We start from the raw sequence: 72,089 nt of genomic DNA on the forward strand, positions 1-72,089 counted from the left end.
TCTACGGGCTCAAGCTCAACCACGTCGCCCGACGACACAACGAGACTGCGGACGAGCTGGCTAAGATAGCCTCGGGGCGAACAACGGTTCCCCCGGACATCTTCTCCCGAGACCTACATCAGCCCTCAATCAAGACCGATGACACGCCCGAGCCCGAGGCACCCTCGGCTCAGCCCGAGGCACCCTCGGCCCCCGAGGGTGAGGCACTGTGCATCGAGGAAGAGCGGAGCGGGGTCACGCCTTACCGAAACTGGCAGACCCCGTACCTACAATATCTCCACCGAGGAGAGCTGCCCCTCGACCTAGCCGAAGCTCGGCCATTGGCGCGGCGCGCCAAGTCGTCCATCTTGCTGGGGGACGGGAAGGAGCTCTACCACCGCAGCCCCTCAGGCATCCTCCAGCGATGCATATCCATCGCCGAAGGCCAGGAGCTCTTACAAGAAATACACTCGGGGGATTGCGGTCACCACGCAGCGCCCCGAGCCCTTGTTGGAAACGCCTTCCGACAAGGTTTCTATTGACCAACCGCGGTGGCCGACGCCACTAGAATTGTTCGCACCTGCCAAGGGTGTCAATTCTACGCAAGGCAGACCCACCTGCCCGCTCAGGCTCTGCAGGCGATACCCATCACCTGGCCGTTTGTTGTGTGGGGTCTAGACCTCGTCGGTCCCTTGCAGAAGGCACCCAGGGGCTACACACACCTGCTGGTCGCCATCGACAAATTCTCCAAGTGGATCGAGGTCCGACCCCTAAACAGCATCATGTCCGAACAAGCGGTGGCATTCTTCACCAACATCATCCATCGCTTTGGGGTCCCGAACTCCATCATCACCGACAACGGCACCCAGTTCACCGGCAGAAAGTTCCTGGACTTCTGCGAGGATCACCACATCCGGGTGGACTGGGCCGCCATAGCCCACCCCATGACGAATGGGCAAGTAGAGCGCGCCAACGGCATGATTCTGCAAGGACTCAAGCCACGGATCTACAACGACCTCAACAAGTTCAGCAAGTGATGGATGAAGGAGCTCCCCTCGGTGGTCTGGAGTCTGAGGACAACGCCAAGCCGAGCCACGGGCTTCACACCGTTCTTTCTAGTTTATGGGGCCGAGGCCATCTTGCCCACAGACTTAGAATACGGTTCCCTGAGGGTGAGGGCCTACGACCACCAAAGCAATCGAGCTAACCGAGAAGACTCACTGGACCAGCTAGAAGAGGCTCGGGACATGGCCTTACTACACTCGGCGCGGTATCAGCAGTCCCTGCGACGCTACCACGCCCGAGGGGTTCGGTCCCGAGACCTCCAGGTGGGTGACTTGGTGCTTCGGCTGCAACAAGACACCCGAGGGCGGCACAAGCTCACGCCTCCCTAGGAAGGGCCGTTTGTCATCGCCAAGGTTCTGAAGCCCGGGACGTACAAGCTGGCCAACAGTCAAGGCGAGGTCTACAGCAACGCTTGGAACATCCGACAGCTACGTCGCTTCTACCCTTAAGATGCTTTCAAGTCGTTCGCACACCTCGTTCACACACAAAATCTAACCATCAAGGAAGGGTCAGCCTTGCCTCGGCAAAGCCCGACCCTCCCTCGGGGGCTAGAAGGGGGGAACCCCCTCTGCATCAAAATTTTCCTCGGAAAAGATCTTTTTTGCCAGAACGTCTTTCGTGCTTTTCGACTACTTCGAAAGTGGGATCCTGAAAACGACGGAGTACATGTAAGCAGCCAAGGCTGACCGAGCCGAGGGACTCCTACGCCTCCAGGATACGGATACCTCACTCATCACCTTCTGCGATAAGTAACTCACGCTCGGATAAGCGATTCCGCGGACCGAACAAGTCTTCACACTCAAAAACTCTTCTGCCAAAACGATTTTTCGGGCCTTCTCGACTATATCGGTAGCAGAATCCTATGAACGAGTAAGAGTACACGTAAGCAGCAAGGCCGACCGAGCCGAGGGACTCCTATGCCTCCGGGATACGAATACCTCACTCATCACCTTCTGTGAAAAGTAACTCTCGCTCGGACAAACAATTCTGTTACCGACAAATGAGTCCAGACACTCGAAACAGGAGGAAAAGAAACGCAGCTTTACAACACGACGACAGTATGTTTGGGCCTCGGCGGCCGCAGAAAACATACGCACACTACAAGATAAACGGATCCTGCAGGCTCGGACCTTGACAGAGGGGGAGCAGCAGCACCCTCGGCGTCAGCTACACCTTCGGCGAAGTCCGACCAAGCCTCGGATGGCGACGTGGTCGGAGGATCTCTGCTCCGAAGGACGACATCAGCACCGCGCCCAGGCCATCGCCACCAGGGTCTTCTCCAGGAATCCGGCCCGAGCAGACGGCTCGGCCGGCCGCCCGAAGCCTCACCCAGCTGTCCTCCAAGGACACCAGCCCGGCTCGTGGCCTCAGCAACTCAACTCCGGCGCTGGTCCCGCAAGTGGACGGCCCGGCCAGGCTCCGGCCGACGAAGTCTTCTTTTCGAGTCAACTCCGCCTCTGTCCACACTAACACCGCTGCCTTCGGCTTCGGCTCATCGAAGAGCGGCCGAGGGTTCCCTTAGCTAAGTAAGAGAAGCCTCGGGCAGCGAGGCCGACAGAGCCGAGGGACTCCTACGCCTCCGGGATACGGATACCTCACTCGTCACCTTCGCACGAGGCAACTCACACTTGGTTGAGTGGTTCAGGTAGCCGACAAGCGAGTCCTAGTGCTCGAAATGAGGAAAAAACACGGCTCCGTGCCGAAAATACATACATGTTCAGGCCCCGATAGCCACAATGAACAGACAACGGCACTCAAGGTGCCATTACAAACGGAACTCCGGTTCCACCTCCGCAGGTACGAACAATCCCCCACTATTGGAGGGCCTGCGGAGCAACAGAAGGCCGACGGATGGCTCGCCGCCGCCCGCTCCAGCAGCAGCGACAACGACTTCTGCTCCGAGCGGCCGAACAGCAGCAGCGATGACCTCAGGGCGGATGCTGCTGCCATAAGGCCCTCGCCCACGTCCCCACTCGAGGGGCGAGGACGAGTAGAAGGTCGTAGAGTTGGAGGTCAGTTCGCGGGCGGCACCGACTATCTCGTTGGTGGAGAAAACTCTTCCGGCTGCCGCAGCCGAAGGTGGCACCGGAAGTGGTGCCGAAGCCGCTCGGATCGGAGAGCCGGACACGCGGCAGCTGCCAGCGCCACGAACGGCGAACGCCCTTCCCCCCGATCGCTGAGGGAAGGAGCGGGCCGCTGCCCGCGTGAAGACCGACCCCAACTCGGCGCACTCCCCTCCCCAGCACTGATGATGAACATCCTTGAAGCTGAGGGAGGGGCAGAGGCCACAGCCCGGCTTGCTTCTCCCCACCTAGGAGCTGGTGGTCACCGTCTTGGGTGACCACCGGCGAGGGGATGCAGCCGGGCTGTCAGATGAAAATCCTTGAAGCCGAACGATGGCTGAAAGGTACCAACTTCTGCGAAGTTGTGTTCTCCCCACGATGACAAGACGGAAGAACTGCGAGTGTTCCCCATCCGGGGGCTCGGAAGATGGAAAGACGTGATGCATGAGGGGAGCGCAAAGACATGGTTGCCTTTCAAGGGGGTCACCCTCCTTTTAAAGGCAACTCTCCCCACTTGCGTCCTCAGCCATCGCGGGCTGAGTCTTCTCCAACACGCTCCAAGGTCCTCCCCCTACGACATGGGGACTAGGTCCCACGCGTCATGCAAGCTGGCCCAGGGCAGAAGAAGCCAAACCGCCGTGCGCGGTGTGTGCAACTGCCCAGCGGTTACGAGCATTCCTCCACTTTCGCCCAGACCAGCGGGTGAAAGGGCAGACCGCCATGCAGGCGGCATGCAACCGCACCAAGGGGGCGCACCCTTTCGACTTCGACGCGTCCAGCATGGAGGCCCAGGCCCACACGTCATGTAACCGGCGCGCCGGTTACTGCGTACAAGAAACTGCACCGCCACTCGCGCCACTACCGTGCCTCCTCGACTGCGGAACCAGTACCGCGACTCGAGGCAACCCTGCGCATGACCCAACAGTGCCAACCAGGCACATCGGTCACGGGTCAGTCAGCCACGGGAGAAGGCGCGACGGTCGATACGGCCAGAAATGGGCTGGCAGTAATGGCGGTGGCAGGTGGGCGGAAGCAGCGGTCAAGTCGTCAGCCAAGCTCACGTCCCCTCCTGTGACAGCGAGAGAACCCTCTCCCACGGCGTGAAGACGACGCGCCCGTGTTCCGTTCCTCGAACAGCTCGCGCACGCGCAACGGCTGCCCCGCGAACCACTCGTCCCGTCGCATTAACTCTGCGGCAGGACACACGGCGCCTTTGGCGGGCGAAGCAGGCGACGCTTCACCTCCGCCATAATGACCACGTCAAAAAAGGTGTGCCACGTCATTCGATTTCGTATCCTTTTCCTCTTCCTCTTTCTCTCTCTTACAACAGGGACCGGGAAAGGGGATACCCCGAAAGGGATCCTTCTCCGCGAAGGAAACGGGCCCCGAGCCCCCTACTGATCAGAGGTTCGAAGGCTGGCCCCTCGGAAGGGTTCAACAGCCGCCTCGGAGCACTCGGACTTCGCGCCCACTACTGATCAGGGGTTCGTAGGCTGGCCCTCGAAGGGTTCGACAGCCGCCTCAGATGTAGAGCGAGGGATGACCCTGGGTACGTTCGATACATAACCAAGGCTCGGGCTACGCTCCCGAGGTACCCTAGGACATTTCCGAGACCGACGGGAACGATTTTGTAACGGAATCCCATCAGAGGGAGGCATCGAGCCCTCGGACCCCGTCAAAAGGGGACCGGGTCCGGCAAATCACCCGCAGGTACTTTTGGAGCGCGCCTCCGGGCCACTAGCCGACCCCTAACAAATGGGGCACGGGCGTCCACTCGGATTACCCGTTAGCAGCTCACTAGAGACACCATGTTCGGCACCCTCCAAGGGCAACATGGCGCTTTCCCCCCCCCCTCCTCCTTGCGGAAAGGCGACGCAGGGGCGTATGTAAAAAAGTTGAGTCTATCCTTGACCGTCCTCTCGCTTTGTGCGGAGGCTCGGGGGCTGCTCTCGCAAACCCGGCTCCAGCCAAACCGTTGACAGCGTCAACATACCAGCCCGAGAACTTGGGACTCGACTGTGCACCCGGGCTACGGCCAGTTCGCATGAGGGAACAACCAGACCGGCCGAAGCATCGCGAAACGCATTAAGACCTCGAAGGAGTCAAACCACTCCTCCGAGGCCTCGGGGGCTACACCCGGCGGGTGCTCTCGCGCGCACCCACCGTAACGAAACGCAACCGAGAAAGGTCGGTCCCCTTACAAAAAAGTGCGACAAAAGCCTCCAAGCGAGTATTAACACTCCCTTTGAGGCTCGGGGGCTACTGTCGGCGACCATAATTAGGGGTACCCCCAAGACTCCTAATCTCAGCTGGTAACCCCCATCAGCACAAAGCTGTGAAGGCCTGATGGGTGCGATTAAGTCAAGGCTCAGTCCACTCAAGGGACACGATCTCGCCTCGCCCGAACCCAGCCTCGGGCAGGGGCAGCCGACCCCGGAGGATTCATGTCTCGCCCGAGGGCCCCCTCAAGCAACGGACACACCTTCGGCTCGCCCGAGGCCCAGTCTTCGCCGAGAAGCAACCTTGACCAGATCGCCACGCCAACCGACCGTATCGTAGGAGCATTTAATGCAAAGGTGGCCTGACACCTTATCCTGACGCACGCCCTTCAGTCGACTGAGCCGAAGTGACCGTAGTCACTTCGCCGCTCCACTGACCAGCCTGACAAGAAGACAGCACCGCCCACGTCGCTCCGACTGTTGTGCCACTCGATAGAGTGAGGCTGACATCGGTCAAGTCCGGCCTCGGGCGCCATAGGAAACTCTGCCTCGCCCGACCCCAGGGCTCGGACTCGGCCTCGGCCCCGGAAGACGACGAACTCCGCCTCGCCCGACCCCAGGGCTCGGACTCGGCCTCGGCCCTGGAAGACGACGGACTCCGCCTCGCCCGACCCCAGGGCTCGGACTCGGCCTCAGCCCCGGAAGACGACGGTCTCCGCCTCGCCCGACCCGGAGCTCGGACTCGACCTCGACCACCGAAGACAGACTCGACCTCGACCTCGACCTCGGAGGAGCCTCCGCCTCGCCCGACCCAGGGCTCGAACCGACCACGTCATAGGGGGGCCATCATTACCCTACCCCTAGCTAGCTCAGGCTACGGGGAACAAGACCGGCGTCCCATCTGGCTCGCCCCGGTAAACAAGTAATGATGGCGCCCCGCGTGCTCCATGACGACGGCGGCTCTCAGCCCCTTACGGAAGCAAGGAGACGTCATCAAGGACTCGACAGCCCCGACAGCTGTCCTTCTGCAAGGCTCCAGCGCTCTTCCGACGGCCACGACATCTCATGAACAGGGTGCCAAAACCTCTCCGGCTGCCACGACGGCATGTACTTAGGGCGCTAGCTCCTCTCTGCTAGACACGTTAGCACACTGCTACATCTCCCATTGTACACCTGGGCCCTCTCCTTACGCCTATAAAAGGAAGGCCCAGGGCACTCGTACGAGGAGGTTGGCCGCGCGGGGGAACGGGACGGCGCGCATAAGCCTCTCGCTCTCCCCCACGCGGACGCTTGTAACCCCCTACTGCAAGCGCACCCGACCTGGGCGCGGGACAAACACGAAGGCCGCGGGTTTCCCCTTTACGCCTGTCTCCCTCTGGCCTTCCCCCCTTCGCGCTCCGTCTCGCGCCGACCCATCTGGGCTGGGGCACGCGGCGACAATTTACTCGTCGGTCCAGGGACCCCCCGGGGTCGAAACGCCGACAATTACGCGCGCAAACAGACTTCGGGTGAAGGGGCTGACAACCGGTCCCTGCTGTGCAGTGAGTGCGGTTGAGCGTGGGTGCTTGGATGTGCATAGGAGAGTAGTTGGGCCGGTGGGTGCATGAGACTGGGCCGGGAGAAGAGGATTCAGCCTAGCGCGAGTTTTATTATTTCCCCTTTTTCTTTTCTATTTTGTTTTCTATTTTTATATCTAATTCAGATTTAAATGAAGTTTGAATTTCAATTTAAATCATAATGCACAATCACATAAAAACTCAGCATTCAATGCAAACATTTAAGTTTTTTTTCTTATTTAAATAAACGCCTACATTGGTGAAGGAAATATTCAATCAATTTAAATAGAAAACCTCTATTATTTATTTTCTGAGTTTAACTCTTTCTTCAAAATTATACTTAATTTCAAAAGTCAGATCTTAAAATTGAGAAGTCGAAATATTACTTTTATTTATTTTTAAGAACATAACCCAGAAGGTAAGGAGATGTGTATCAAAGAGTATGATGATTTAATTCCCCTGGAAATTCTTCCTTAGTCCTAGCATTAAGATTTTTAGGTGTTACATGTACCCCGTTCCTAGGTACCCGGTAAAAGTATAAGGACTTTCTTAGAAATCAGAAAAACTGGTGTTTTATATGAGTAGAGAAAAAAGTTAAATATAATATATATAAAAATGAAAAACATAAAAACATTTTTATGATTTAAAACAGCCGTAGTGTGACTCTGATGGAGTAATATTTCTGTTTTTTTACCCCTAGATAAAGCTACTACTATTATAGTACTCTCTTCGTCCTAATTTATAGTTCGTTTAACTTTTTCAATCTTAAATTTGACCACTCGTCTTATTTACAAAATTGCCAAAAAAACAAAAAAAAATAATTATAATTTTGTTTATTATAAAATATATTTTACATATGATTTATTTTTTTTATTTCTCACGAATGTTTTAATAAGACGAGCGATCAAATTGGAGGTTGAAAAAGATAAACGAACTATATTTTGAAACGGAGTAGTAGATAAAATAAAAAAACATGACTAAGACCTAGCTCGCGTCTAGGACCTCGTGTTGGGCCGGTGGATGGACTTGATCTCCGGCTGAGCGGCTCACTGCATCAGCCACGCAGAGTCGCAGACGGCAGGGCAGACCATTTTGGTCCACCCCCCACCGGCCACCCCACCGTAGGCAGAGCAGACTAGAGACTGCACCGCACACCCAGGCCCCAGTCTCGAACTATCGATACAGCAGGAGCGACCGAGAGAGGCCGACGCGCACCAGCAGATCCCAAACTCACCGGGGAGGAGGGAGTGGGCGACCGGCGGCGGCGATGGGTTTCATCATGGAGTTCGCAGAGAACTTGATCCTCCGTTTGATGGAGGACCCGGACAAGCGTGACCAGGTTCGGCGGGAGCATGTCTACAAGACGAAGGAGCGGTGCGAGCACACCAAGGCGGCGTGGAGCCTCTGAGAGCACCTAGAGGGGGGGTGAATAGGTGATCCTGTAAAAACTTGATACTTAATGCCACAAAACTTGATTAGGAGTTAGCACAATAAAGCCAAGTGGCTAGAGAGGAGTTCTTGCAAGACACGATAACCACAAGAAGATCAACACAGATAGGCATAGTGGTTTATCCCGTGGTTTGGCCAAGTCCAACACTTGCTTACTCCACGTTGTGGCGTCCCAACGGACGAGGGTTGCAATCAACCCCTCTCAAGCGGTCCAAAGACCCACTTGAATACCACGGTGTTTTGCTTTGTTTACTATATCCCTCTTGCGAGGAATCTCCACAACTTGGAGCCTCTCGCCCTTACAATTTGATGTTCACAAAGAAGCACGGAAGTAAGGCTGGGATGAGCAACGCACACAAGACCCAAAATCACAGCACAACATGCACACAAGTCATAACTCGACCTCACAACACAACCCAAAGAGTTCTCTACTCAAATGGAGCTCTAGTTGCTATCAGAAAGAATCGAATGCGCGGAATTGGAGTCTTGGTGCTTAGGAATGATTAGAGAATGCTTGGTGTACTCCTCCATGCGCCTAGGGGTCCCTTTTATAGCCCCAAGGCAGCTAGGAGCCATTGAGAGCATTCCAGGAAGGCAATTCTTGCCTTCTGTCGACTGGCGCACCGGACAGTCCGGTGCGGATTTCTTTCCTGTTTTGGCGCAGCCGACCGTTGGAGATTCAGAGCCATTGGCGCACCGGACACTGTCCGGTGCGCACCGGACAGTCTGGTGCCCCCTTCTGACCGTTGGCTCTGCCATGTGTCGCGCGCGGATTACGCGGCCGACCGTTGGCCCGGCCGACTGTTGGCTCATCGGACAGTCCGGTGCACCACCTGACAGTCCGGTGATTTATAGTCGTACGCCGCCGACGAAACCCGAGAGCAGCCAGTTCGCCAGAGCCAGCCTGGCACACCAGACATTGTCTGGTGCACCACCGGACAGTCTGGTGCATCCAGACTGCGCAGAGTCTTGGCTGCTCCGCCAAGTCTTTTTTAAATTGGTCTTTTCCTGTTTCTAGCACTTAGACACAATACATTAGTCTCCAAAACAATGTACTAAGTCTTTGAAACATACCTTTACTCTTGATTTGCACTTCTTAAGTCTTTGGCACAAATATTACTCAAAGCATTTGTGTGGAGCACTTAATCACCAAAATCTTGTAGAAATGTCCCAAGGGTACATTTCCCTTTCAGCTTCCCGCTGCGCCCCAACGGCTTCTGGACCTTCGACCGCTTCAACTCGCAGCTCTCCTGGGACCCGCAGATCAACCAGGCTGCCGGCCACCGGGACCCTTACGACGACCTCATCACCCGCCACTCCGGCTCCCCGCCGTCTTCCTAAACGCCCGTGTCGGTACACTCCTGGATAGATCTCGACGCTGCCCCATCGCCGTAGGAGTTTGGTCGATTTGATTGAGGAATGAGGATAGGGTCCCAATTGGTGGGATGGTCGTATGGATTCGTGCAGTGAGCGCTTGTTATTTAGCGACAATAGGTTGAATCCTTTGTTGCGAGTTGTATTTTTTGGCGGATTGTGGGCTGTTTCTATCCAGGGTTCGAATTTGGCTCTTTGCTAGTCTATGATTTGCAGGTCCCATGGCAAATTGGCGAAGCTCACAAATAACAGTGACAAAATTGCAAATGACTCCTCGTTGGTCGTTGGTCAAGAGCTCTGCTGATTTTGATTCAGTCGATGAAAATTCGGGACGTAACAAATCTAGTTCAACTATCAACTAGTTTCATAGGTTAGCTAAGAGCAGCTTATGACTTAGGTATGTGAATTTTATGTGACATGATGAATTGGTTGTTTTTTATGTATTCTCTTCATCTTCTTTGATTCTTTTAAACAAGAATCTGATAAACTAGAATTGAGTGGAAAAGAAGAGAGGAAATTAAGAAAGACCTCCATAAAAAAAGGAATCCTCATCAAAGTCTTCTGATGTATCTCTATCGTATTTCTTTGGTGTTGAGAACGAGTTTCAAGTAGATATTTATGCACTTTTGTGTTTCCTCAGTAATATGCATTGTGTTAAGCCATGAACACTTATTATTTTTGAGTTACTTTTCCGTATCTTTCTTTTTAGCGTGAAGTTATGTTTATCCTCGATAATTTGTGTTTTTCAGTAGGCTGCCCTAGTTTGCTTAGATTATTGGGATTAAGTTTGTCTGTAAACCTAGTTGCCTGAGTGATGCGCTTCGAGAACCAAGGGGGTGTTTGGTTTGTGGAATAAAGTAGTCCATCATCATCTCACTCTTTAGTTTTTTGTTTGGTTTGGAGAATAGAATAAGTTGATTCATCATCACCTTATTCCTCACAAGGAAATAATTAGTACTAGTATGAGAAATGAAGTTATTCACTGGATTTAAGGAATGGACTTATGATGCATGTAGAATAGGTTTGTTCTCCAAACCAAACACTCAATAAATTCTACTCCCTCTATTCCAAATTATAAGATCTTCTTTGATTCTTGTTTAAAAGAATCAAAGAAGATGAATAGAATACATAAAAAAATAACCAATTCATCATGTCACATAAAATTCACTCAATCATGTTAGTCTAAGTACATAACAAAAACTATGTATCTAGACCAGCCAAAACGCCTTATAATTTAGAATGGAGGGGATATATCTTATTACATTTGTAGACCTGTACTACATGATGGACTAATCATGCTTCTATACATTCGACCTTTTGTTGGCATAGAAAATAGAAATGTCAAATGTCTGCTTTGAAGTTGGCTGCAATTTATAGACAATTAAATGCTATTATATTGACATTATGTTTATAATGTTAGCTATAGTAATTCCTGACAACATGGCAGTATCTTTTGTCAATAGTTGTTTTTTGGCATGCTGTGTGGAAAATCAGATTGTTTCATTTGAATTTTCTGAGGCTGAGTTTATACATGACAATGTGGCATTTAAGTTGTAATCGATGTCGGAATATGGAGGCAGTTTCTGTCCACTGTTTTTTTCTTGTTTTTTATGCAGTATTCTTGTAATATATTATATATTTGTTAATGGCTTAAAGTTGACTGTCAGTCTATCGTGCTATACCCATGCTGGATGGAGGTTGGACATAAGGCATGTTTGGTTCGCTGCCTAACTTGCCACACTTTGCCTAACTTTTCTGCCTAATGTTAGTTCTTCAATTCGAACGACTAACCTTAGGCAAAGTGTGGCACAGTTAGCCATGAACCAAACAGGCCTATAATCTGTGTTGTTTTGATTGTAGTTCTCTTTTTGGAGTGTAACATCGGCATGACCATAGATTGTTGCACCGTGTGCCAAAAGCACACTTGCAGTGATCTCTCATGAAATTATGTTCCCCACAGAGCGATTTGAGTCATTGTTTTTTTTGCATTTTACTACTCCCCAACAAATCTCTTTCCTCATTTGACACCCTATAGAAAATATCAACTCGATTTAGTTCTTAAATTATTCAAATTAGTCCAATCCACCATCTAATGAAATTCGTTACTGTTTCTTCCCATATGAGTTGTGTTTGTTTTTTTATTTTGGGATGATATTATGTCCTATGAGAAAATAATTTGACAATTTTATGGGCGTTTCTTTTACCATTTTCATATCCCAAGGGTTAGGTCCAAAGCCATAAACTAATTGCAAAAAATGATCATGAAATGTGTTTTGCAACATATGGTACAGCGTCAGCTGCCACCCCCCAAAATGTGTACCAAAAACTCAAAATCGTACTAGGGGAAAAAGACAAATTTCAAAAATGGACCTTTTCCTTCCTGTTCAGCCATTCGTGATGTCTCTTTTATCATATCTAAAAGACTGGATGTTGCTTATAATATTTCTTATTAACTTGTAAGTCAGCATGAACATGCAAACCATATGTTTTTTTATCGAGAATCTGTTACATGTTTGCTCCTCAAATTCGTTTTATTTTGAGGTTTCAGATGGTCTGATGGTTTCTCTATTTTCCTACAGATCTCTGCGCAGAAGTTCTACTTGGGCATCAATAAGAATCTGGTCCCGTCAAACTGATTGTGATTCCATTCACTTCTGTTTGAAAATGTTACCGACAAACTACCCTGTTTTCTTTATCAGTTTGGTATGGAAGCAGAAGTTGTGTGCTTCCATTCTCAAGTTGTTGTCTTTGTATTATGAAATTATGAAATATTTCATTATTCATATGGAGCACTCGTTTGCCTTTACTATTCAGTAAATTCTCCGAGTGACTACAGGCGTCAGGTCTTGTATGTTTTGGATGGTATGTCAAGCACTCAAGCTATGTTGAGTCTACGAGCCTGCATCTTATTGATTGAGGCAAAGCCTTGAGGCCATGTTTAATCAGACCGTGCTCCAGGTTTTTCTGGGCCGAATTCACCCAACAGTTTTTGTTTCGTTTACCAATGTTCAGTGGCCAGTCACCGGTTACAACCATCTTGCACCGCAATGGTCGTTTGGTCACGGGCATCGGGGCATGCAGCACAAAGCTGTCTGTATCAGTATCATGGTATGGCATCAGTGTATCACTTAACTAGTACTCCCTCCGTTCTTTTTTTATTTGTTGGATTTTAGTTCTAAAATAAACACCATTTTATTTGTCGTGTTTTAGTTTTAAAATAAACAGTGTTACTCTGTTCTTTTTTATTTATCGTGTTTTAGTTCTAAAGTGAACACCGTTTTATTTTTTTTGGATTTTAGTTCTAAAATAAACACCATTTTATTTGTCGTGTTTTAGTTCTAAAATGAACATCATTACTCCGTTCTTTTTTATTTATCATGTTTTAGTTCTAAAGTGAACACCGTTTTATTTTTTTAGAACACCGTGACAAATATTTAAGAATGGAGGTAGTAGTTTCTAATCTAACAGGCTGCATTTGCATTGTCCTGTAGTACTCCAATTATTTCCACCAAACCACCCCACTTCCATCAGGCATATGACTGTGGCAGTACTACTCCAGAGGTTATTTTGTGCTCGTTTTGCTACGTGTATTATGAAATGCTTTAGTGATGTTTTATAACAACCAAACGAGTATAATAACATAATAGATTTTATGAACATCTGCGTATTTCTCTAGTTCAATTTAGAATTTTGATTCAGAAACATCTCTTATTCTAGGCTTTCTAGATTTTTGTTATCTATGTTTCTAAGTTATCTTGCTCTTATAAAATCTATAGTTGATAGTTGTTTTAACCAAATATATTTTAGCTTTTCCACAACTACAACTAGAATTAAGTTTTTCAGAAATCTACAACTGAACCAATGATCTACAACAATGGCGACCTCCTCTGTTGGCTCGAGCACAAGGATGCGGATGTCGCGGTCTCCATCCCCGCGTGTTGGTCCTCCAGTTGCACCACCGCGGCGTGGAAGCTCCGCCCCAAGCCATAGCACGGTGGTCGACGGGTAGCTACTACAACGTTGCTTGTGACTCATATGAAAATATCGAGCGCGTAAATGGAGAGAGGACGGAGAGAGAAACACCACATTTAGTGGTCACGTGACAGACGCTATGTTTTAGCGGACGTTTTAACGATTCTTGTTAGACGCGTAGCAAACAGTTAGAAACCCTAAATATAGCGTACCATATGCTTTACAGGGTATTGTATTGCTTGCTGGAGGCAATCTAAATCTATCAATCAAGAAAAATAAATAAGATCAATCACGAAAAGGAAAAATCCTCGACAAAAAGACATCTTATGTTTGGCTATGTGCTAATTTAATAACCTTCCCATATTACAAATATAGTAACCGATAGTTCAGAACTTGTAACAAATCATGAGGTATTTTATCTATGTCTTCGGTTTGTTTATCTCCTATTTCTTTATTTACAAACACCTTTTTTCTTATAAGTACACTATGCATTTCCTCTATAATTCATGACAAAAAAATGATAACATATAAAAATTCCTTTTAAACTATGAAACCAATAACCAAAGTACTCACTCTCTCCTGATTTGTGTGTAGCGGTATTTTGCCAGGTTACTTATTTTAAATTAACACGCTATAAAAAATATTTCATAAATAATTTAATTAGTTTTATGTTATAGATGTCGGCCCATTTCCTATGCATTTGGTCTACGTTCGACTTAGAACAACCTCAAATAAATTATAGTTTAAAACAGAAAGAATAATAAATAGATTGGAACAAGAGCAGAAGAGATGCACACCTTCCCACGTAGAAAAATGGTCTTATTTGCTTTTCTATCTAGAAAGACCGATTTACAGTGGGATCAAACTGATGATGTCAGCAATTGGTTAGGATTTTGACACCAAAGCCAATACTTCAGCAGTTGGCTTTTGCCGTGGAACCGCAATCAGATGTCAGAACTTGCAAGAGCTGAAGAAAGAATGCTCAATGAGTCAGGGTATCGGGAAGTTGAGAGTGATCCACTTTAGAGATAGAAAATTTGATTGAGGAATTTACATTATACTCTCTCCGTCCTAAAATAGTATTTATTTTAGAAGTATTATTGATTCGTACAATATTTAATTTAATTTATGTGTTTTATATACTCCCAGTAAAAGAAGTTATCCTGCGCGTGACCGAGCGTGGGTCTGGGATTTGAACGTTGTTGCCCCTAGTAATTGCACAAAAAAAGATGTATTTAAGAGGAATCAAACTTGAGACCTCCAGTCTAGAATGCCTTGGAGCTGCTGCAGCAACCAATCAAGCTTCATTGTTTTAGTGACGTTAATGCACCCAGATCCCTATTTAATAGGGGCAAACAGGGAAAACTCTATGATAATTAATCACTCCTTGGTATGCACAATCATGTCCTAAACGACTACTTTTACTGCACTGGAGGGAGTAAGTATCTAAATGCATTGTTATCCATTTGAATATGGCAACAAAAAAAAAGGCTAAAACTATATCGGGACGGAAGGACCGAGGGAGTAATTTCACAAATAAGGTCATTGAGCCTTTTCTCTCTCTCCATGTAGTCAACCTATATCAAAGAAGAATCAGAACATAGTATACAGCCATTTACAGAAGCACACCCACTCTATGGCTACTTTTGTGTGTTACCCATTTATCCTTGTAATATAAATCAACCAATCCAAAATACAGACTAGACCTGAGCAATCTCAATCAATCCATTTCGAAATTTGGAGCAGACACAAGTTTCATCTCAAGAACAAAGAAGCCTTGTGCTTGTGATCCTTGAAGCCATCTTTTTGCTGCTGCTGCTGCTGCTCTTTGTCATTGGCATGCTGCAAGGCACCGGGCACCCACCAAACTCTGATGGTCTTGTCAAGGCTCCCGCTGTAGACCATGCAGCCATTGGTGAGCCTGCACCAGGACGCCTGGATGCATTTGACGGGGCCCTCGTGGCCTCTGACGACGCCCACCTTGGCCAGCTCGCCGGCGCTCTGACGGCGCCACAGGCCGATGGTCTTGTCGGCGGAGCCGGTGCAGAGCAGGTCCCTGGCGACGCAGAGGCACAGCACGGCGGCGTCGTGCGCCCTGACGTCGCACGCGAGGGTCCAGCGCGCGGCGGTCCTGCCGCCGAGGCGGTCCCAGGCGGCGACGTGGCCGTCGGAGCCCGCGGCGTAGAGCCGGCGGTCGTCGGCGGCGACGGCGAGCGCGTTCCACGAGACGCCGTCGCGGGCGACGAGGACGCCCTGGAGGAAATGCGACGCCTTCCCCTTCTCCCAGGCCTTGACGCGGCCGTCGGCGGAGGCGGAGTAGACGATGCCGGCGTCTGCGGCGACGGCGTTGACGGCGTCGTCGTGGGCGCGGATGGACTCGAGGCACCTGAGGTCGGCGACGCGCCAGACCTTGAGCGTGCGGTCCCAGGAGCCCGAGTAGAGGAGCGCGGCGTCGTGCACGGCGACGGCGAGGCAGGAGATGCTGTCGGCGTGCTCGATCCAGAGGCGGCGGTGGTGGGCGCGGCGCGCCGCCGTGGTGGCGGTGGTCTGCACGTAGCTGTCCTGGCGGAACACCCGGCCCAGGTAGTCCCTGGCGGTGGGCAGCGCGGCGACGAGCTTGAAGGCGTTCTCGGAGCGGCGGCCGCGGGAGACGCGCCAGACGCGGACGCGGCCGTCCTGGTGCGCGGAGAAGACGCGGCCGCCCGCGGCCGCCAGCGCCTTGACGGAGCCGCCGCTCTCGCCGTGGCCGAAGCGCGCGAAGCGCCGGAGGTCGGGCTGCTGCCACGCCACGACGTCGCCGGCCGTGGACGCGCTGAGCAGGAACTCCCCGCAGAGGGAGAGGCTGGAGACGGAGCCCGCGTGGTCCCGCAGCACCGCCAACGCCTTGCACGGCCCCGCCGGCGGGAAGGCGGACGGGGGTGAGGGGTCGGAGGAGTTGGAGGAGGAGAAGGAGGCGAAGGAGGAGGAGGAGGAGGAGGAGGAGGAGAAGGACGCCGTCAGGCACGCGGGCCGCGGGAGCAGCGGCGCCGACATGGCGTTGCGGTCCGCGTCCGGCATTGCCATCATGGTGAGGTAGGATGGGGGGAGGTTCCGCCGCTCCGGCACCGCACGCGCAGAGACGTTGGCTATAATAGTAGAGGGTGGTGGCTACGCCGCGGCGCTGGCTTTGGCGTTCGTTGGTTGGTTCGCAGACAGACAAGAGGGAGCGGGGGCGCGGGGCGCCGGACGCGGGCCGTTTTAAAAGTATAACCACAGGACGACGACCAGACAAGCAGTGGAATGCTGTTATTAAAAGCGGGTTGGGGTGGGGCCGGCGACGGACCGGAGAGGCGGTTCAACGGCTACTACTAGCTGGGTTGGGGCGAGGTTAGCTGCTTTGCTGCCAGTTGCCTCCTTTTTAACTGTCTTTTCTTTTCCTGCCCGAACGATCCATCATCATGCAGCAGAGCAGAGCACCACGGCACACGACTTCGTCTGTCCATGCAGAAAGCAGAGAGTTTAGGTTGGATCCAGAGCATTTCTGCGTGGCTATTTTTGGGCCGGATTCACAGATTTAAGGGTTACAGGTGAGGTGCTCACACCACACGCAAGCTAATTTTATGCTCTAGCTCTGTCCGACTGATGGAGTTCCCTTCAAGACTAGCCCTAATTCCTAGTGCGTTTTGCATTGTCTACTGAACAGCATGCAGCTCTACTGCGGCCACGGTCGCAGTGCGTTGACAGCCCCGGCCGCTGGCTTCGCAGAAGAGCGGCTAGCTTTGACGACGCACGCGATCGAGGCCGGTGCCGGAAAACAATTGGGGTACGGACGCGCTCTCTTTACGCTAATGCATGCGTTAGGTCGAAAAAGTTCCCCAAACATTGTAAGTATATACAGACGGCGGCAGTAGGGTGTTCGATCGACACGTGATTTATATGAGCATGGCTCGCGCGTGCATGAGAAGTCGAGAACGTGTATACAGAAAGATAGCTGCAAAAAAAATCAGACGGAAAGCCATGGATGATTTGACGCACAAACGTTATTAGCGTCAGCTAGCCGACCAGCACTATTCCATAGATTAGTTGCCAGTATTGCTTCGTTCTGAACCCCTAGATGCGTTGATTTCGTCTAAGTGTATGTTTGGTTGCCTACACCTGAAAGACGTGTGTTGCACGAGTGGATGTAAAACAAGCCATTTGGACGCCAATTACCTGCATCCGCTCGTACGGTGGAAACGTCCCTATCCGGTTACCCAGCTTCGCGCGAGCTTGATAGGAAGAGCACATCGATGACTTGTCAGTTTTTGGGAAGGTCTCTGGTGCCGTGGAGCTCTAAGAAACAAAATTTTGTTGCCCTATTGACCGTCTAGACCTAGTATGTTGCCGCAGGCCACTGTTGCACGTAAGTAGTTTGGTTGAGGTAAACCATTCGGTGCTTTGGCTACAATCTGAGCAAAGTCCCACTCCTATATGATAATGAGAGTGCAATCCTCTTGGCGGATAATCCCGTTGAACACAGCCGCACTAAGCACATAGACATCCGGCATCACTTTCTAAGAGACCACCAACAAAGGAAAGATATCGATATTTGCCATGTTAGCACCGATCACCAGCTAGCCGATATCTTCACCAAACCTTTAGATGAAAGAAGGTTTGGTGAGCAGCGTAGTGAGCTAAATGTCTTAGATTTGCGGAACTTGGATTGATCTATAACATACATGTGTTTTTATGCCTTTGATCATGTCATTTTGAGCTTAATTTTCTTTATTGCTTATTTTGGTGCTCAAGTTGTAGAATTCCATCCTCGGACCTCACAAGTCCCTATGCATTGATGCATATCTTAAGGGGAGGATATGTCACAACTTGACCCTTTGAACTAATATGTGTACTTGAGTGATTTTAATGTAGTCCCAAAGGTGAATTCAAAGGGAAAAGGTGGACTTGGACAGAGAAAAGCTTTCTTACTCTTAATTCACAATTTTTGGTGAGGCAATGAGGTTTAAGGCCACTTGTTTCTCCGTTTTGGTACTTAATGCCAAAGGGGAGAAATTAAGGCCAAAACAACTGGATCAACTGCTACCTGTGTATTTCAAAAATTATTGTATTTTGAACTTGTATTTTTTATCAAAACCCTCTTAACAGCAAGAGGAGTCCTCTTATTGCAAAACTACTCTCTTGTGGGGGAGAAATCTTTCTTATGAGAAAAGGGGGAGCTTTTGGCTTTTGATCAAAACTAGTCTTAAAAATATCTTGATTTGCAAAACTAAGAAGTAAGAAAATGAATTTGTTTTGCGAAATAAACCAAGTCGTGGCAAAATGATCCAAATATGTCAAATCCTATACTTATTCTATTGGTGTTTGACTTGACTTCAATTTGCAAAGTTGGCTCATATTTAGTTAAGCTAGTGAGTTTTGAGTTGCTTTAGGTGTGTTGGCATAAATCACCAAAAGGGGGAGATTGTAAGGGAAATGTGCTCCTGGTCCATTTCTAAGTGTTTTGGTGCTTAACTATTCAACACACCACTATGAAATAACCATCTTGGTATGAACATGGGCACATGTTGTAATCAAACAAATTGAAGATATCAAATCCAAAAGAGCACTTGTTGGGCTTGAGTTTGCACATATTGCAAATCCTATAGAAATAGAGGAACAAAGGTATGATTTTTGCACTTAGTCAATTGTTTTAGTTGCTAACTGTGTTCATCTAAGTGCTAGACTTTTCAAGTCAAGCCAAAAAGGAGTGAAAAAGTTTGGCCAATTTGGGCCTCACCAGACAGTCTGGTGCTCGGGATGGTCAGCGACTAAATAAGCTGCTCTCAGGTTTCTCCAAGACTTTGCGGTATATAAATCACCGGACAGTCCGATGTGCAACGGACGATCCGGTGTGATAGCCGCTCGTCTGCGCCAACAGATGGTCGTGTAATCGGCATCGGCCACAACAACCTAGCCGACGATCGGGAAGAATCATCGGACATTCTGTTGTGCCATCGGACAATCTGGTGTGCCCGGCGACCGACGACTCCTAGACACCCAACGGTCGGTTCAACAGTGAGAACCACCATAGGAGGAAATAGATTGTTGACTATGCATTGTCTGTGCCACCGGACAGTCCGGTGCGCACGAAGACAGGAAAGGTTTGGAGCTTCCCAATGGAGCTCCCAACGGCTCGTAGGTCCCTTAGGGTTATAAAATGACCCCTAGGCGCCATGGAGCTGTACCTAAGCATCACAAGAGCAAACTACAACTCTAAGACTCCACGACCACGCTTTTGATTTGTTAGAGAGATATTTGAGCACGTTTTTGAGCTGTGACTCTATCGTTTTGATTTGTGTGCTCTCTTCTTTGCTTATGTGCGTGGTGTTGATGCAATTGTGCTCTTGTGTGCATTTCTACTCCCTCTTTACTTTGGATTTGATTGTGATCAATTGTGTAAGGCATGAGAGACTCCAATTTGTGGAGATTCCTCACTACTAGATATTGATATAAGGAAGACAATCGTGGCACTCAAGTTTGATCTTTAGATCAGTTGAGAGGGGTTGAGCGCAACCCTTGACCGATGGAGGTCGCGACAACATGGAGTAGGCATTGGCCGAACCATGGTAAAAAATGTTGTGTCTCTTGTCCATTTTACTTATTTCTATTACTGTCTTCTTGAGTTCTCATATTCACTTGTAATATTGCTCCTAAGTTTAATACTCATCCTAAAGTTGCAATCAAGTGAAGAGTTATCTTTTTCTCCTCTCTTCTCATCCTAACTTGGTTTTAGTTCTCACTAACACATTTTATAAACCAAGTTTGTGTTGTTTAGAGTTAGTTTTGTAAGATCACCTATTCACCTCCCTCTAGCTGCTCTTAGACGGGTTTTCACCCCGACGCTATGGTCGAAAGCTGGTGAGCCTCGCGGTTGAGACATTTGTAGCTATGGTGTAGCTTGTCACACCCGGTTTTAGAAGGCAAACCGAATGCGAACCATGTACGTGCCAGGATCAGCAATTCACGTACACAACAGTTACATAACTGGACATCATGACACATTGCTCAAATAATAACATAAAAGATAATAATAGTCCATTACATCATGATGTCTGAGACATCCACATAGTCATTAACAGTTATCAAAGTGCGAAAAAGAAATGTAGATACACACGGCCTTCATAGGCAGCCGACTGGGGGTTTGCCGCTAACCCACGCCTAGAACTCATCGTACACTTGGAACTCCTGGAAGTCCTCCTCCACGACTTCATCTTCTCTTGAGCAGTGGTTGCAACGTGGACAACCTGGGAGGTTTTGGTGTGTAAATCAAGGGTGAGTACACATCAACATACTCAGCAATTGTCCCGTTTGGCTGTAGTGGACTAGCTTTATGTGGGGTTAAGTCAAGCAGTTGCTTTTAGTTGGTCAGATTATTATTATTAGTAGAGAGCCAGGTTTTAGCACTAACCCAAGTTGTTAACCCAAAAGTACCCTTTCCAAACGGAAAGAATACCAGAAACATTACCATAAGCATAATCAAAACCATCATCCTCGTCACCACCTGTAAACCAACCATCTCTGATCAAAGTATCTCTAATCAATGGAGCTCCCTTGGCCGCTCATAAAAGCGAGCACGGCTGATATATCAGTTTCATAACACTCTGCAGAGGTTGCGCACTTTACCCACAAGCCATGATTCCTTCTTGCCTCGGCCCGATCAAACCCTTAAACACTACCAAGGTGAATAGGCAAGGTTTCACTACGTAGCCTTTACAAAGATTCCCTGATGATGTAGCCGTCCGTTATGTTTCCTACATATACCGCACTCTTCCCCAAGGGGCAATCCACCCTCGGCAGAGCGAGCCGCATACACCGAGCCCCATTGACGGCACGACGGTGAAGCGAACCACACCCCAGTTCCTCTAATTATTCAGCTAAGGGTGTCCCATACCACCCTCATGTTGCACTGTTTTCCCGGGCGGTCATCCAATGAACCAGTCCTTACAGAGAGGCACTCGAGAAACCGCTCAAGTCCCCTTAAATATCACAGTATCATAATCATAATCAAAAGGGAAAACAACGTATCATAAATAATCTCATCATGTTCATTGATTGATGTGAAGCACTAGCATAAAGCTAAACCAAAATCCCAACCCAAATAGGTAAACAAGGACAAGATAAACAAAAGCTAGTCAATCCTTAGGTATAAATTGTGTAAATGCGGGAAGTGAATTATAAAATGAGTAGGACATAGATGGGTCAAGGGACACTTGCCTTCACCAATCAGTTGTTGCTCAGGGTCTTCACCTGCAACTCCTTCGGACTCCGCCAACAGACCGTTATCTATACAAGTTCAAACATACATTCCACAAATTTAATATAAAAAGAACAGTACACCATGCAGTAAAGTATAATAAATAAGCAGACGCTCGGTGTAGGGCTCGCACCTATGACTAAGCGAGAAAGAGAAAGGAACGGTCGAGGCTACGGTCGAAGGGCGGTCACGTTAAGAGATTATAGATTAAAGTACTCATCAAAATAAAATAGTATTAATTTGACAATCACGTTATGCATAGGATAAAGTCACCCTACGTGTTTAATTATTATAAACAATTCAAAGTAAATTTAAAAAGATTGTCGAGCGGTGAAACACACGACGGCACACGCGAACTAAACTGAGAATAAAATGAGTCGTCGCGCGGCGAAGCGCGCGACACAACACTTAGACTGAACTGAACATAAAACGAATCGTCGCGCAACGAGACATTTGAATTAATTATGAAAATAACGTCAAGTGTCGCGCGACGAAGTGCATGACAACATATGTCACTTAAACTGAATTTAAAACGAAACGTCGCGCGACCAGACGCGCGATGCCACACATTAAATAATTTAAGATGAACCGTCGTGCGACGAAGCACGCGACGCAACACACTAATAAATCTAAAATTTAACTAATGAGAGCACCTAGAGGGGGGTGAATAGGTGATTCTGTAAAAACTTGAAACTTAATCCAACAAAACTTGATTAGGAGTTAGCATAATAAGGCCAAGTGGCTAGAGAGGAGTTCTCTTGTGAGACACAATAAACACAGTAAGGACAAGCACAAGAGACACGAGGATTTATCCCGTGGTTCGGCCAAGTACAAAACTTGCCTACTCCACGTTGTGGCGTCCCAACGGACGAGAGTTGCACTCAACTCCTCTCAAGTGATCCAATGATCAACTTGAATACCACGGTGATCTTCTTTACTTTACTCTTTCCCGTTTGCGAGGAATCTCCACAACTTGGAGTAATGCGCCCTTACAGTAAGAATCAAAATGAAGCACTAGAGTAAGGGAGGGAAGCGACACACTCAAAACCACAGCAAATACGCACACACAAGACCAAGACTTGAGCTCAAAACAATATCTCAAGGTTCTCACTAGAACGGAGCTCAAATCACTAAGAATGTCGAACAAGTGCGCAAGAATGAAGTGTGAGTGATCAACAATGCTTAAAGGATGCTTGGTGTCCTCCTCCATGCGCCTAGGGGTCCCTTTTATAGCCCCAAGGCAGCTAGGAGCCGTTGAGAGCATTCCAGGAAGGCAATTTTTGCCTTCTGTCGCCTGGCGCACCGGACAGTCCGGTGCACCACCGGACACTGTCCGGTGCGGATTTCTTCCCTTCTTTGGTGAAGCCGACCGTTGGAGATTCAGAGCCGTTGGCGCACCGGACACTGTCTGGTGCACACCGGACAGTCCGGTGCCCCCTTCTGAGCGTTGGCTCTGCCACGCGTCGCGCGCGGATTACTCGGCCGACCGTTGGCCTGGCCGACTGTTGGCTCACCGGACAGTCCGGTGCACCACCGGACAGTCCGGTGATTTATAGTCGTACACCGCCGTCGAAGTCCCGAGAGCAGCCAGTTGATAGATGCCAGCCTGGCGCACCGGACACTGTCCGGTGCACCACCGGACAGTCCGGTGCACCCAGGCTGAGCAGACTCTTGGCTGCTTCGAGCCATGCTTTTCCAATTGTATTTTCTCTGATTCTAGCACTTAGACAAACATGTTAGTACACAAAAAACCAATGTACTAAGTCTAGAATCATACCTTTGTATTGATTTGCACCTTATCCACCATTTGGCATAGTTTATCATTTAAGCACTTGTGTTGGACACTAAATCACCAAAATACTTAGAAATGGCCCAAGGGCACATTTCCCTTTCAATCTCCCCCTTTTTGGTGATTTATGCCAACACAACATAAAGCAACTAAAAGAAGTGCAACATTAATTCACTTGAGAACACAAATTTGTTTTGAATCAAATTTGGCATATTTGGATCATTCTTTGCCACCACTTGGTTTGTTTTTGAAAATCAAACTCAATTTCCTATCTCTAAGTCAAATTCACTTGTTGAGGCCTAGAGAAGGATATTCCAAGAGAAATTGACCACTGATTCAAAAACTCCCCCTATTTCCCATAATATTCTCCCCACAAGAGACAAACTTTTGACAAAAAGACCATAAGAGATTTTTGACAAACCAAAAGCTCTATTCTACTATTTTCAAAATTCTCAAGTGGTAGCTGATCCATTTATTGCTTTGGCCTTATTTTCTCCCAATTTTGGCATCAAGCACCAAAACGGGATCAATCTTGGCCCTTGAACCCCATTGCCTCACCAGAATTTTCAATTAAGAGTAAAAAGGCAATAAGAGCACGGAGATGAACTTGGAATAAGTTACCCTTTCATCAGAGTGCAGTGGAAGTCTTGCATGGTCCAAGTCCACCTTTTCCCTTTCAATCCTCCTTTGAGACTAAATTTAGAAAACTCAAGCACACAGTTAGTCTCAAAGGGTCAAGTTGTAACACAACTCCCCCTAAAAATGTGCATCACTTGCAAATGGACTTATGAGGTCCGGGGAGTGCTTGTACAACTTGAGCACCGTACACAAACAACAAAATGCATAAGGAACACGATCAAAGGCATAAAACACATGTATGCTATAAATCAATCCAAGTTCCACGAATCTAAGACATTTAGCTCACTACACAGCCTGCAAAAGGTCGACTCATCTAGAGGCTTGGTAAAGATATCGGCTAGCTGGTTCTCGGTGCTAACATAAAACACTTCGATATCTCCCTTTTGCTGGTGGTCTCTCAAAAAGTGATGCCGGATGTCTATGTGCTTTGTGTGGCTGTGTTCAACAGGATTATCCGCCATGCGGATAGCACTCTCATTATCACATAGGAGTGGGACTTTGCTCAGATTGTAGCCAAAGTCCCTGAGGGTTTGCCTCATCCAAAGTAGTTGCGCGCAACACTGTCCTGCGGCAACATACTCGGCCTCAGCGGTGGATAGGGCAACAGAAGTTTGTTTCTTAGAACTCCACGACACCAGGGACCTTCCTAAGAATTGGCACGTCCCCGATGTACTCTTCCTATCGACCTTACATCCAGCATAATCGGAGTCTGAATATCCAATTAAGTCAAAGGTAGACCCCTTTGGATACCAGATCTCGAAGCAAGGCGTAGCGACTAAATATCTAAGAATTTACTTCACGGCCACTAAGTGACACTCCCTTGGATCGGATTGAAATCTAGCACACATGCATACACTAAGCATAATATCCGGTCTACTAGCACATAAATAAAGCAACGAACCTATCATGGACCGGTATGCTTTTTGATCAACGGACTTACCTCCTTTGTTGAGGTCGACGTGTCCGTCGGTTCCCATTGGAGTCTTTGCGGGCTTGGCGTCCTTCATCCCAAACCGCTTGATCAAGTCTTGCGTGTACTTCGTTTGGGAGATGAAGGTCCCATCCTTGAGTTGCTTCACTTGGAACCCAAGGAAATAGCTTAACTCGCCCATCATCGACATCTCAAACTTTTGAGTCATCACCCTGCTGAACTCTTCACAAGACTTTTGGTTAGTAGAACCAAATATTATGTCATCGACATAAATTTGGCACACAAATAAATCACCATCACAAGTCTTAGTGAATAAAGTCGGATCGGCTTTCCCAACCTTGAAAGCATTAGCAATTAAAAAGTCTCTAAGGCATTCATACCATGCTCTTGGGGCTTGCTTAAGTCCATAGAGCGCCTTAGAGAGCTTACATACGTGGTCGGGGTACCGTTCATCCTCGAAGCCAGGGGGTTGCTACATGTACACCTCCTCCTTGATTGGCCCGTTGAGGACAGTGCTCTTCACATCCATTTGGAACAACCTGAAAGAATGGTGAGTGGCATATGCTAGCAAAATACGAATGGACTCTAGCCTAGCCATAGGAGCAAATGTCTCCTCAAAGTCCAAACCTGCGACCTGGGCATAACCTTTTGCCACAAGTCAAGCCATGTTCCTCGTCACCACCCCGTGCTCGTCCTGTTTGTTGCGGAACACCCACTTGGTTCCCACAACGTTTTGCTTGGGACGAGGCACCAGTGTCCAAACTTCATTTCTTTTAAAGTTGTTGAGCTCCTCCTGCATGGCCAATACCCAGTCTAGATCTAGCAAGGCCTCTTCTACCCTGAAAGGCTCAATAGAAGAGGCAAAAGAGTAATGCTCACAAAAATTAACTAGTCTAGAGAGAGTAGTTACTCCCTTGCTAATATCACCCAAAATTTGGTCGACGGGATGATTCCTTTGAATCATCGCTCGAACTTGGGTTGGAGGGGCCTGTGATGCTTCTTCCTCCATAACTTGATCAACTTGTGCTCCCCCTTGATCACACGCCTTCTCTTGATGAAACTGTTCATCATCTTGAGTTGGGGGATGCACCATTGTTGAGGAAGAAGGTTGATCTTGCTCCTTTTGTTCCTGTGGCCGCACATCTCCAATCGCCATGGTGCGTATTGCGGTCGTTGGAACGTCTTCTTCATCTACATCATCAAGATCAACAACTTGCTCTCTTCGAGAGCCATTAGTCTCATCAAATACAACGTCGCTAGAGACTTCAACCAAACCTGATGATTTGTTGAAGACCCTATACGCCTTTGTATTTGAGTCATAACCTAGCAAAAACCCTTCTACAGCTTTGGGAGCAAACTTAGAATTTCTACCTTTCTTCACTAGAATGTAGCATTTACTCCCAAATACACGAAAGTAAGATACATTGGGTTTGTTACCGGTTAGAAGCTCATATGAAGTCTTCTTGAGGAGGCGATGAAGGTAGACCCGGTTGATGGCGTGGCAAGCCGTGTTCACGGCTTCCGACCAAAACCGCTCGGGGGTCTTGAACTCTCCAAGCATCGTCCTTGCCATGTCAATGAGTGTCCTGTTCTTCCTCTCTACCACACCGTTTTGCTGTGGTGTATAGGGAGCGGAGAACTCGTGCTTGATCCCTTCCTCCTCAAGGTACTCCTCCACTTGAAGGTTCTTGAACTCGGACCCGTTGTCACTCCTTATCTTCTTCACCTTGAGCTCAAACTCATTTTGAGCTCTCCTTAGGAAGCGCTTGAGGGTCCCTTGGGTTTCAGATTTATCCTGCAAAAAGAATACCCAAGTGAAGCGGGAAAAATCATCAACTATAACAAGACCATACTTACTTCCTCCTATGCTTAGATAGGCGACGGGTCCGAAGAGGTCCATATGAAGTAACTCCAGGGGTCTTGATGTTGTCATCACATTTTTGGCATGATGAGAGCTTTCCACCTGTTTACCTGCTTGACAAGCTGCATAAGGTCTTTCTTTTTCGAAAGTTACATTATTTAGACCTATCATGTGTTCTCCCTTTAGAAGCTTGTGAAGGTTCTTCATCCCCACATGTGCTAAACGGCGATGCCACAGCCAGCCCATGCTAGTCTTAGCAATTAAGCATGCATCTAGACCGGTCTCCTCTTTTGCAAAATCAACTAAATAAAGTTTGTCGTCTAGTACACCCTTAAAAGCTAATGAACCATCACTTCTTCTAAAGACAGACACATCTAAATTTGTGAATAAACAGTTATATCCCATATTACAAAGTTGACTCACAGACAACAAGTTATATCCAAGCGACTCAACTAAGAACACATTAGAAATAGAGTGCTCGAATGAGATAGCAATTTTTCCTAACCCTTTCACCTTGCCTTGGTTCCCATCACCGAATATGATTGAATCTTGGGGATCCTTGTTCTTGACGTAGGAAGAGAACATCCTCTTTTCCCCCGTCATGTGGTTTGTGCATCCGCTGTCGATAATCCAGCTTGAGCCCCCGGATGCATAAACCTGCAAGGCAAATTTAGGCTTGGGTCTTAGGTACCCAACTCATGTTGGGTCCTACAAGGTTAGTTACAATAGTCTTAGGGACCCAAATGCAAGTCTTGTCTCCCTTACATTTGGCCCCTAATTTCCTAGCAATTACCTTCTTATCCTTTCTACAAATAGCAAAGGAAGCATTGCAAGCATAATAAATTGTAGAAGGTTCATTCATTACCTTCCTAGGAACATGAACAATATTTCTTCTAGGCATATGATGAACAGCATTTTTCTTAGTCAAATTTTTATCATGCATAATAGAAGAAGAAAAAGCATCATAACTTCTATAAATGTTCCTAGAATGTCTCCTATCATGATACATGAAAGCATGGTTCTTTTGAGCACTACTAGCCATAGGAGCCTTCCCTTTCTCCTTGGCGGAGATGGAAGCCTTATGGCTTGTTAAGTTCTTGAATTCCCTCTTGAAGCCAAGACCATCCTTAATTGAGGGGTGTCTACCAATCGTGTAGGCATCCCTTGCAAATTTTAGTTTGTCAAATTCACTCTTGCTAGTCTTAAGTTGGGCATTAAGACTAGCCACTTCATCATTCAATTTAGAAATTGAAACTAGATGTTCACTATAAGCATCAACCTTAAAATCTTTACACCTATTGCAAATTGCAACATGTTCTACACGAGATGTTGATTTATTCGCTATTTCTAACTTAGCATTCAAATCATCATTTATGCTCTTTAAGCTAGAAATAGAGTCATGGCATGTAGACAATTCACAAGAAAGCATTCCATTCCTCTTAATTTCTAAAGCAAGGGATTTTTGTGCTTCTACATACTTATCATGTTCTTCATACAAAAGATCCTCTTGCTTTTCTAATAAACTATTCTTATCATTCAATGCATCAATTAATTCATTAATCTTATCAACCTTAGTTCTATCTAGGCCCTTGAATAAACATGAATAGTCTATTTCATCATCGCTAGATTCTTCATCACTTGAGGAAGCGTAAGTACTAGTGTTATGAGTGCTTACCTTCTTTTCCCTTGCCATGAGGCAGGTGTGATGCTCATTGGGGAAGAGGGCCGACTTGTTGAAGGCGGTGGCGGCGAGTCCTTCGTTGTCGGAGTCGGACGACGAACAATCCGAATCCCACTCCTTTCCAAGGTGTGCCTCGCCCTTAGCCTTCTTGTAAGCCTTCTTCTTTTCCCTCTTCTTCTCTTGTTCCTGGTCACTATCATTATCGGGACAATTAGCGATAAAATGACCAATCTTACCACATTTGAAGCATGAGCGTTTCCCTTTCGTCTTGTTCTTGTTGGGATGCTCCTTGCGACCCCTTAGCGCCGTCTTGAACCACTTAATGATGAGGGCCATCTCTTCCTCGTTGAGTCCCGCTGCCTCAACTTGTGCCACCTTGCTAGGTAGCACTTCCTTGCTCCTCGTTGCTTTGAGAGCAACGGTTTGAGGTTCGTGGATTGGGCCTTTCAACGCATCGTCAACGTATCTTGCCTCCTTGATCATCATCCGCCCGCTTACAAACTTTCCAAGTATCTCCTCGGGCGTCATCTTGGTGTACCTAGGATTCTCACGAATATTGTTCACAAGATGTGGATCAAGGACAGTAAAAGACCTTAGCATTAGGCGGACGACGTCGTGGTCCGTCCATCGCGTGCTTCCATAGCTCCTTATTTTATTGACGAGGGTCTTGAGCCGGTTGTACGTTTGGGTTGGCTCCTCGCCCCTGATCATTGCGAATCTCCCAAGTTCGCCCTCCACCAATTCCATTTTGGTGAGCATGGTGGCGTCGTTCCCCTCATGTGAGATCTTGAGGGTGTCCCAAATCTACTTGGCGTTATCCAAGCCGCTCACCTTATGGTATTCATCCCTGCACAATGAAGCTAGAAGAACAGTAGTAGCTTGTGCATTTTTATGGATTTGTTCATTGATGAACATGGGACTATCAGTACTATCAAATTGCATTCCACTCCCTACTATCTCTCATATGCTTGGATGGAGAGAGAACAAGTGACTACGCATTTTGTGACTCCAAAATCCGTAGTCCTCTCCATCAAAGTGAGGAGGTTTACCAAGTGGAATGGAGAGTAAATGAGCATTTGTACTTTGCGGAATACGAGAATAATCAAAAGAAAAGTTTGAATTGACCGTTTTCTTTTTCTCGTAGTTGTCGTCGTCCTTTTGGGAAGAAGAGGACTCGTCGCTGTCGTCGTAGTAGACAATCTCCTTGATGCGCCTTGTTTTCTTCTTCTTCCCGTCTTTTCTTTTGTGACTCGCGCCCGAGTCAGTAGGCTTGTCATCCTTTGGATCATTGACGAAGGATTCCTTCTCCTTATCATTGACCACCATCCCCTTGCCCTCAGGATCCATCTCTTCGGGCGATTAGTCCCTTACGTGAAGAGAACGACTCTGATACCAATTGAGAGCACCTAGAGGGAGGTGAATAGGTGATCCTGTAAAAACTTGAAACTTAATCCAACAAAACTTGATTAGGAGTTAGCACAATAAGGCCAAGTGACTAGAGAGGAGTTCTCTTGTGAGACACAATAAACACAGTAAGGACAAGCACAAGAGACACGAGGATTTATCCCGTGGTTCGGCCAAGTACAAAACTTGCCTACTCCACGTTGTGGCGTCCCAACGGACGAGAGTTGCACTCAACTCCTCTCAAGTGATCCAATGATCAACTTGAATACCACGGTGATCTTCTTTACTTTACTCTTTCCCATTTGCGAGGAATCTCCACAACTTGGAGTCTCTCGCCCTTACAATAAGAATCAAAATGAAGCACTAGAGTAAGGGAGGGAAGCGACACACTCAAAACCACAGCAAATACGCACACACAAGAACAAGACTTGAGCTCAAAACAATATCTCAAGGTTCTCACTAGAACGGAGCTCAAATCACTAAGAATGTCGAACAAGTGCGCAAGAATGAAGTGTGAGTGATCAACAATGCTTAAAGGATGCTTGGTGTCCTCCTCCATGCGCCTAGGGGTCCCTTTTATATCCCCAAGGCAGATAGGAGCCGTTGAGAGCATTCCAGGAAGGCAATTTTTGCCTTCTGTCGCCTGGCACACCGGACAGTCCGGTGCGGATTTCTTCCCTTCTTTGGCGAAGCCGACCGTTGGATATTCAGAGCCGTTGGCGCACCAGACACTGTCCGGTGCATACCGGATAATCCGGTGCCCCCTTCTAACTGTTGGCTCTGCCACGCGTCGCGCGCGGATTACGCGGCCGACCGTTGGCCCGTTCCGACTGTTGGCTCACCGGACAGTCCGGTGCACCACCGGACAGTCCGGTGATTTATAGTCGTACACCGCCGTCGAAGTCCCGAGAGCAGCCAGTTGACAGATGCCAGCCTGGCGCACCGGACACTGTCCGGTGCACCACCGGACAGTCCGGTGCACCCAGACTGAGCAGACTCTTGGCTGCTTCGAGCCAAGCTTTTCTAATTGTATTTTCTCTGATTCTAGCACTTAGACAAACATGTTAGTACACAAAAAACCAATGTACTGAGTCTAGAATCATACCTTTGTATTGATTTGCACCTTATCCACTATTTGGCATAGTTTATCATTTAAGCACTTGTGTTGGACACTAAATCACCAAAATACTTACAAATGGCCCAAGGGCACATTTCCCTTTCAACTAATTCGTTGCGCGACGAAGCGCGCGACACAGCACGTTAATTAAACTAAATTCAAAACTAATTAAACTGAAATTTGATACTGCGCACGCTGGGGCTGCGCGCGCGGGAACATGTTGGGCGAGCCGTGAGGGGCCAGGCTACCGAGGGCCAAGGGTCACGCGCCGGGGGGGCTGCGCCGCCAAGGGTAGGGGCCACGCGCAAGGAGCCAGGACGGCCGCGCGCCGGGGGCCAGGAACGACCGCGCCGAGGGGCACTGGGAACAGCCACGCGTGAGAGGGGCCAGGACGGCCGCGCGTAGGGGGCTAGGGCAGTCGCGCCGAGGGGCACCGGGACGGCCACGCGCAGGGGGCCAGGGCGGTCGCGATGAGGGGCGTCGGGGGGCCACGCCACCAGGACGCACGCGCAGGGTAGGAGAGCAGGGAGACACACAATGGGAAGAGAAAGGGAAGGGAGAGGGAGAGGGAAAGAGAGGGAGAGAGATGGGGGAGGGGAGGCTCACCTTGGGATCCAAAATCCGGTGATAACCGTCACCGGATCACCTAGGTCAAAGAGGTGGGAGAGAGGTAGAAGAGAGACAGAGGGAAAGGGAGTTGTTGCGCGGGAAAATCAAATGGGAGAAAGGGAGAGGGGGCTCATGGGGGGTTTCGGGCGCCAGGGGCGCGCGGGGACGCGTCGGGTCGGGCTATGTCACGAGCCGAGATGGAAGCCCACAACGCACACGACCACTGATCGGAATCCAATTGCGAATCGAAATCCAAAACGAGGCGAGACAGACACGCGATTAAACACAACATCAGACAAAAGAAAAATGCTTCGACATGATGCAACACCCATGTCAACTTAGGTTTTTTTGTTTACATGCGAGACAGACATCAGTCGTTGTTGGTCACTTGTTCTCAAAAGCTATGAATCAAGAACAAGGCACACAAATTTTAATGGTTAAAGACCTTCGCCCTTCGAAGCATTATCTCCCTTAGGATATAATGATCTTTTGACGAAGGTCATGAAGGACATACCTTCATCATTTCGATATGTAAGTATAAATAGAAACATATGAAGCACAGAAAGAGTAAAAGTAAACATATTGAATAATCAAATTATTCATATTAACATTATATAATAATGAACAAATATTGATAATATCAAGTTACATTTGTACCTTCGGCTTGACAGAAGGTAAAAATTCGAGAATGACGTGCGAGTGATTACAAGTCAACGTGAACAGTATGATGTTACTGTTCATCTATTTATAGGCACAGGACGGAGCCTGGGGGAAATTACATTCATGTCCCTGACATTTACTATTAGCCAAAGGATAAGCTGTCGAGGACTAAACAGACTTTTCTCCTTTAGGTCGGTTTCATTCTCCACCACCGTCCTTGTGCTAAGCCGAAGCTTCTCCATCCACGGCTTCGGAACTAGTTCATCCTCCTTCCAGATCGCGCCTTTCATACCATGTACACCTTCATCTCAAAGCCGAAGCTTCCTGTGATAGTATATTATACTGGAAAGCATGTTAATCGTGTTTTTGAGGACCTTCGGAAGACGAAGGCCCCCAACAATAGCCCCTCGCAGTATTAATTTGTTCTTGTATCTAACAAATTCAGACTACGACGTGAACAAAGGCCTTTAGCCGAAGGTCCGAAAAAACACCTTCCCTTCGCTAAAATAGCGAAAGTCAATGACAAATGGGGCCCGCCAAGTTGCAATGCACTAGGCATATAAATAGAAACCCACAGCGACAACATTTGTTGCGCCATTTCTGTTGCTTGTGTTGTTTTCTCAAATTTTAATTCTCTTGCTATAAGCTCTCGCTTGATTTGCGAGCTTCGTGATATACACAAGTGCTTGTTGAATGTCTGAAGAGAAGAAGATGCCTGAGGAGAAGAAGGTTGTGGACCCTGCTCTTGCTAGGTTTTACGAAGCTATGGAAAAAACAAACACAGAGAAGATCACAAACGAAATAATTGCAGATTTGTCTGAAGATTCTGACGATAGTGATGACTATGATGTGGAAAGTGAGGATGAAGATTCCGAAGACCGGCCCTGGTGGCCAAGCCATACCATCTTTAGAAAGTCGTCCATTAAACAGAGTCAGATTGATGCCATGAAGGGAAGATACTTTCGTGACATGTCTATTGTGAGGGTTGGAGGGGACAGCGCCGCCCCTGCACCTGAAGAAAATGAGGTTGTTGTCTACAAAAGCTTTATAAAGGTGGGTCTTCGGTTCCCATTAAGCAAATTTTTGGTTGAAGTTTTGAAGACATTTGAGATCTTTCTTCATCAAATTACTCCCGAAGCTATAATCAGAATGGGTATGTTTGTTTGGGCTGTGAGAAGCCAAGGGCTAGAACCGAGCGCGAAGTGTTTTTGCAGCATGCACGGACTATTGTACGAGACGAAGGCCACTAGCAAAGAGCAGTATCATAACAACTTCGGTTGTTATGGATTCATTCCTCGTTTTGATGCAAGCTATCCGGTTCCAACATTTTGGAAAAGATGGTTCAGGGCCTGGATGGAGGAATGGTTTTATGTTAAGAATAATCTGATTGAAAGGGAGGACATAAAGGGGATTATCCAACGCCCCATCTGGTCTCTCTTCGGCCTCCGAAGGCCGACTACTGCTCTCGAGAACGATACCGAAGCGTGCCAGAAGGCTTTCAGTAATGTTTGTGCCTTCATTAGCACAAGAGACCTGGTTCAGGAACACATAGCCTACAGGGTATGGCCACTTGTGGATAAGTGGGAGATGACGAAGGAGACTGCTGCCGGGTCCAGTCAAGGTGGTTTGGTTTACTTGAAATACACCTTCAGGTACAGAGACCGGTTTGACGAACCAAACAACGAGTGGCTGAAATGTATTGAGGTTACTAGCGACGAGTTACTTGGGGCATACACTAGAGCCGAAGATGATGCTTTGACCTCAGCCTTCGGAGGTCGAGGCAAGAAAAGGTTGAACAGAGATTTCGATGTGATTGGTTTCATATACCCTGATTATTGCTATCCCTCGCAAAAGCAGGGAAAAAAGAGGAAAATTGCCGCTTCGGCCATCTCCGTTGTGCCGAAGGGCAAAAAGATCAAGGTTTTGACGCACCGGCCGAGATACATTGAGACGGCCACAGTGCCGAAATTTGATGAAGGAGCATCTTTCACTGTCAAAGCGGAACAAGCTGCTCCTGTCATTCTAAGCGTCGAAGAATCGGCAGCAGTGCTGAAGGTTTCTGCAACCGAATCGGTCGAAGTGCCGATACAAACTGCCGAAGCTGAAGAAGAAACAGCCAAGAAGCTAGACCGAGAGGAAAAAATAGGACCGCTGGAGGCAGAATTGCCGAAGGTGGCAAAAACTCCCGCAATAACTCTCAAGAGGAGAAGAATGGAAAGTGTGCTGGACGCTGTCATGGAGACAACAAGGGCATTAACTCCTGCCCCTGCAAAGAAAATTGCCAAAGCTGCTATAAGTCGCGTTGAAACCGAGGCTGGGCCCTCAGTGCCTACTAAGATGGAGCCTGCCGCAACTGAGGATAGAGCTGAGCAAGAATCTCCAGATATTGGCATGGCTATGGAGAATGATGTGGCCGAAAAAGCTAAATCTCCTGCTCCCGAAGCACCGTCCGAAGATATTGACTTTATTATTCGACATGCTTCGGGAAAAAGACTATCTGAAGAAGAAATTGCAGGAGCCAAACACTATGCCCAGGAACTGAAATACCCAAAGGGGGCCTTAGTGTTCAACGACACCGATGAAGATGATTTCCTATACTGTCTCCCAGACAATAAAGAAATATTCGTCTGCCGGAAGATGGCAAAAAATATGGATTTTCCGAAGCTTGAAGCTGGCCTCTCCACCATGTCAAAAGATGACCTTGCAGATAGCCTTGGATACAATAGTATGAAGGTACAAAAATGATGAATTTAAAAATACATTATTTTGTGTTGTGTTCTCGTGCTGATTCTATCTTCTTGTAGGGCTTAATTCTTGGCAACGCTTTGAGGGCGCAGAAGAATGCTGAAGATGAAAGCTGCGCGATAGCCCTCGGCAACCTTCGATTAGAAGTTATCAAGTTTAGAAATGAAGCCTTGGAGAAGGATAAAATTCTACTTTCATTGGTGGATAAAGTGAAAGAAGATGAAGCAAAATTTAACACTCAATTCAAAACTTATAAGGTCGAAATTGAAGACCTTCGGAAAAAACTTGCCGAAGCTAATGAGAACTATGCACTTGCAAAAGCTAGTCAAGAAATTAGTGAATGGTCGGAAACTAGGCTAGAGAAAAATGTTGAGGAGCTTCGTGAATCCAAGGAAAGGTGCTTCGAGAAATCTTTAGATTGCGTAAGAAAATTGAAAAACAGCTTTGCCAAAGTAGGTGCTTATTCTTCCGAAGAGAATTTTATTCGAGGTGACCCGAGGGTGTAATTGATTGGATAAGCGGGGAAGCCAAAGCTTTTGAAGAGATCCTGAGCGATCGTGGGGATATCTGTGCTTTCACCGGCGCTCGAGGTATTGCGGCAATCCTGGACAAGGCTGGTTGCGACCACGTCAAAGCTGTGGACCCAGACTGAAGCCGCCTTCTCCACTGACAACACGAGAGACCCTTCGGCCGAAGCTACTTTGGTGGGTGGAAAGTTTTACTCCAATGTTTGGGTGAACGGTGGCCGAGAATTGGCCAACGAAATCATAAAGAAAAATGAAAAGAAACCAATGATGCCCGAGAAGAAGCTAGGTGAGCCAAAGAAGTTGTTGAACGCGCAAGGCGTATAGGTATTGTTTTTGAATTTTAGCTTCAACGTTTATTTTCTGGCTTCGAACTAACAGTTTGCCTATTATAGCTGAACTATCACCGCTGCCCGAGCCATACAACCCCCTGTCTGATCCGGTCATGAAAGAAACACTGGATATAATGAGTGTTGCTAACTCCATCGTCGACGAAGTCATCGATAGGCTGCTAAATGAAGCCGCCGAGAAAATACATAAGGAAGATTAGACTTTTATTGTAATGATACTATGTAACATTTGGTGTATGGAACAATTAATCAGACAAGTAAATTATTGTAATATATTTCTTTACGATGCATGAAATTTATGCACATACCGTTTTTGAGCCTTTGGCGAAAAAACACCTTTCCTTCTTTTCATGCTTCGTAAAGAAAGAAGCCCCTTTTTATGTCGAATATGTTGTGATGAAATTGTGTTTTCCGAAGGTTTGCTTCGTGCCTCAGCACATTTTTATTCAACAAAGTATTGCTGAACATCTGCTTCGTATCTAATCTTTTTATCGTTGATGTGATATGATGTATGATGTAATATTATGCAGAATGATACGATGATATGATGCAATATGATGGTGATGCCGAACACACACACGCGCGCGTCCACACTGGAACACACAAGACTCTGCATCTCTTAGGGACGTCTTTGGTGTCTTTAAGCTCTGCATCCCCTTAGGAACGACTTTGGAGCTTCTTCAACTTATATTTCAGTGGTATTTAAGCTCTGCATCCCCTTAGGATCGACTTTGGAGCTTCTTCACCTTCTATTTTGGTGGTATTTAAGCTCCCCTTAGGAACGACTTTGGAGCTTATTCACCTTCTATTTCGGTGGTATTTTGGTTTTGCATTCCCTTAGGAACGACTTTTGAGCTTCAGAACTTACTCTGCGCTCCCCTAGGAACGACTTTTGTAGCTTCAAAACTTACTCTGCGCTCCCTTAGGAATGACTTTTGTAGGTTCGAAACATACTCTGCGCTCCCTTAGGAACGACTTTTGTAGCTTCGAAACTTACTCCGCTCTCTTAGGAATGACTTTTTATAGCTTCGGAAGTCTGTTAGGAAGAAGCATTTTACTTAATGATACGGGCACAGTTATTACATGAGACCAAAATTAAGTCCTTCATGACTTGTTTTTCACATAAGAAAAATAAAATGACAGAAAAGAAAAAGATACATCAGGGGTAGGATATTCTTTTTTAATAGATATGCTTGGATTCAGGCACAGTGTTGTTGACTGTGCGAGCTTCGGACTCCTCCAGAAAATCACGCTGCTGTTGTGCGTGTTGGTGCCCTTCTGGCTGCTGGCTTTGGGTCTGAGTAGGTGGTAATGGTGGTGGTAATGGTAGCTGGGCCCAGGAAGCTTGAGAGTGACTTGCCAAAGCGACAGAAACTGTAGGTTGTTGATTACCTACGTATTCTGGTACATAGGGAGAGTAGCTTGAAGCAATATGTAGGACCTGCTTTGGCTGACTCTGTCGCGCCTCAGCTTCGACAATCTCCTTTTGCTTCTGAATTGTGACTTGGCATGTTCTTGTGGTGTGGCCCTTGTCTTCACCACAGAATAAGCAATTTAGCCTTCTAGGCTGATCCCCGTATCTTCCTCCAAAGCCCCTGCCGCCTCTGCCCCTTGGGACTGGTTGCCTGAAAGAGCGTTGTTGTTGCCCTGAAGATTGGGAGTTGTGTTGTGGCCTTTGAGGCTGGCTTCCTCTGTCATCACTTGAGTTGGAATTATGGATCGATCTGATGTGCCTAGGGTGGATTCTTCCTCCAAAGCCCCTGGTCATCTCAGAAAACTTGTATGCTTCTTCCCTTCTTTGGTGGAAATCATTATCAGCCCGGATGTACTCATCCATTTTTTGAAGAAGCTTTTCCAGGGTTTGTGGGGATTCCTTGGCAAAATACTGAGCCGTAGGTCCTGGCCGAAGCCCTTTGATCATGGCCTCAATGACAATTTCATTGGGCACTATAGGCGCTTGTGCCCTCAGACGCAAGAACCTTCGGACAAACGCCCGAAGGTACTCCTCGTGATCTTGTGTGCACTGGAACAAAGCCTGAGCAGTGACTGGCTTCGTCTGAAAGCCTTGGAAGGTGGTGATTAGCATATCCTTAAGCTTCTGCCATGATGTGATTGTCCCTGGCCGGAGAGAAGAGTACCAAGTTTGTGCGACACTTTTGACTGCCATGACGAAAGATTTTGCCATGACTGCAGTGTTGCCCCCATATGAAGATATGGTTGCCTCGTAGCTCATTAGTCACTGCTTCGGGTCTGAGTGCCCATCATACATAGGAAGCTGAGATGGCTTGTATGATGGGGTGGGGTAGCCTTAAACTCTGCTGCTAGAGGAGAAGCATCGTCAAAAGCAAAATTACCATGATGGAAATCATCGTACCATTCATCATCGTTGTGCGAATTGTCTTGACGAAGCTCTCTGTATTGAGGCCTTCGGTCTTGGTCATCTTGGGGGAGATGACGCATTTCCTTAGCGGCCTCATCAATCTTCCTCTGAAGGTCAGCGAGACGAAGCATCTTTTCTTTCTTCTTTTGGACCTGTTGATGAATGGCTTCAAGGTCCCTGATTTTTTGGTCCAACTCCTCCTCCTGGGGTGTTGGACTAGTAGCCTTCCTTTTCTGGCTCCTAGCTTCGCGTAACGTTTCTTGATTAACATCCAGCGGCTGTAGTGCAGCCCCTGGCCCTGATGACTTTTTCAGTGGCATGACAAAGGTCAAAGCTTGCCGAAGGTGGTCAAGTGAGTTCACTGGAGGTGGGCGCCAATGTTGGTCACTTGTTCTCAAAAGCTATGAATCAAGAACAAGACAACACAAATTTTAATGGTTAAAGACCTTCACCCTTCGAAGCATTATCTCCCTTAGGATATAATGATCTTTTGACGAAGGTCATGAAGGACATACCTTCATCATTTCGATATGTAAGTATAAATAGAAACATATGAAGCACAGAAAGAGTAAAAGTAAACATATTGAATCATCAAATTATTCATATTAACATTATATAATAATGAACAAACATTGATAATATCAAGTTACATTTGTACCTTCGGCTTGGCAGAAGGTAAAAATTCGAGAATGACATGCGAGTGATTACAAGTCAACGTGAACAGTACGGTGTTACTGTTCATCTATTTATAGGAACAGGACGGAGCCTGGGGAAAATTACATTCATGTCCCTGACATTTACTATTAGCCAAAGGATAAGCTGTCAAGGACTAAACAGTCTTTTCTCCTTTAGGTCGGTTTCATTCTCCACCACCATCCTTGTGCTAAGCCGAAGCTTCTCCATCCACAGCTTCAGAACTGGTTCATCCTTCTTCCAGATCGCGCCTTTCATACCATGTACACCTTCATCTCAAAGCCGAAGCTTCCTATGACAGTATATTATACTGGAAAACATGTTAGTCGTGTTTTTGAGGACCTTTGGAAGACGAAGGCCCCCAACAGTCGTTATACTTCTTTGAAAATAGGAAGAAGGAGCGAAACAGGAAGAGAAAAGAGAGTAACGCCTGAATTTGGTGAGTATTAAAGAAGAAAAAATTATACCCCCAAATTCAGGGCGTTACAAACCTATCCCCCTTAAAAGAATCTCGCCCTCGAGATTCAAGGTTGGCCAGCAAAGAGTTCGGGATACTTGGCCATCAGATCATCTTCATGCTCCCAAGTTGCTTCTTCCTTAGAGTGGTGACCCATCTGACTTTGCACATTTTGATAGTTTTCCTCCGGGTGACCCTGTCTGCAGTCTCGAGAATCTGCATTGGCTTCTCTATGTAGGTCAAGTCTTCTTGGACTTCCAGACCTTCCACTGGCAACTACTCTTCTGGCACACACAGACATTTCTTTAACTGAGACACGTGAAAGACATCATGCACCACTGACAAATCTTCTGGCAGACTGAGCTGATAGGCCACTTCTCCATGCTTTGCGAGAATCTGATACGGACCAACATACCGAGGCACTAGCTTGCCTTTGACTCCAAATCTTTTGACTCCTCTGATAGGCGACACCTTCAGGTAGACAAAATCTCCAACTTCAAAACTCAGCTCTCTCCTTCTTGTGTCTGCATAACTTCGCTGCCTTGATTGCGCTATCTTTAGAATCTCCCGAACCATCTTGATGTTCTCTTCAGCTTCGATCAAAATGTTTGGCCCAAACACTTGCTTTTCTCCAGGCTGATCCCATTGCAACGGAGTTCTACAACTCCTTCCATAAAGCACCTAAAATGGTGACATCTTCAAGCTGGCCTGGTAACTGTTGTTATAGGAGAATTCTGGATAAGGTAACCTCTTGTCCCATCCGGACTGATCTTGCAACACACAGACTCTCAACATATCTTCGAGGATTTGATTAGTTCTTTCAGTCTGACCGTCTATCTACGGATGATATGCTGAACTGAAATTCAGATGTGTACCCAAGGCTTCATGCAATTGCTGCCAGAAATGAGAGGTGAACTGCGTTCCTCTGTCTGACACTATCTTCTTTGGTACACCATGAAGACAAACGAACTGGGACATGTATAGCTCCGCCAATATTGCACTATTGTAGCTACTCTTGATAGGTATGAAGTGGGCTGACTTGTTTAAGCGGTCCACCACTACCCAAATGAATCATAGTCAGCTCGAGTGCGAGACAATCCGACTATGAAGTCCATCCTGATTTCATCCCATTTCCACTGAGGAATTCGCAACGGCTGCAACAACCCAGCTGGCTTCTGATGCTCTGCCTTGATCCTCTGACAACTATCACATATGGCCACATGCTCTGTGATCTCCCTTTTCATTCCGTACCACCAAAATTTCTTCTTCAGATCCTGATACATCTTCTCACTTCTAGGGTGTATGGAATAAGTTGTCTCATGAGCTTCCTAGAGGATCAACTCCCGAATAGACTGGACATTGGGAACACACAAACGGTCCTTGAACCATACCACACCTTCTGCATCTTCTCGAAAATCCCTGCCTCTTCCTTCTAGAATCAGTTGTCGGATTTCATTGATCTTCTCATCATTCTTCTGTGCTTCTTTGATCTCCTGCTCTAAGGTGGGTTTTAACTCAACTGTTACCCCGCGCATGGTATTCAGGAATCCGAGACTCAACCTCTCAAATTCTTTGGCCAACTCATAAGGCATCGGATGAGCGACCATCATGTTGACTTGACTTTTCCTGCTTAAAGCATCTGCTACCACGTTCGTTTTGCCTATATGGTAATGAATTTCCAATTCATAGTCTTTGATCAATCATAACCATCTTCTTTGCCTCATATTCAACTCCGACTGAGTGAATATGTACTTCAGACTCTAGTGTTCTGTGTAAACATCACATTTCTGCCCGTACATATAGTGCCTCCATGTCTTCAGTGCATGAACCACTGCTGCCAACTCTAGGTCATGGATTGGATAATTCTTCTCATTAACCTTTAGCTGTCGGGACAAGTAAGCCACAACTCTTCCCTATTGCATCAATACGCAACCTAAGCTAGTGTAACAAGCGTCGCAATACATCGAGAATGACTTGTGCACATCAGGCAAAACTAAGACAGGCACTGTAGTCAACTTCTCTTTCAGCACTTCAAAGGCCTCTTGGCACTTCTGGGTCCACTTGAACTCAACCTTGTTGGCTAGCAAAGCTGTCATCAGTTTCGCAATCTTCGAAAATCCTTCAATGAATCGCCGATAATATTCGGCCATTCCAATGAAGCTCTTTATTCCTCGAGCATCTATTGGCGCTTTCCAGTTCAGAATGTCTGCCACTTTCTTTGGATCCACAGCCAATCCATCTTTGTTTATTATGTGACCCGAGAACAGGACTTCATCAATCCAGAACTCGCACTTACTCAACTTTGCATACAGCTGGCGCTCTCGCAACTTCTGCAATACTATCGTCAAATGACCCACATGCTCCTCCTCACTTTGAGAATATATAAGAATGTCATCAATGAATACCACCAAAAAATTGTCAAGATAATCCATGAATACATTGTTCATCAGATTCATGAAGAAGGCTGGTGCATTCGTCAGGCCAAAAGACATAACAGTGAAGTCATACAACCCATACTTGGTAATAAATGTTGTCTTCGGGATGTCTGAGGGTCGGATCCTGAGCTAGTGATAACCTGACCTCAGATCTATCTTTGAAAACACGCTGGCTCCTCTCATCTGGTCGAACAGATCTTCTATTCTGGGCAAGGGGTACTTTGTTCTTGATTGTGACTTCATTCAGAGCTCGATAATTGATGCACATCCTCCAAGTGCCATCTTTCTTCTCCACAAATAGGACAGGGGCGACCCAAGGTGAGGTGCTTGGTCTGATGTAATCTTTTTCTGACAGCTCATCTATTTGCTTCTTGAGTTCAACCAACTCGGGTCCAGATACCCTGTAAGCTCTTTTAGAAATGGGGGCGGTACCAGGAAGAAGCTCTATGGCAAACTCAACTTTTCCGCTTAGGTGGCATACCTGGTAAATCTTTTGGGAACACATCCGAAAACTCTGACACAACCTTGATAGTCTCGAGTAAATCTGCCTCCTTGCTATCAATAGCCATCTGATGACGACCTCTTTTTCTTGGATCAGGTGAGACTAACTTAGCCACCACTTCTTCTCCTAGTGGGGACACCAACTTAATTATCCTCTTATCACAGCTGATAACTGCTTGGTACTTATCTAGCCAATTTATCCCTAGGATAACATCTATTCCCTGAGTACTCATTACTATGAGGTTAGCGGGAAACTCTATCCCCCTTATTTCCACGCTTACATTCAAGCAAACACTATCGGCTCGAACTTTACCACCGACTGAATCAATTTGAATGAGTGTTGACATGGTAGTTATTGGAAGATTATGTGCTTCTACACATGATGCAGTAATAAATGAATGTGTTGCTCCAGTATCAAATAATACTTCTGCAATATGGGAGTCGACTGGAAACATACCTACTATCATGCCTGGTGTTTCTTGAACTGCTTCAGCCTCCAAATGGTTTAGTCTCCCATGGTTGTAGCATGTCTGGACGCGGTTGCCTGCTCCTGGCTGAGTCACATTCTGCTTCGCTCGGGCACTAGGGCCTGACTGCTGCTGGGCTGCCTTCTTTGGACAATGCATCACCCAATGGCCTTGCTCTCCATAATGGAAACATGCTCTGCCTCCGCCTTGCATTGGGGCTGCTTGACTGCTCTGGTTGGTTGCTGGGGCGGGGAGGCGAGGTGCCTGCTGATTCTGCCTCTGGAACTGACTTCCTCATGTCTCACTATTATAGCGATTCTGCTGCTGGTGATGGGGTTACTGCCTCTAAAACTGCTGCTGAGGTGGGCGCTGATTCTGCTTGAACTGCTTAGGCGGGTTGCCTAAGAAACGGGGGCGATTGCTGCCTCCAGGCTAAGGTCCAGCAATCTTGTGCTTGCGATCCTCCATCTCCTTGCGCTTCTTCTCTGTCATGATTGCTCTATCGATCAGGTGCTGAAATGTGGGGAAAGTATGATTCATCAGCTAATAGTGCAGGGGATCGACTAAGCCTCCTAAGAAACGATACTGCCTCTTGGCATCTGTGCTGACATCTTCAGGAGCATAGCAGGACAGCTGCAGAAACCTATCTCGGTACTCACTGACGGACATGGGCCCTTACTTGAGCGCCAGAAATTCCTCTTTTTTCACTGTCATCGGACCTGCTGGAACATGATACTGACGAAAATTATCTCTGAATTCCTCCCAGGTGATGGTGTCAGGGTTGGCGTGGGTGGCGAGGTAGGACTCCCACCAAGACTGAGTTGCTCCCCTCAACAAACGGGGACCATACAGAACTTTCTTTCTGTCATCACACTGAGCGGTGTGCAACTCCCGCTCCACGGTACGCAGCCAATCTTCAACATCAATGGGGTCAACGGAGTGAGCGAACAATGGGGGATGACCTCTCATGAATTCAGCACATTTGTCTCTAGGCATCTCAGGCATCTGAGGTGGGGGCTATTGCTGCTGCACTTGCTGCACAGCGGCCAGGGTCTGACCAATAGCTTGAACTTCTTGAGTCTGCATCAAGAACATCTGCTCTATTGTCATCGGGGGTGGTGGTGGCTGCTGCTGCTGTGGTGCCTCATCTTGCGATGCTGGCTGCTCCTGCTAAGCACGCCTTCCTCCTCTGTGCCTGTTGTTTGACATCTGCATAATGCAATCACATATCAGAACTGACCTTGCAAATCTTGCAGTATAAGAAAAGAGTATGAAATTCTTCCACAACATTGAACCAATGAGCATCTTCACTGACTCCCAACACAGGCAAACACAACTTCTCAGATAAAGAGGAAAGTAGAATAAAAGGGCTTCCCAACTAGATAACTAATTTTATTAACATTAACATGTAAACCAAAGTGCAGGGGGTACCCACACTCTGGCGACAGTCGTTACAAAGGTCCAAATCCATCATAGTCCATCATGACAAACATAAAAACATAGGATAAGCAAACTACCATATCTAACTAAAACTAACTAAGAGTAAGACTAAGGCTAAGACTAAGACTAAGACTTCTATTTTAAACATTAATTACAAGATCCGACGCTGACGATCTATGATTCTAAATTTATCCCGGTCCTGCAGTCGGGGTTACCATAGGCATGGTACCCATGCTGAGGTGAGCGGTACGGGTTGAGTCCCGACGGGAGCGGGAGAGCCATCCTCCAGGTGACGACGCTCCGCACGCTCAGTCCGCAACTGGGTGATCTCAGCACGAGCCCTACTCAGCTCATCTAAAGCATGGTCCAGCTCCGTGTTTAGTACGACGACTAGGTTGACTGTGCTGCTCAACCTAGGATTGTTCTCACCAACAGGTGAGACAACCACACCTTCTGTGCTGCCAGATGGACGGTGGGGGTAATACCTCAGGTCGAGACCATCGGCCACCCCACCGAGCACTGAGCAACCCATCCCTCTGGCTTAGTGCTCCTCTGAAAGGTCGATGATGTAGCTCGAGCTGCTGTCGTAATCTCCGTCATTGGGGTCTCCTCCAACAGCTACTCCAACGGTCGGGACGCCCAGTGGTGGTGCAGGGGGTGCCTCCAGCGGGGGCACAGGAGAGCAGCTCCTCACAGACTCTACCTCCTGCTGAGGCGAGGAAGAAGAGCCCTGTTGCTCCAACTCCTATCACCGACGCTCCTGCTCCTCGTGCAGGCGGTGGTACTAACAGTGGGCCCACCTTAGCTGAGGTGGCGAACCCATAGGTGGGACCATAACTGTGCTTTGCTTCTAGAAGGCGTCATGCTTATGGCCCCCACGTCTGGTGACCTGAATTGAAAAGGCGTCCCTACACATGGCCCCACTATGGTGCTTAGTGGCATACCTACGAGAACCTCATTCTAATTACATTCAATCCTCTGGATTATGCTTCTGGACGAGCAGGATTTTAGGAACTTGTCCGTCAGTAAGGATAAGGTTTAGGCCTCTAGGGGCCAAGTCCTAGGTACTAGAACAACTGTTCTAGGGTGGTGGAGGGCTTCTAGTATGGAGTCAGGCCTACGGTACAGAACCAGGCTAAGCGGCTTACTTGCCTTCGGACCACCCCCGAGAACATGGTCATTTTCCCTGGACTTAGCCCCTTGTGACCCAATCCTTATCCATTACAAGGGAAGGTTCTAAAACCGAGTGACAAAGTGGAAATGTAATCCAGGTTTCATGAAGGCAATAAAAATTGGATCCTACACGGGGTTTTAGGTGAGTGGCAAGTTTTTCCCCTCAGCTGGCCCCCTGGGATATTGGTAACCTCGGAAGCTTGAGACTACGATGGGACCAGGGGTCGATCCCTGTTGTGGCCAAGGATCGGTGCTTAGCAGCGCACCCTTAGGATCCTTGCTCTACCGTATTCAATCCTTCGAATAGTAGCGCTTATTCTTGTCGATCCTAGTTTGGGATCATCCCTTGAGTTTGAAAACGGTTCGGACCCCGAAATACTCAGTCTGAGGTACTAGGTCAGTTGTTCTGGGGTGTTGGATGGTTGTAGGCTTACGGTACAGAACCAGGCTAAGCGGCTACCCAGCTCCAGACCACCCTCGCGAACATGGACCATTCCGTAGACCAAGCTTTTAGTGATCAGATCCTCATTCATTATCAAGTCACGTTCTAAACCAAGTGCAAGAATAGGCATTATACTCGAGTTTCATGATTACAACAGAAGTTTAGATCCACAAAAGGGGTAGAGGGAAACAACATGCATAAACAGGAAAAGAAACAGATGGATGAGAACTGATTCTGAAAGGGAAATAGGGTCACACCTTTTCCTAAATGATTTTGGTGGTTGAATTGCCCAACACAAATAATTGGACTAACTAGTTTGCTCTAGATCATACATTCTACAGGTGCCAAAGGTTCAACACAAACCAATAAAAAGAACAAGTTAGGCTTCAAAAGAAAGGAGCAAAAAGGAAACCGAAGTGTTCCCTGGTCTGGCGCACCGGACTGTCCGGTGTGCCACCGGACAGTGTCCGGTGCACCAGGGTGAATCAACTCCAACTCCACAGCTTAGGGTTTCCCAGGCGCAGCTCCGCTATAATTCACCGGACTGTCCGGTGCACCAGCGGAGCAACGGCTATCTACGCGCAATGGTCGACTCTGATGGATGAACAGTGCAGCACAATGTCGCGGCAGAAGTCAGAGCAGCAGGTCAGAGGGGCACCGGACTGTCCGGTGCCACATGAGGACAAAGCCTCCAACGGTCGGCCAGCTCCAAGCCCTAACGACAAGATGACGTGGCGGCGCACCGAACATTGTCTGGTGGTGCACCGGACACTGTCTGGTGGTGCACCGGACTGTCCGGTGCGCCCATCACCAGTAGCCTTCTCCAACGGCTACAATTTGGTTGGTGGCTATAAATACCACCCCAACCGGCCACTTCAAAGTGTGGGAGCCCAAGCAACATTCCAAGTCATATAGTTGACATATCCAAGCCCTCCCAACCACCTCTATTCATTGATCCATCCTATACACAAGATTTAGACCACTACAAACCGCACAAGTGCCACAAAAGAGAGAGCAAGCAAAAGAAAGCCTCTTGTGAGAGTTTAGCTCTAGTGCCTTGTGAGATTCATTGAGACAAAGTGTGTGCTACATCTTGCGTTCATTTGTGCATGGAGTTTTGACTCCCATTGAACTTCCTCCAAAGTTTTGGAGGCTTGTAAAGCTAGCAAGAGACACCAAAGAGTGTGGTGATCCTTGCGGGGCCTTAAGTGATCCTTGAGAAGAAGAAGAGCTCGTCGGTCTTTTATGATCGGTGGAGAGAGGGAAAGGGTTGAAAGAGACCCGTCCTTAGTGGACTCCTCAACGGGGACTAGGCCTTCGAGGGCCGAACCTCGGTAAAACAAATCACCCGTGTCTCGTGTGTTTATTGCTTGTGATTTGTTTGTTCTCTCCCTTTCTAAGTTCTCTTGCGCTACTCTTTGCTAACATTATTTTGTGTTGCTTCAAGTTAAATTCTCATTTAGAGAAGCAACTCCTTGCAAGAAAGAACTTGTGTTTATCTTCTTCTTAACTAAGCCCTCTTGCATTATTCTCCACTAACATTTCTAATAGTATTGTTATTGATTAAACTCCGCATTCTTTGAAAACACTACTCATTGCAAGCAAAGGTTTTAGTTTTATACTCCGATAATTGTGAATCTTGTTCTAACCACTAATCAAGGGATCTAGTTTGTATTTAGAGCTATAATTTTCAGGTTTCGCCTATCCACCCCCTCTAGGCGACTTTCAATTGGTATCAGAGCTAGGCACTTCATATTGAGTCTAACAACTCGAAGTGATGGCTCGTAGAAGATCCCAAAAGAACAAGAAGACACCTCCGAAGGAAAACAATGAGGTAACTCTTGAGATATTGCTTCCCGATTGTTCTAATTATGATTCATGGTCTACTAGGGTGATAAATGCTTTTAGAACCATAGATCCTCAATTAGAACAAATTTTTGGCAAGAGTATCATTCCTTCCGGCTATGATAGGAAAAATGCTTCCGAGGAAGATCTAAGATGTATATGCTTAAACTATCTAGCTTATCACATCTTAAGTAAATCTCTTAGCAAAGAAGATTATCGTGCCTTCATAATAATATATGATGAACCTATTTGTGATGCGCATGACATTGGACTAGAATTAAAATCAAATTTGATGAGTCCAAACATGATGGTTCATTTTGTGCTTCTACTTCCTTTGTTCCTTGTGAAACTAACCCTTTGAAGGAAGAAGAAGAAAATGAACGATGGAGACCAAACGATGAATCCACCTCTCCAAAAGGTTTATCTTCCAATTTCGATTCCCACATATGTTGTGTGGCTAATGAAAATGATGGTGGAAGCACAAATGAGGATGAGGAGGATGAAAGAAGCTTCATGCAACTCTACGCTCATCTAAGCCTAGAAGATAAGGCGGTCATGCTCAAACTTCTAAAAAGGGCAAGAGAGCAAAGCGAAGCTCGTCAAATGCTAGAAGATATTCTCTCCATAAAAATGCTAAGATTTGACGAGATGACTAAAGAACATGAGGAGCTAAAGTGCTCTCATGTTGATTTGGTCCAAAGGTATGAAACTATTTCAATTGAGCAAGATAACTCTTTACATTGTATCGCTCAATTAGTAAATAGGAATGCCTTGCTTAAGGACCAAATGGAAAAGCTAAAAATTGAAAATCTAGCTTTTCAAGAAAAATATGATATGCTTCTACGTTCTCATAAAAATCTTATGGATGATCATATCATGTTAAATATTGCTCATGAGGTTATAATAGAAAACTTAAAATCTCAACAACCTCACTCATGCACATGTATTCAAATTGAAACTATTTTATCTTGTGCTAATGCTTGTTGTCCATCGACAAGCAAATCTTCCTTTGAGCTAGAATTTGCAGGAACAAAAGAAGATACATATCAAAAGCTCAAAGAAGAAAATGAGAGGCTAAAAATGAGCTTGACTCAACTAAAAGGGAAGTGCATTGCTCAACCTTCTCAAGATAACCGTGATCACATGGTGAAGAAGCTTGAGACGGGAACAACCGTGGCATGCACTAAATCCCTTGAAGAAAATGTCAAGGACTTGAGGATTGCCAAGAGGAGGGAACAAAAGAAGAAAATCAATACCTATTCCAAAAGCCTCAACCATGCCTCCATAAAAGGTAACATCTAAGGTAATAATCAAGTCACACTTCACACTAAGAGAAGTAAGAAGTGTAGTGAATGCTTTGAAAAGGGACACTCGATTAGGTCATGTCCCTATATTAAAAATGGCTTGATTATTAACAAGGATGATAAACTTTGTTTTAAATGCTCAAAGAAGGGACACTTAATTAAGACTTGTCCCTATTTGAAACAAAAAGGCATAGTGCTAGAAAAGAAAATATTAACTAACCATGTAGCAAGCAAGAAACAAGGAAAGAAAAAATCTTCAAGACTTGAAGATCGCCTTTGTTACATATGCCGAAAGAAGGGACATCAATGCAAGGATTGTCCCATTAGTAACAACCCCACTTCTAGCTTATCAATTATTTCACATGTAACTAGGCAACCTAAAATTGCAACTTGTGCTAGAAAGGTAATGAGTTTACCAAGCGCTAACACAAAGGACTTTTGGGTTCCTAGATCTGTGTTGACTAACCTTGATGGACCCATCAAGCGATGGGTACCAAAATATGCTTGACAAGCTTTGCAGGAAAAGGAGATGATATGAAGCTTTGGGGTGCTTGGGAGAGTCAATTCAATTTTTATTAACTCAAGCTCTCAATCTTCAATGATCTATATCCAAGATTGACCCAAAGTTATTTTGAATTGTTATATCTAAAACTCATATCATCTCAGGGAAGATATTGATGTTGTAGGAAATAAAAAATTAATCCTATGCCGAAAAGTCAAGGCCTACAACATGGAGGAAAGCCAAAGGATGGTAACAATTATGCTTTAAAGTGCAAGTATCTTAAATTATCATTTATTATGTGTCTTGTGTAGTCACATAGAAAAAGAAAGCACTTCAAATGTTTTTAAATTATGTCACCATTCTTTGAGGAAATTCCTCTCATATGGTAGATTGTATATTCATCATTTCTATACCATGGCAATCTATATGCTTTAAATTGTTGTAAGTATTTCATGGCATGCTTTACACTAATCATCCTATTATTACCATGTTCTAGATATAGAAAAATATTCTATGTTCTTAAAAGAATAAGGTGTCACGTAAGGAATTCAATTCCTTAGGACACTTATAAAGGGAATCTCTCTTTATATCTAGAAATCGTGGGACTAATGTTTTTGTCTAAATAACCTAAGTAGTCTCACATGTAGAGAATAAGTTTCTCTTTGGAGATGCGCAATCTAACATAAAAAGGAAAGTCAATCCAATGATTTATGTTGTTTTGCCTCTTGCTTAAGTTGGATATGATTCTTCTATATTTATCGTTCTTCATGTTATGAATTAGATTTATTCCCATAATCTTAAAGAATTATCTATGCTTGTTTTGTAAGCAAAATTAAGCATACATCATGGAATAACCTAGTTCATATTATAAAGTTTCCATGCTTTAGTAATCTATTTTCCATTCCTTATCAAAATGATTACACAAAGGGAAACTAGTGCTTGTGTTACTAATGATATATCTCTTGAGCTTACTTATGAAAATCTACAAGAGAGTAAGTGCAAGCCGCAAGCCTCAAGGGTTACTCTTCACCCAAAGGAAGAAAGGAAAAAGCAAAGGTATGGGAACTCATCTTCTTAATCAAATATAGTTCCTATCAATGGTTATTTACTCTAAATTCTACCTATGTGAAGAATAGATTCTTTATTGGACTTAAGTCAGCCAGATGTGCATTCAGTCTCATTCTCATAAAATGCACTTGTTCATTAGAATCTAATTCATGCCTTTGCTATATCTGTTCTCATATTGATACGCTTTTAAGTCATGATAATAAATTCAATATGAAGAAGTAAAATTCCTATGATTGATCAAGATATTTAAAAGGTGCTCATTCCTCTTTTCTAATAATGTGCACTTATGTTAAGGATTTTACTTCATGTATGTGTGACTTGTGAATGATGAATTGTTTATATTCTTTATCTAAAAGAAATCATTCTTCATCATATACTCCCTTGTGCTATTAACATCTCTCTTGAGTATTTTCAATAAGTTTGGAAGGAAAAAGAGTCAACTATAAAGGGAGGACACTCAAATGAAAAAGGAAGACATCAAGAGCAACAACACCTACTTGGATAATGAGATCTTCAAAACAATCAATGCCTTGATCAAGATGAATAATGTTTCTCCCTATTTGTCTTTAAAGTGAGTATATCTATCCAATTCATTCAATTTCTTGATGCATATCTTTAGGGGGAGCCTATTTCTATATCTTGATTATATTGAGACTAACACTTTATCTTAGTAATCTCATATAGTCTCATGTATGAGAACAATTTTCTCATGAAGTATGCTACTACATATCAATCCATCTTGGTAAAGTAATGTCACCTTTATCAAGGATTGTAGCTTTCATTTGTTAAAGTAGCATATTTACTGGATTCTCCCGCTTTAAGCTTGTTCAATGATGTAATGCCTATGTTGTTTTTTTATCGCATCTGTTGTTTGTTTGATCATTGAATAACTTCAATTAACACTTATGTTTCTTAGTGCCTCATATAATTTCAATCAATATCTCTCTTGATATGCACTAAGTTAAAAGGAGAATTCATGATATATTTATGCAATTTGTGATCTACTTGATATATAATAACAATGACTTAAAAAGGATCACTAGTTGTAGAACCCTCTCTTGTGCAAAATATTTCCATACACTGTCTTGAATATAGGTCTTAAATAACTAAGACTAAGGTCAAAGCACAATAAAGAGAGCGTCTCTATGTGAAGGTACAAAAGAGTCAAACTACTTCCTCTCATTTACACATGTACCTAAATCTTCTATACATTCCCTGCATATCTCGTATAAAAGGAAGAGAAAGCATGTCTATGCATATCCCTGCTTCATACCTAGTTTAACCTCTCAAAAATTTCATTCCTGCATTTATGCATTTTTGTTAAAACTAGGTGAAGTAATTTTATTGTCAAAAAGCTTAAAGCTTAACCTTGTAACGAGGATAAGCTACCTGTGTTTCAAAGGTGGAGGGTCCTTAAGTCTCTTTGAAATCCTTAAGGGTAAAATGCTTAAAATGATTCCAACATGCTTTCATAAGTGCATAGTCTGTCATGAGCATCACACTTTTATTATGACACATTGCACTTCACAGTTTCTATGATAAAGATATGTTCTCATTAACCTAATTATGTGCACTTGGCATTTAAGGCCAAAATCTGTATTCCTCTCAAGGCACATATTTAGGGGGAGCAATCTATATTATATAGAACTGTTTAAGCTTAATTGACATATCATTTTAATCATATCTCTTTCCTTTGGTACATTTGCATATTTCCTATCTCTATTGTGCCAAGGCTAAGACTAATATGTTTCCATGAGCATCTCGTGTATTAAGTCTTAGATTGAAAGGGAAATGGAGTATTCGACAAAGACATCGCTTCCACTCTACATCTTCGGTATTATCCTTCCTTGTCGGTATTCCGCCAGCTCTCCAATTTAGTATAATCTTCACTCATATATTGTTTCCCAAAGGGGGAGAGAAAGTACAAAGGGCTTATATTTCACTCACAAGTATCCGTTTTTGGCGATTCATGCCAAAGGGGGAGAAAGTATTAGCCCAAAGCAAAAGGACCGCACCACCACCAATTTCAAAAATGTAGTCTTTCAATGAGTATTAAAGAAGTTTTTCAATTGGTATATTATTTTTTATATAATTTCAAATTGGTATGACCCCTTTCAAAATTAATATCTAAAACCCTCTTGAACACTAAGAGGAGAATTTCATTGAGGGGGAGGTTTGTTTAGTCAAGGGAAAAGCATTTAAAACAGGGAGAGAAAATTTCAAATCTTGAAAATGCTTCTTTCAATCTTATTCATATACCTTTGACTATTTGCAAAAAGACTTTGAAAAGAATTTCCAAAAGAATTTGCAAAAACAAAACATGTGGTGCAAGCGTGGTCCAAAAATGTTAAATAAGAATAAAGCAATTCATGCATATCCTATGAATGTAAATTGGTTTAATTCCAAGCAACCTTTGTACTTGCCTTATGCAAACTAGTTCAATTACGCACTTATATATTTGCTTTGGTTTGTGTTGGCATCAATCACCAAAAAGGGGGAGATTGAAAGGGAAATAGGGTCACACCTTTTCCTAAATGATTTTGGTGGTTGAATTGCCCAACACAAATAATTGGACTAACTAGTTTGCTCTAGATCATACATTCTACAGGTGCCAAAGGTTCAACACAAACCAATAAAAAGAACAAGTTAGGCTTCAAAAGAAAGGAACAAAAAGGAAACCGAAGTGTTCCCTGGTCTGGCGCACCGGACTGTCCGGTGTGCCACCGGACAGTGTTCGATGCACCAGGGTGAATCAACTCCAACTTCGCAGCTTCGGGTTTCCCAGGCGCAGCTCTGCTATAATTCACCGGACTGTCCGGTGTGCCACCGGACTGTCCGGTGCACCAGCGGAGCAACGACTATCTGCGCGCAACGATCGACTCTGACGGATGAACAGTGCAGCACAGTGTCGCGGCAGAAGTCAGAGCAGCAGGTCAGAGGGGCACCGGACTGTCCGGTGTGACACCGGACTGTCCGGTGCCACATGAGGACAAAACCTCCAACGGTCGACCAGCTCCAAGCCCAAACGACAAGATGACGTGGCGGCGCACCGGACACTGTCCGGTGGCGCACCGGACTGTCCGGTGCGCCCATCGCCAGTAGCCTTCTCCAACGGCTACAATTTGGTTGGTGGCTATAAATACCACCCCAACCGGCCACTTCAAAGTGTGGGAGCCCAAGCAACATTCCAAGTCATATAGTTGACATATCCAAGCCCTCCCAACCACTTCTATTCATTGATCCATCCTATACACAAGATTTAAACCACTACAAACCACACAAGTGCCACAAAAGAGAGAGCAAGCAAAAGAAAGCCTCTTGTGAGAGTTTAGCTCTAGTGCCTTGTAAGATTCATTGAGAGAAAGTGTGTGCTACATCTTGCGTTCATTTGTGCGTGGAGTTTTGACTCCCATTGAACTTCCTCCAAAGTTTTGGAGGCTTGTAAAGCTAGCAAGAGACACCAAAGGGTGTGGTGATCCTTGCGGGGTCTTAAGTGATCCTTGAGAAGAAGAAGAGCTCGCCGGTCTTTTGTGATCGGTGGAGAGAGGGAAAGGGTTGAAAGAGACCCATTCTTAGTGGACTCCTCAATAGGGACTAGGCCTTCGAGGGCCGAACCTCGGTAAAACAAATCACCCGTGTCTCGTGTGTTTATTGCTTGTGATTTGTTTGTTCTCTCCCTTTCTAAGTTCTCTTGCGCTACTCTTTGCTAACATTATTTTGTGTTGCTTCAAGTTAAATTCTCATTTAGAGAAGCAACTCCTTGCAAGAAAGAACTTGTGTTTATCTTCTTCTTAACTAAACCCTCTTGCATTATTCTCCACTAACATTTCTAATAGTATTGTTATTGATTAAATTCCACATTCTTTGAAAACAATACTCATTGCAAGCAAAGGTTTTAGTTTTATACTCCAATAATTGTGAATCTTGTTCTAACCACTAATCAAGGGATCTAGTTTGTATTTAGAGCTATAATTTTTAGGTTTCGCCTATCCACCCCCCTCTAGGCGTCTTTCATATTCTTCCTTCACAATTGGATATATTTGAACTGTGTAGATGACACCCAAGACCGGGTTTATAAGGGCAGCCCTCACAGGACTGGGCCACGAACGGCACCAGAGACCGGGCTTACGAGGGTGGACCTTACTAGACTCGACCATAGATAAATGTAATCCTATTACAAAAGAAGAGTTCGTTCGCATGCTACCTTTCAGGTGTAAGGCTTGGGGTCGACCTAAACCACCTAAGCTCCGTTGTGCATCTGACTTGCAGGGTAAACAACATCTCGTTCTGCCTTTGTGGTGGCCAAAGGCAGAGCCCGATGAAGGTTATTGGTTGCTACCCTAAACGCCATGGAGCTTATGACAGACGAGTTGGGTCTTGGAGTCGCCTTTGAAGGCCCACTAGTGCGCGTGGGGAGCTCCCAAGGGCCCTAGTCACCTCATGCATGCTGAGGTTGTCGAAGGCACAACCCATTACTGGCTTGTTTGTTGGGCTCCACCAACACGCCAAGGGAGTTGGGACTTAACACCTTCCAAGAATGGGCGACGGTGGATACTGAACATGCCATGAGCTTGTGTGGTGGCCGACGACGTTCACCATGTGCGCTATGGGACCATGACATAGGCTAGCGTAGGGGGCTGCACTAGCCTTGCTCGTGGCCCATGGGGACGTACCAACGGATTTTAGGAAGGAGGCCATGTTAAAAAAATTTGTATCCTTTGTTATTATGGCTACCTAAACTCGTTGGTAGGTAGAAGAAGTCATCCCCCGCGGGGCGGGGTAGACGAGTCCATCGACTATGGAGCATAGCGACCGATCGTCGGTGGCAGCCTCGCCCGTGCCTAGCTGCCAGATGACACTGACCACCTCGAATACCACCATGCTCTGCCGGGGGTCGACGCCCGCGACCTCGGACATGACGGGGCCTGGAGGAGGGCCAGCGGCGGTAACCTCAAGCGTCGTGCTTGAGGTTTCCATTGCCTTCTGCCTAATGGCGTTGGCACGCCTGTTGAGGCACCGCCTGAGATCGATGGCGAGTATCTTGAGGCGTGTGGGATGTCATTAGCAAGGGGCCAGGCTAAGCGCTCGACCCCTACCTAGCACGCCAAATGTCGAATATAAAACTTCTCCGGCTGGGTGGCGGAGTGCACCCGCCCTAATCCTAGGATGAGGAGAGTGGCTAGGGTTTTGCCTGACTAGCTAGTTGAACTCGAGAACACAAGGGTTTATAGTGGTTTGGGCCGCCGGAGCGTAACACCCTACATCCAATGTGAGATGTGTTACTTGAGAACTAGGGAGTCGAAGGTCTGAGTGCGAATTGACCTCCATAGAAGCATGAGTTGGCTCTGTCCTCTACCGTGTGTGTGCCCTCACTTTTATATCCCAAGGGAGGCATGTACATGGTGACCGAGCCCTGACAAGTGGACCCAATAACCTATTGCTAGATATGGAGTAAGTGGAGCGACAGTCTGTGGAGAACAGATATCTTCTCTTGGTTTTCGTGTAGATCTCCTAGCTTGTTGTGCCCTTGTCCCATCTAATCAGAGTAGAGTGCAAGTGTAGGCTACGGCGTAGGCTGACGCACTACCGCACATAGGGGTGCTCAGGAGGCGACGTCATGTCTTCTCCGCCTGTTTCCCTTCGCCTCGGTAATGTGTAGGCTACGGTGGAAGCCGTAATGATGGCAGCCCAAGCGGCGCATGGAGTCAATGGTCTTGCCTCGGTAACACGCGAGTTACCGTGCGACCTGTGTACTGCGGACGCACCGCCTGCCACTAGGGCGGGCTAGTATACGCCTCATCCGTAGTTAATGTAGAGGCGCTTTACACTTAGAGGCTGACATCATGGCTTTCCCTGATGACTTACGTCACATGTCGTAGAACACGTGACAACATCGGGCCTCGCCTTGTGTGGGGAGTAGTGACTGGGACCGCCCTTCCTTGTGATAGCTCTAGACCGCCCTTGGTTGGGGTCTGGGCGGTGCTCAGAGGAGGTCCCACCTCCTCCGGTGTTGGCCAGTACATGGCAGTAGCGGACCCCTTAGGCTAGAGGTTCGAGTGGACCGCCATGAGGGTCGGGGCTGTTCCCGGGGGGTCCAGCCCCTAGGAGTAGGTGCCGAGAGCCCCTGTCTTCAAGACACGTGGCAAACTTGGACCCCACTGCTGGGGTTCTAAGGCGCTGATTATAAGTCCTGGCCTTCACCCAAAGTTAGTGGACGTACTGGGCAGACCCAACCACTAGGCTAAGATGGACCACCATTAGCATGGTGGCTAAGGTTTTTCCTAGAGGGCTCGTCTTGACCTTGCAGTAGTGGGTACCCCAATCTTGAGCTATTGTTAAACAATTTTTTTCGATCATGGGCCTCCTAGGCTTCGGTCGTTCAAGAAAAATGGTCACTTTTTCTCAAGAGCTTGTAGAGGGGCATTCCTTTTTCCCCTGAGTTTAGACACAAACCAGTTGAGCGCAACGACACACCCAACCAGTCATTATACCCCCTTGAGGTTCTGGATGGGGCCCATGCATCAAATGATCTCTATTTTTTCTTGGTATGCTTCGATCCATCGATCCGACACCATGAAGCCAGTAAGTTTTCCTTGAGGACCCCAAAAACGCATTTTGTAGGGTTCAGTTTGATTAAGAACCTTTGGAGGTTGGCAAACGTTTCTTCCAGATCGACGATGAGGTCATCAGACTTTTTGGACTTTATAACGACGTCGTCCACATAAACCTTCAGGTTACGCCCGACTTGGTCTGTAACACCCCAGGTGTTTATATTCCGCTCGACAACGAGTACGGATTTAAGCACGCAATATCAGTGGATAAAACGGATTTTAAATTTTAATCATCCTCGTTTATTGCGAATTTAATATCGCATCTGTTCCGTTTGTCGCGAGTGCGACATCATTTTTACTTCTATTATTTGGGCTCTTCCAAAAAATTTCGTAATGATCGGAACATCGTCATTCCGAAAATCGGTGCGTCCGATGATTATTTAAAATTCATCGCTCGCGCGAATACGAATTCTGAAGCCCGACTCACTCGGATGATTTTATCCCGAACAGATTAAGTAGAACTCGATGACTAAGTTTTCGGTGCAAATAATTATGTCCCCACTCGTCAACCGAGAAATCACGTATGAGAATTTTATAATTGAGATTCGATTCTCCACGTAAATTATATGTTGTCGTGGAACCGGGTGTTGACTGCGGATAAAATTATTTGATTTCAAATCAATTGGAACACAGTCTGAAGTACTGTTGTTAACATTGTTCTGATTGCGTCTCGCCCCGATCCAAAATTTTGGATATAAATAACGGGCGCAAATTCATCTGATTACAAAGTATTCACCAAATCAAAATCGTGTCACAATTACTGTCTACCATATATACATCGCTAAAAAATCGGATCTAAAATATCTATGTTTTTCGGTAAAAAAAAGAAAGAAAATAAAAAAACAATGGAAAATAGAAAAATATCTATTTAGACTAATCCTCCACCGTACTCTCTCTTATTCTTTATCCACTAGCTACCGCTCAAGGATCATTTAATCGCTGGTCCTTATCTCCAGCAGTCCAGCACGAACAGGTCTCCGGTTCTTATCTGAATCTCCAGCACGACAACGTCTCCGCTCAGCTGCGCTCATCTCTCATCTTCTCAGCCTGGAAAAAAATCAGCCGCCGCCCCTGCGCAGATTTTTTTCAGCGTCTATATCACTTTGCGCGTGTCCAAGCCACCGTTCAGCTCGAGAAGAAAATCCTACCGTGCTCGATTCTTCCCTGCGCGTCTCCTCCGCTTGGAGCTTCCTGCGCTCCCTGCGTCCCTCTGTGGTCGGAACTCCCTTCATGGCCGGAGCTCGGACGGCGCTCGGTCCTGCCACTCCCATGGCCGCGCCCCCCCCCCCCCCCCCTGCTTCTCTCTCTCAGCGCTCGCGGCTCTTTCTCTCCTGCTCCGTCCATGGCTGTTTGCCTCTGCTCGCGGCGTCCCTGCTGGCCCAGCCGAGCTCTCCACTGCCCAGCTCCATCTCACGGCGCTCTATCTGCTCGGTTCCATGGTCGCGGTACTCCAGCTCGCTGTGCCTTGCTCCCTCTGTTTCCATGGCAGGCTCTCTGCTCGTCGCGCGCGCCTGGACGCTCTCCCTGGTGGCCGCCTGTTCTCCCTGTGTACCGCGCGAGTTCTTTGGTAGACGCGCGCTGACCGTGCTCCACTTCGCCCATCGCGACGCTCCAGTTCCAACTCGCTGCGCGCCGAGCTCTTCGCTGTTGTCCGTGCGCGCGCGCCGCTGGTCGACCTCTCTGCTCACGCATAGCTCGCTCTTTTCTTATTTGCCGCGCGCACGAATTTCATCTGCTCCCACGGCATGTCGAGTTCCCGCACCATCATCGCTTGTGTTAAAAGCTCGTTGACCACAGTTATTTTGACCGTGTCAGCTCGCGACTGTGGTCATGTTCATCGAATTCGCCAACACTTTGTTGCCGATTCGACTGTCGTCGTTTCGCGTATTGTCGAGCCCATCGTTTTCCCTGTCTTCTACTCGCATGGTTTTCTGCTCGTCGGTGCGTCCTCTCGGCTCGCTCGGCTTTAATTCCCAATCGCGTCGTCTATTCCACCGGTTAGCGTCGTCTATTCCACCGGTTAGCGTCGTCGCGTCGCGGGTGCAGCTCTATATACATCACCCTCGTGTGTCGTCGTCGTTCCGCGCGTCAGCAAAAAAAAACCCAAGAATCGGGTGAAGACGAAGCTAGCAGCGCGATATTCCCTAAGCGCTCGACAAATTGCCTGAATCGGAAAAGCGCTACCGATCTCGTGGTTCGTGTCAGCTGTGGAAACGGTAAGCTGATAAATTATTTAGAATGGTTCGATCGTTAAATAAATTAATGTACTAGTGTGATGCTCATTAGGGTGCTCGATAAATTGCGTAAGTCACGAAACTCTCGTCGACTTCGCAGTTCTTGCGATTATCGAGCCATGTTCAGTTATAGCGAGTTATCTCGCTATTCCGATCAATTAGTTAAATTAGTATACCGGGTAGAATATTAGTAGGCCTGTGGGGTGATGGAATATTTTTATCACTTATAAAGATGTAGTATAATTTATAAAGCAAGGGATTAGTTCAGAATTTAATTAATTAACTGATATGTTGTGATTAGGCTAATTGTATTTCATGTGTATAGTTTGTTGTTCGTGATGTTTGCGATAGGTTCGAGAAGCGTAATTATTGCACTTAAGTGTACGTCGATAATTAGTATCTTTGTATGAAATTGTTCAACGCCTCGCCGCTAGGTGTTAATTCGCTATCGCGTAGTACTATTTAGGTTTGAAATATTCCGGTCTATATGCATTCATGTGCATAATGCATTTCATTCAGGTACGTGAATTAACCACGCGATGCGGAGAACCAGAACTGAGTCAACCACAAGATGGTGCTGATGAACGAAACTGGAGATGGACAGACGAAGCGAGTATCGGAATAAAGGCTGATCGTCAAGTGGACGTCATCTAACAACACTAACCTAGTGTTACTCAGGCAAGCCCCGGTACATGCAACCCCTTTCCTTGTGTTTTTAAATAATTTTCGCACACTTTAAGTCTAGTGAAATGTGCATTAGATTCATAGGAGTTGCTTGGAACCCTTTGATGCATTGCTTTCCTTGATATCCATACCTTTATAGATACTTCTGTGAAGTATCAAAATATGATTTACAAAAATGCTTAGCCCTGCTTAGATCTTGTGGATAGAGGTTGTCCTTAGCCTAGCTCGAGAAAGGATGGCTTCTACCTGCAAGAATATTTTCATTTGGAGCAATGGTGGGATCTTACTGCAAAGTTCCCTGTGATGCTCTTTTCATCCTAAGGAACAGAAACAATCCTAAGGATGGAAATACTTAAATTGAGACTGGGGTTAGGAACAGGTGATGTTCTACCCAGGTTGATTAAGGATTGAATGCGTATGTAGGCGTGCTGATCGAGGACCCTTTAACTGGTCACATGCCTCGTCATGGTTAAGCCTTGCCTCGGGCAGACTAAGGCTAGAATAAGATAACACGAAATGGGCGTGGAGCGGTGGCGAGAGTAGCGTGTACCCTCCGTGGCAAGAGGCTGGACGGTGGTGTATATGTGCTCTCGGTTTGCGTGAACCTGATCTGGTCTTAAGAACCCCGGTGGCAGGTTGACATATGCAAGGGTTAAGTGCTACATATGTCGTGTGATTGGAGATCCTCAGCTGAGTATAATCGATTCGGATCGCCGTACCTTCGCGGTTATGAAGACTTGGTCACTTCCCTACAACCTAAGTCGGGATGTGAACATTATGGATAAAAATGATGTTGTATTGATGAGATGATGAAATTAGACTAGATTCAAACAGAGTCTATTAATATTTAATCTGGCGTTAAAATATTGAAAGTAAGGACTCACTTTAGTAAGCTATTTCTGCAAAAGTATCTAAGTTGATTCTTCCTAAAGCCTCTCCTTGATTCCTATTTATCCAGCATACCCTTGAGAGTCTTTTCTTTAGTCGGGTAAGACTTGCTGAGTAATTCCATACTCAGGGTTTATTCCCTATTGTTTTTCAGGTTATAGTCTTGTGCTGTTGTTGATGGTGTTAAGTGCCGGTGGGCTCGGCCTTCTTATATAAGTATACCCCGTCTTTATCTTCTTATTGAGGATGGTCACTTGAGATAGCATATATTTCAAACTTATACTTTTGTAATCACTCCGATAAAATAATGTAAAATTTTTGTAACCTGTAAAATTTGGTAATAAGATTTCCGCTGCAAAAATGTTGTGTGTGTGATTGGTGTTACTTAATCCCGCGGTTCTGGTTGTAAGTGGTTTATCCGATGTCCTTAGGGCAATCGGACGGATCCTGTTAAGTTATCTGGTGCACTTGCATAGCAGTCTGAGGTCTTTGAGACAAGGACAGGTGCATGTGGGCTCAATAACTTGGGAGGTTCTGCTACAGCTGGTATCGGAGCAGGATTAAGTATATACGGTCACATACGTATTTTCAAAACAAAAGTTTTGGTTTTAGAAAACCTATTTTCAACTAAACACATTGTTTGGCTTTGAAAAACAGTTTTGAAAAAAAAAACTATAATGCTAGCGACATCCTCTGTTAAGCCCTAAACTAAGGACTATCAGGTGGCTTATTTGAAAACCACTAACCCACAACCGGGGGTATTGCATACATGTGTATTGTTATTTTTTAGGCCATTCAGTTTTGAAAGGATTGACGCTCAGGTAAGGTGAGATGTGAGAGCATGACCAAACAACCGTCGGTCCAGGGAAGAGTGCAAAAAGCGCTTGATTATATACATGTTCTACATATGTATATATGAAGGTTGCGATGTGGAGTATTTATTTTTTTCGGGAATTCAGTACCCCATGGATGTGTATGGGTATACAGACATGGGAATACTTAGAAGTGTAATTTACTTGTAACGACGCACCTACGCTCAGGTAAGAAGGTAAGTTACCATAATGAGTTGCCCTATGGTTAAAGTGTGGCAACGGTGCCTATGCGTGGCTCGGCGCTTAATGATGAGTTGGCCTCCATATAGCAATATATGGAGTATAAACTGTGATACACTGTCATGTGTGACTTGCATCATTGGGAATTGGGCTGTGATGGATTTTTCTGCAGGTACACTAACCTCGAAAACATATGTGTAGTTGACGACTAGCAAAATACCGTGAGAGTCACAAGTATGCCACCGATATAGAACGCTATCGCCACATTATGTTGGCAAAATCAGTGAGGACGAATAAGACGAGCATGCATCCTGATTGTTGCATCATGTTTGTCACCTATACACCCAATGCTTCTCTCATCCTTATTCCAGAAACCAGTGATTGTAGATAATCTGGTGTAATGTTGAATTATGAACTTCGATAAAATAGTTGTTCTCCGTTCCTTAGGTATTATGTTTAGATGCTATATGTGTGCTCTTGTGCTTAATGTGTCGATAGAAGGTTAGTGACTTGTTTGCCTAAACCCAAATCTAGGCCATGTTCTTAGTTGGTGAACCATGACCAAAGTTGATTTTTCCGTTACTCCTCCTTGACCCAAACTTATACAAATAAATGCTTAGATAATTTCTTCATTGGACAAAAAGGGTACTTAAGCTTAAAATAAGAATCTCGACTCATATTTTCATCTTAGACCATGCCCTTATTCGATTGGCGCAAGCTGATATCCCTAATTCCAGCTTGCCTGTTCTTGATAATCACATCATTGCTTTATCGACCCAACCTAGGAAAGACATGTCTCATCATTTTCTTGAGTTTGATGCCTTTGATTTCCTCATTTCTATCGAAGGCATACCAACTTAATCTCATGATTATTTTTACTCCGCATCTAGTCAGATACTAATCCTTGACCTTGTAATCCCTATGATGGACATAGAAATATGTTTGGGGCTGAATTAACAGTCTCCCATCATACTCCTTCCATCAAGTTTAGGTTATGGCCATGCCTTGTTCATTTCATTGGGCCATGATCTATTTGACTCTCTACTTGTAACCGTTTTGACAGGTAGAGTCTCTTTGTATATTGTCACCCTTGCCTAATCCATTGGTGTCGCGCGAGATTTCTTATTGGTTATGTCTGGTAATGGTGCTATGACTAAAACTGATGGTGCCGTGACGAAACCGAGGGCCTTCTGTGGGTGCGCACACATGGTTGCGCTACTCGGCACGCGCTGGTATCACAGTTAGTAGTTGTAATCCATTATGAGACTATGTCAATGCGTTATCTTGGCATAATATGTTTTTTTGCTACGTGAGATTGTTATTGGTGCCAGCTCGGTAATGGTGTCATGGTTAATGACTTATGGTGCCGCAGCGAAACTGAGAGCCTCCTCTGAATGCGCACACAGGACTGTGCTACTCGTCGGATGCTGGTATCAAGGTCTCTGGTCATGATCCATTGTGGAACTACACTGATGTGTTATCTTCCGTAAACTACTTCCTTGAAACAATTTCTATGTTGTTTGTCAAGTGATCAAGCAACATCTATCATCTCTGTTGGATCAAAAGGGCATACCCCTTTAATGTGTGGTCTCTTGTCCTTTTACTTTGGTGGTGACTACACACATACAAGTTCCCTTTACGTCCTTTGTGTAAAGGTGAAGCCTTGGAGCTTTTTAGTGTCGAGAGACAACTGATTAGCTCTCAAAATGGTGATTTGTTTCCCCTGTAGCTGAGATGCAGGAGTTTGTTCATTCGCTCTCTTATTTAATCCATGTACTTCTGAACCAAGTCATTTCATCTCACATGAAGAAACGGATGAACAACATGACCAAATGGATTTCTACCTGTCACACCCGGTTTTAAGGAACAAAGCCGGGTGCATCTCATACATGCGCCAAGAAGACAACATATACAATAACATAGTGTATAGAGATAAATGTCGTAAACCATCAGAGTATTTATTACATAGCGGAAGACTTATTACAAAATAAAATAATAATTATAAAACAAACTAAGGATCGTCGGCGCCAATGTCAACTGAGAAACGCCACCTAGATCAGATCATACTCCTCGCCTTGTGGCTCCTCCTGAACCACCTGTTCTTCTCCTGTGGGGGGGTGTGAGACAGCAAGAGTGAGCTCACATACGTTCATAGCTCAACAAGTCATGGGGAATAATGTGGCATGAACTCACCAAAGGTGGGAGTTCATGAAGTGTAAGGCTGATCAATGAAGTAAAGGCTGAGGCTGAGCATTGCTTTTATAAGTTGGTCAAAATTTTATTAGCAATTACTAGGTGTAAGTAAATACCAAACCTTAATAATAATAAAGAAAAGTAATAGTAAAATAATCCCAAATGTGATGCAAATGTCAAATTAAATTTAGGTTCCATAGTTAATCATGTGAGGGTCCGAGCCGCTCATGACCGTGAGCACGGCTAGTATACCAGTTTTACACTCTGCAGAGGTTGCGCATCTTTACCCACAAGTCATGTTACCCATCTGCCAAGAGATGGCCAATCCCATACACCTCTACCGAGGAGGCGAGGCAGGGTAACACTACGAGGCCTTTACAAATTTCCACTAGCTTCAGAAAACCCGCTACAGTTTATAGGAAGCTCCAATGCAGGGTTCTTGCCTGACCGCCATCGCAGCAAAATCAACCAAGGACCTCCCTACACTGACCACTCCCCTACTGCCCTTGCCCCTTTCGGGTAAGGAAGACCTCCACTAGCTTTCCTAGTTAATCAGCCAAGGGCGTCCCATTATACCCTTGTGGTAGCACTGTTTTCCCGGGTGGTCGCTCCATGTTCCCATTAACATAATGATCTTAACATGAACAGTAATAATAACAAGATAATAACAGAATAATCATGAATAGTGTATCTTCATACCCAAATCCACATAAAGCAATAGCAGGTACTACCCAAAAAATATTTCAGGGGTGATCAAGGTATAAAGATAACCAAAACTGGGGTAACCTATTGGATCCCATCAAAATTAACCTATGCAGATCATTATAATTAATAAGAACATGGCTGGGAAAAGTAAGTGATCAAGGGCACAACTTGCCTTCAATGAGCTCCTGCTCAGCTACTTCTACTTGCTGAACCTCAGATTCCATAGTGGCTTGCTCGTCTATTCGCATCAACACAATACATACATAGTATAGCATAAATTAACATCACATCAAACATGTAAATAAAATATACAGTAAAAATCTACACATTAAAATGAGATCATAGGAACTGAAATCACTAAATTTGGAATTATAGATTTCAAGTTATGAATTTCCTAGGGTTTAATGTGATTAAAATAGGATTAGATGATAAATTAATTTTCTAACTGAGTTCATGTCAAAACAGTGATATTAAATGATAGAGAATATTATTACAAAATTTTAGAAATTGGAATGGTTCAATTTGGAGTTAAAATGAATTAGATATGAATTTTCCAAGTTCTAGCAATTGTTTTTGCATTAAAAATACATTTACTAATTAATTTATTCATTTTAAACAGGTTCTGGACTGGGCATCAATTCTCAGAAAGCTCAAGGGTCTCTGCGCAAGATAACCTAGACTCAGGGAACAGTGGCCAATGGACTGCGGGTTTGTTATTGAATTGTCCAGGGACTCATATGCAAGTTTCCAGGGCCGAAGGGGTATCTTCTAATCTAAGCCCTACGATCGCAGATGGACGTGGCAGATTAGCTCTGAGCCACGTGAACCGGTATCCGAACACAACCATCCGATCTGCAGCGAACGTCCTGGATTTAAAGCAACCAGATCCAATCGCGCACGCCCGATCACAAACGGACGCCTCAGATCGATCCTACGAACCGGTACACACGCGATTTAATCGGAGCCGCTCCTGGAGGATCCAACGGCTACCACGCTACCCCCCCAATCGACCCAAGTCCGCGGCGGCGCCGCCCCGACTGCGGCGCACCCTCGCCGGAGACATCCAATTCCAGGCCCCCCGATGCCCAAAGCTTGATCTGAACACGCCTACACGATGCCAGGAGAAAAGGGAAACCTAGGGATGGGGAATTACCCGAGTTGTCGCGGTGAGGAAGGCCAATCCGCGGCGACGGCGGATTCCTCAGGTTCACGCAAGGTCCGGCGAGCAATTCGGGCCGCTTCCCCGTCCGGCTCCACTTGGCTTGCCCGCGGACAGCTCCACCGCGAACCCGCGACGACCACCGACCCGAACCTCAGTTCACACGCGGCCCGAACGTCGAGATGGTCGTGTGGCCGCCTCTCTCCCTTCTTTTCTCTCGGCGCACGGCAATGGTGGTTCACGTTATGCGCGACGAGTTGCGCGGACCGGTAGGAGAAGGAGCTTTATGTGGTCGACCGAGGTTGGATCGAGGCTTGGGTGGTTGGACGGGGTCCGAGCTGTTAGCGCTGGCGAGATCAGCGGCGGTAGCTACGGGTTGTAGCGCGCAAGGAGGAAGAACATGTGACCGCACGCATGGGCAGATGACAAGGCGGACCCACTCGCCAGTGGGAGGAAGGGAGAAAGCGAGTGCGGCGTGCGGCCGACGGGCAAGGCCCACATGTCGGCGCGCGTCTGCGTAAGGAAGACGGGCTGCACGGTGTGATTCCTCGGGTGGGCCGGAATTGGAGCAGTAGGCCCAACTGGCTTTTAATCCTTTTCTTTTTTTTTCTTTTCTTTATTCTTTTCTCTATTTCCTAGTTCAATTTGAGTTAAAATTTTGAATCCAAACCTTGGGCAAATTTGTTATCAAATCATATTATGAAATGAAAAATACAAATTCTAGAAATATATTTATATTATTTATATTTATATCATTTCTCTTCTTACTTTCAAAACCCAAATTTTAATTTAGGGTTTGATTTAACTTCTAGTATTTATTATCTTATTATCCTTATTATTATTTTTATTATTATATTTAATGCACAAACATAAAAACTCCACATGATGCATTTTTCTTTTATTTTGGTATTATTGGTTTTAATTAATCACTCTCAATTAGATGTGTGCTCTTTTTATGATGCAAATAAGGCACATAAAATGAGAAGATCTCTCTATATTCTTTATTTAGAATTTTGAGTATTACAAATCCTACCCCCCTTAAAAATAATATCGTCCTCGAGGTTTAGGAAGATCTAGGGAAAAGGTGAGGAAAATCTATACGAAGCTCTTCTTCTCTTTCCCAAGTTGCTTCATCTTCACCGTGGTGGCTCCATTGCACTTTGCACATCTTTATAACCTTATTCCTTGTAACTCGAGCCAAAGTATCCAAAATCTTGATGGGGTACTCAGCATAAGTCAAATCTTCTTGAATACTAAGGTCTTCCATTGGTAATTGTTCTTCGGGTACCCTGAGACATTTCTTCAGCTGAGATACATGAAATACATCATGAACATCTGCAAGATGATCCGGTAACTCCAATTGGTATGCAACCTCTCCCACTCGCTTTAAGATTAAGAAGGGTCCAATAAAACGAGGGGACAACTTTCCTTTGACTTTAAATCTTCTCATACCACGAAGTGGTGACACCTTGGGGTACACATGATCACCTTCCTCAAATTCCAGTGGTCTTCTTCTATTATCAGCATAGCTCTTCTGCGTGGATTGTGCAGTTCTCAAATTCTCCCTTATTTGCTGAACTTGTTCCTCTGCTTCTTGTATAATCTCAGGTCCAAATAACTGCCTTTCACCAGTTTGATCCCAATACAGTGGAGTCCTGCACTTTCTGCCATACAAAGCCTCAAACGGTGACATCTTCAAACTGGCCTGATAGCTATTATTATAAGAGAACTCAACATAAGGTAGACTCTTGTCCCAACTACTACCATGCTGAAGGGCACAAGCTCTCAACATGCCTTCCAATACTTGATTAGTCCTTTCAGTCTGTCCATCAGTCTAAGGATGGTAGGCCAAACTAAAATTCAACTTTGTATCCATATTCTCATGAAAACTTTTTCCAAAATCTGGAGGTAAACTGTGATCCTCTTATCCAAAACGATCTTCTTTGGTGCTCCATGTAAATACACAATCTGAGTCATATATAACTCTACCAATTGAGATCCCTTATAAGTAGTCTTGACCGGAATGAAATGAGCCACTTTGGTCAGTCTATCCATAATAACCCATATAGAATCGTATCCAGCGGACGTGCGGGGTAATCCAACAATGAAGTCCATGCCAATCTCTTCCCATTTCCACTCAGGTATCTGCAGTGGATGCAGTAGTCCGGCTGGCCTCTGGTGTTCAGCCTTAACTCTTTGGCATACATCGCACATAGCCACATGTGCAGCCACATCTCTCTTCAATCCATACCACCAATATTTTTGCTTCAAATCCTGATACATCTTAGTACTCCCAGGGTGGATAGAATAGACTGAGTCATGTGCCTCCTTCAATATGGTTTCCCGAAGACTATCAATATCGGGAACACAGATCCGATTCTTGAACCATATGGTGCCTTGCTCATCCTCTGTGAATTCTGGGCCTCTACCCTCTATTATTAGATCCTTGATCTCCTGAATCTTAGCATCACCAGCCTGACCTTTACGAATTTCTTGCTCCAAGGTAGGTTCCAATTCAATAGTAACTCCTTCTGTATGTGTAACAATCCCCAGGTTGAGCCTCTCAAAATCTTTTGCTAATTCATCAGGTAGCTAGACAACGAAAGCGGAGTGAACATGCTCCTTCTGACTCAAGGCATCTGCAACCAAATTTGCCTTGCCTGGGTGGTAATGAATCTCCAAATCATAATCCTTAATAAGCTCCAACCAACGGCGTTGCCTAAGGTTGAGATCCTTCTGAGTGAATATGTACTTCAAGCTCTTATGATCCGTGTATACTTGGCACTTAGTTCCCATAACGTAGTGTCTCCAAATCTTAAGTGCATGTACAACGGCAGCCAATTCCAAGTCATGAGTGGGGTAGTTCAATTCATGTTTCCGCAACTGACGAGATGCATAAGCGATCACATGACCTTCTTGCATAAGCACACATCCAAGTCCTTGGCCACATGCATCACAGTAAATGTCAAATCCCTTCTGCAGATCTAGCATAACCAATACTGGTGGTGACATCAATCTCTCCTTCAATTGGTCAAAGCTTTCTTGGCATTTATCATCCCACTTGAATTCTCTTCCTTTCTCCAAAAGTGAGGTCATGGGCTTAGCAATCTTAGAAAATCCTTCAATAAATCTCCGATAATATCCAGCAAGTCCCAAGAAACTCCGAATCTCAGTAACTGTAGTGGGTACTCTCCACTCCATTATCTCCTTCACTCTAGCAGGATCCACTGCTATTCCTCCATTAGAGATAATATGACCAAGGAATGGCACCTTGTCAATCCAAAACTTGCATTTTCTATACTTGGCGTAGAGTTGATTGTCTCGTAGCTTCTATAGCACCAACCTCAGTTGTTTCTCATGATCACTATCACTCTTGGAATAAATAAAAATATATCGTCGATAAAAACCATGATGAATCTGTCCAGATCATGGACACCTTATTCTTCAGATCCATAAAAGGTGCATTAGTTAATCCAAACGACATAACAGTGAACTCATATAATCCATATCGGGTTGAGAAAGCCGTCTTAGGAATATCTGAGGGTCTAATCTTCATCTGATGGTATCCCTAATAACTCCTCTAGAAAGACATCCGGAAAATCCCCAACTGCACGGATGTTGTCACCCACCAACTTCTCATCTACTAGGAATGCCACTAGTCTGATGGTGGTAGTTACTACAATTTCAACTTCAAATCTTTATCCTTTGGAACTGGTGAATTCTACGGTTCCCTTAGCACAGTGTATATACTGCATTTGCCTTTCTTAACCATGACATACCAAGGATCAAATCTATAGTGCTCTCTTCTAACACTATAGGGGTAGCCCATCTGGGTTAGAAATACAGGATAAGAAAGGAAGAATTGTAGGCAAGGCGAGTAATTACGAGAAATGTTACTGCGGGGGATTTATTAGCTAAGTAGATTAATGTGTTATCCACTAAAGCTAATACATTACCTTATGGTGGTACATGCTAAGATGCCCGTCTATACTATTTCAATCAATCAAAGAAGCAAATCAGGCATTGATCATCAGAACAATCAACCAACATTTTTTAATAGAGAAAATAATTTTAATTTCGTCTTAGGTTCCCTATCTCTGAAAAAGTTCATAGTTGTAGGATTCCAAAGTGTGAAATTCATCTTGTCTTGAAGTAGAAAAGATAAGAATAATCAGAGTAGAACAGTAGAAGGTGAGACAGGATCAAGATAAGTATAGAGAGAACCAGAGTAAGGTAAGTATAGAATGAATCAGAAGAAGGTAAGTAGGGAAGGGTTTTGTCCATTTCTATCTAGGTTTCGTCCTACAGTCAACATTTCCTCTGATACCACTTCTGTCACACCCGGTTTTAAGGAACAAAGCCGGGTGCATCTCATACATGCGCCAAGAAGACAACATATACAATAACAGAGTGTATAGAGATAAATGTCGTAAACCATCAGAGTATTTATTACATAGTGGAAGACTTATTACAAAATAAAATAATAATTATAAAACGAACTAAGGATCGTCGGCGCCAATGTCAACTGAGAAACGCCACCTAGATCAGATCATACTCCTCGCCTTGTGGCTCCTCCTGAACCACCTGTTCTTCTCCTGTGGGGGGGTGTGAGACAGCAAGAGTGAGCTCACATACGTTCATAGCTCAACAAGTCGTGGGGAATAATGTGGCATGAACTCACCAAAGGTGGGAGTTCATGAAGTGTAAGGCTGATCAATGAAGTAAAGGCTGAGGCTGAGCATTGCTTTTATAAGTTGGTCAAAATTTTATTAGCAATTACTAGGTGTAAGTAAATACCAAACCTTAATAATAATAAAGAAAAGTAATAGTAAAATAATCCCAAATGCGATGCAAATGTCAAATTAAATTTAGGTTCCATAGTTAATCATGTGAGGGTCCGAGCCGCTCATGACCGTGAGCACGGCTAGTATACCAGTTTTACACTCTGCAGAGGTTGCGCATCTTTACCCACAAGTCATGTTACCCATCTGCCAAGAGATGGCCAATCCCATACACCTCTACCGAGGAGGCGAGGCAGGGTAACACTACGAGGCCTTTACAAAGTTCCACTAGCTTCAGAAAACCCGCTACAATTTATAGGAAGCTCCAATGCAGGGTTCTTGCCTGACCGCCATCGCAGCAAAATCAACCAAGGACCTCCCTACACTGACCACTCCCCTACTGCTCTTGCCCCTTTCGGGTAAGGAAGACCTCCACTAGCTTTCCTAGTTAATCAGCCAAGGGCGTCCCATTATACCCTTGTGGTAGCACTGTTTTCCCGGGTGGTCGCTCCATGTTCCCATTAACATAATGATCTTAACATGAACAGTAATAATAACAAGATAATAACAGAATAATCATGAATAGTGTATCTTCATACCCAAATCCACATAAAGCAATAGCAGGTACTACCCAAAAAATATTTCAGGGGTGATCAAGGTATAAAGATAACCAAAACTGGGGTAACCTATTGGATCCCATCAAAATTAACCTATGCAGATCATTATAATTAATAAGAACATGGCTGGGAAAAGTAAGTGATCAAGGGCACAACTTGCCTTCAATGAGCTCCTGCTCAGCTACTTCTACTTGCTGAACCT

The 72,089-nt window shown here is 45.7% G+C and overlaps 1 protein-coding gene and 2 pseudogenes across 1 annotated transcript; 2 read left to right on the top strand and 1 right to left on the bottom strand.

Annotated features, from left to right (window-relative positions):
- Nucleotides 1-8,149: 8,149 nt before the first annotated feature.
- On the top strand, nt 8,150-9,672 carry LOC103650757 (uncharacterized; annotated as a pseudogene).
- A 5,530-nt stretch (nt 9,673-15,202) lies between these two features.
- Nucleotides 15,203-16,938, bottom strand: LOC103650758 (protein JINGUBANG). Its single transcript, XM_008676329.4, has one exon. The coding sequence runs from the start codon at nt 16,741-16,743 to the stop codon at nt 15,433-15,435; it is 1,311 nt and encodes a 436-aa protein (XP_008674551.3). The 5' UTR covers nt 16,744-16,938; the 3' UTR covers nt 15,203-15,432.
- A 41,929-nt stretch (nt 16,939-58,867) lies between these two features.
- LOC118476710 (uncharacterized) lies at nt 58,868-59,429 on the top strand (annotated as a pseudogene).
- The last annotated feature ends 12,660 nt before the right edge of the window (nt 59,430-72,089 follow it).

This window comes from Zea mays, chromosome 3 (assembly GCF_902167145.1).
Source record: "Zea mays cultivar B73 chromosome 3, Zm-B73-REFERENCE-NAM-5.0, whole genome shotgun sequence".
NCBI lineage: Eukaryota > Viridiplantae > Streptophyta > Magnoliopsida > Poales > Poaceae > Zea > Zea mays.

Bases quoted from the DNA above. Each gene is read 5' to 3' on its own strand.
- LOC103650758 (XM_008676329.4), bottom strand. From the start codon at position 16,743: ATGATGGCAATGCCGGACGCGGACCGCAACGCCATGTCGGCGCCGCTG.